Source organism: Pogona vitticeps, chromosome 5 (genome assembly GCF_051106095.1).
Source record: "Pogona vitticeps strain Pit_001003342236 chromosome 5, PviZW2.1, whole genome shotgun sequence".
In the NCBI taxonomy this organism is placed as follows: domain Eukaryota; kingdom Metazoa; phylum Chordata; class Lepidosauria; order Squamata; family Agamidae; genus Pogona; species Pogona vitticeps.
In genome coordinates, this window is record NC_135787.1 from 83,277,125 (window position 1) to 83,344,333 (window position 67,209).

Genomic DNA, 67,209 nt, shown 5'->3' on the forward strand with positions numbered 1-67,209 from the left:
CCACAATTTGCATAATAAAATAAGGCTGCCTACATTTTGAAAAGTGGACTATGGCTACCCTGTCTGATTTGGACTGAGAAAGAATTCTGCTCCTTCCCCTTCCTTCCCAAGTATGCTTGAATAATTCCTCATAGTCTTTACTTATACTTTCAAGTTTTTATAGGGAACTGCATTGTTTCCTATTTTAAAAAAGACATTGTAGGAAAGAATCAACATGTCCTCAATATCTGCCAGGCTTTTGAGTCTATAGTGAATAAACTAGGAAAATTCATATTGTTGTTCTTGAGATTTTAGGCATATTTTATTTGACAAGAAGGTTTCAATTACAGATAAAAAGCTTGTGGATTTGTGGATTTGGGCTCTAGTCCTAAACACATCTACCTTGGAGCAAGCCCAAAGGACCTTAATGGAGCTTACCTCTGAGTAAACAAGCATACTTTTGTGCTCTTCTAATAATGTGATGGGAGCAGTTGTGATTTTGCACTCATGAGCGGAAAACCTATTTTTATCTTTTAGAGATTCTCTGTAGTGAATACTTGGTACCGGAAAGAATCTTTTTGTTTTTTTTGAAAGCACTGAATATATGTTCTTTGGAGCTATGGATGTTCTCCAAGTAATTAGTTACACGTATTTTGGGTTGTGCCCCAGGCTAAGCAAGTTCTGGGATGAGGTAATAGACTGAATGTGGTTTTGGAGACCAAAAGCAGCAGCAATACCCCAAATATCTCCTCAGTAAGAACATTTGGATCTTTACGAATGTGAAATCCAAAGAGACTGCAGAGGGGAAAAGAAAATCCAGGCACCATCGTTCTTATGGAACTGTCTCAACAAAGAAGGAATGGCATAAAAAAGGGAAAGCAGAACAAAACAGTTTGCTCCTTCTCATGAAGAGCTGGGAAGAGACAAGGGGAGATTTGCTGTAGGCTTGATTTACTCCAGCACTTTTATGCAAAGCACATTGCTGTCAAAGTCGAGTGCTTTCCCAAGGCCTCATAGGGGAAGAAGACAAATGGCTATCAAGGCCAGGCTGCCCTAGTTTCTCCTGCAGCATCTGCTGCAGACTGGGGTGAGGGCAAAGTTGAAGTTGGTTCCTACTAAACAATTCTTCATTTGCACAAAAATGCAGTATCATAAGGGATGTGGGTTAGTGGCAATGTCAAAAGTACCAAGGTCCTGCTGCACCTCTGGAGATGTAACACTGTGTACCTCAGGACGGCTTCTTTGGCTGTAATCCTGCACTCACCCTTTCAGGAATAAGTTCCCACTGAATTCAGTGGGGCTTACTTATAAATCAATACATATAGAATAAAGCTGCCAGGTGTGATACTAAGCTACTGGACTTAGATTGAGTCCTGCTTTGTTCCTTCTACTCCTTGTGTCTGAGCTGTGCTGTACATTCACAAAAGGGTAACCAACGTAAGAGGAAGACTGACCTTCATAGCAGCTATCCCTTACGGGAGGCTGGTGAATGTGAGAGAGCTTTCAAGGAAAACTGATGTCTCAAATGAGACAAAGCTCAGCTGAGACCTCAAATTCCTAAGCACATCTTAATAATGGCCAAAGCCTTACATCTGAGGGAAAAATTAAATAGCTTACGATGGTACACCAGATTCTGCCCAATGCTTTGTTCAACAAGGCCACTGCAAGCAACCTGGGCTGATGAATGTGCTTGTTCAGTTTATACTTATTCAAGCTTATTCAAGGCTAGCTGTAGGCATTTTGTTGCCCAGAATAAAGATTGTCTGGGTTGGCAGGTGAAACATCGATGTTTGCAACTGTATCAGGCTAATTCTACAAGCCCAGAACAGATTTCTGCGTAACGCCTCAACCTGGAAACAGCTCTGTCCTCCGCAGGAAGGACGTGTTGGACAGTTCTGGAGGAACATATACAGGGTTACCAGCCTTCACCATTCCCAGTGTCTACTGCTTGAGGCAAGTTCCTCATTTTGTCTAATGGTAGACCCAAGCCAACTGGGATTCTTCCATTATAACTTTCATATTAGGGCCTGCTAAAATGTTCTGCTAGTATCCACTCTAAAATTCCAGGAATATATCTATATCGCACAGTGATGGCAGATTAAGACCTCTTTAATAGTTGTGGCTGCACCCTATAGAATTCTGAAGTTTGCAATTTTATAGGTACTTAGAATTATCTGGTGAAAACCTGAAATACTTCACCAAACTACAAATTCCAAGATTCTGCAGGATAAAACTATCCAGATTAAAACGAGGTCAAACTACTATAACCAAATAGTGTAGACACATTCTAACTCCAATATCTGTTGACTAAAATTGTCGCTATACTTTATACTAAAGTGTACTTGGAAATACTCAAGCAATCACTGGATCTTCTTGGAGCCAGGATTGTTAGCCATGTATTGATGTCTCTCCAAAAATGGGGATATGAGATTCCAACAGTTCTTCCAACCTCAAATTTTCAGCTGTGTTGTACCCCATCATCCCCAGCTAAGAACTGCAGTATGGGATTTATGGTCCACCTAGAGATGTATAATTTCTGAAAAATTCCATTTTTTTCTGGGAAAAATTGTTTTCTCCCGGGTTTTTTGGAAATTTTCACATAAAGTCTCAGGAATCTTTCATGGAGGTCTTCATGTCATATAGTTTGAGTACCATGTCATAAACATATTGTTTATCATTTTAAAAGAACATATTTCACACTCATTTTTTTCCATTTTTCCAGGAAAAAATGGCTCTGGGATAAAAATAGAAACAAACAGGTTTTCCCCCAATTTTTCTGGTTTTCTTCAAGGTCTTCCCATCTCTAGATCTACTTAGGAAAAAGCAGAACATAAGGGGTGGTAATTTGAAGCACCAATGAGAGCATTTTTTTTTAAAAGGCCCTAATGACATTTGTTCCATTAGAGGTCAAAACTGAAGGAACCATACAAATTCCACTGGGATTTTTCTTTTCAGATCTACTTCATTGTAGCGGAATGCCAAAAGGTGACATCATTCCTGCCTGTCCATCACAGAAGCTCAAGAGGGAGGAGCTAAGGATAGGGCAGGAGGGGCGAAGCCAGGGGAACAGTTAGAGAGTTCGACAGAAAGTTAGACAGTTAGAGAGAGACAGTTGGAGATGTGGGATGAGAGTTAGGATTTTATCAGGAAGAAGAAGAGAGTTAGGGATTTGAGCTGAGAGTGCTAGGAGCGGGAATTGAGATAAACGATATTGAACAAACAGGAATGAATTCACACGTACTATAAGAGAAATATTGATTAAAAGTGCATAGTAGTTTGAAATAAAGGTGATTGCATAAATAATCCAATACATGTTAAGACCTGATACAGTTCTTACTTGATTTACCTCTATGATTTACTTATCAATAAAAGAATCTTTGTTAATTCAGTCTCTGTCCTATGTTCAATAACCCTTAGTGTTGGCAGCACACAAGTAGAACATAATTGGTATTAGGAAAATACCTGGTGGCAGCGTAAAAGGAAAGGGTGTGATCTCTTGTGATGGCCAAAATAAACAGAGGCAACAAGGTAGATTGCCACATTCATCAACAGTAACATTAATTCAATGAATTAAACAAAGCACATTACCATAGTCTCTCGAGACTGAAGGATGCCTACAGTAAATTGTTTGTTTTTGTAGATTCTGTCATTTAATACGTATTAACAAATTAATTTTCAAATGTTCACTGCTGTCGAATCCAAAACCCAAGATCTATATATTTAAGTTCCACATACAGTACTTAAATGTGTTTTAGTAGTCTCTACCTTTTCCCAGGAAATGTTGGAAAATGGGAATGGGAAAGGCAAAAACTCAAACTAAGAATCCTTAATACCCTTAAAAACATACCATTTTCAAGGTTCTTTAGAGGAAGCCATAGTATACGCAGGAAACCGAATGATAGAAGATTTTACTATGGATATCTTTTTTTCTAATTTCTGATTGTGCAGGGTGTTGGGAGAATATTACTTTAGCATTTTAAAATCTGTGTGAAAATTTTTAACTGGATAATATTACTCTATGCAGAAGAATCACAACATATTCACATTCAACTAGGAATTGATGTCCACCCTATTTTTTCATTTTAGCAGATTTCTGAATGAAATCAACAACCTAAAATATCAAAGAAAAACCCCAGACTCACAACTGCTACAATCATATCAAATTTGAACCGCTCTTGTACCAAAATGTCCCAAAATATTATTCATGTTTAACAAACGAAGTGCAAATTGCAGAGATGGGAAGGAAAAATTTCAATATTCACATCTTCTCAAATAATTTGTATGAAGAAATATATAAATATTTTTCCCACAAGGCTTGAGAGAAAATAACCATGCACAAACTGTCATCATCACCTGTACCTATTGCCCTGTATCACTCATACATCGTTACAATTATTCCAAATAACATTGTTGTTCAACAGAGTTTTCCAGTTATGGCTTGACCTAGAAATCCTTGTTTACTGCACCTTGACCACATACATCTGCTTATTTCCAATATCTAAGGATGTGTGTGAAGCATACCTGTGACAACAATCATCCTTGCTACCATTTTTGATATTTTTATGTATTAAAGACTAATGCTATAATCAGTTTGTTAGCCTTTAAGATGCAAAGATTCTTAGAACAGAACTGAACACTTAAGCTCTGGTCCACAATAGTGTATGTCATAATGAATTTGTTAGTCTTTACGATGCCAAAGACCAAGCCAGTCCTACCATGAGACACAGTAACACAACTGCCTCAAGTAACATATTGCTAGATGTGGTGGATTTATCACTCACCTCCTCATGACTATAGTCACAGAATCATCGTAGGGTTGGAAGGAACCTTGGCGGTCCTCTAGTCCAACCCCCTGCCCAAGGCAGGAGACCTCATACCATCCCAGACCTCATACCATCCTGGATAAATGGCTGTCCAATCTTTTCTTGAAAACCTCCAGCAATGGGGCAGCCACAACATTGGGAGGCAGGCTGATCCAGTGCTTAATGATTCTCACCATCAGGAAATTCCTCCTTATTTCCAGATTGGGTCTCCCTCTAATGAGTTTCTACCCATTGGTTCTTGTCCTATCCTCAGGCACAATGGAGAATAAATTGATGCCCCCTTCCCTGTGGCAACCCTTCAGATATTGGAAGACTGCTATCATGTCTCCCCTCAGTCTTCTCTTCTCTTCACTAAGCTAAACATACCTAGTTCTTTTACTCGTTCTTCATAGGATTTAGCCTCCAGTCCCCTTATCATCTTCTCTGCATTCCTTCCAGGGCCTCAGTGTCTTTTTTTGTATTGTGGTGACCAGAACTGGACACAGCACTCCAAGTGTGGCCTGACCAGCGTGGTATAGAGTGGTACTATCACTACCCGTGATAATGATGCTATCCCTCTGTTGATGCAGCCTAGGACTGTGTTGGCTTTCCTGGCAGCTGCAGCACACTGCTGACTCATCCTTAGGTGGTTGTCCACCAGGACACCTAAAATCCCTCTCACAAGTACTACTGTGCATCTGGTTTCTCCTGCCTACAGTAAGTACAGGACCTTACTTTTCCCACCACTGAACTGCATCTTATTGGATAGAGCCCAATGTTCAAATCAGTCTAGATCCTTTTGAACGTTGAGTCTATCTTTGAAATTATTAGCAATTCCCCTCAGCTTTGTGTCATCAGCAAATTTGATGAGTACTCCTTCAATCCCCTCATCCAGGTCATTTATGAAGATGTTGAAGAGCGCTGGGCCCAAGACAGAACCTTGAGGGACCCCCTGCACACTTCCCTCCACGTAAATGTGGTTCCATTGAGAACCACACGTTGAGTGCGGTTCGTCAGCCAGCTGCAAATCCATCTGGTAGTTGCACTGTCTGTCCCACTTTGTTCTATCTTACGCAGAAGTAGGTTGTGATCTACCTTATAAAATGCCTTCCTGAAGTCTAAGTATACTATATCCACAGTGTTTCCTTTGCCCATTAATTTGGTCAGTTTATCAAAGAAGACAATAAGATTTGTTTGGCATGACCTGTTCTTAACAAACCCATGCTGGCTTCTAGTAATCACCTTGTTGTTTTCTAGGTGCTTTCAAATCTGCTGCTTGATTATTTTTTCCAGGATTTTCTTAGGTCTTGATGTCAAACTGTTTGGTCTGTAGTTTTCTGGATCCACTTTTCCCCCTTTTTGAAGATTGGGACCACATCAGCTCTTTTCCGGTCCTCTGGCAATTTGCCCGTGCTCCAAGACCTCCCAAATATTTCATTTAGTGAATGCAGCTGCCTGGAGTGAAGAAGTTCCTTAATACCAGTTTTTGAAGACATTTCAGTTCCATATAGACAGATAGTTGGCAAAGGTCCATCTCCACTTTTTCTGATGGAGTAATTGCTGTGATGGGAGGTATTGCTATGAGTGCTACCGTTTCTTTCACTGCCTGTTCTTTTGGCTGGCCTCTTTCATGCACCAGCCCCTTTTTGTAGCAACCTTCCATTCCATGTCTCTGGTGACAGGGTGTGCGTGCTGGTGATGGCTTGGGAATGCCACCATGAGGTAGCCATTTTGCCATTCTCCTTTAATATGTGACATTTAATGTACCTCCCACTAAAAATACTGAGAACTCATGATAACAATGGTGTACAGAAGTTTTACCTTTTAAAATGACTAGCTAGGACAGGCCTAGTCTTGAATTTCATGCACTCATCCTAACTATGCTTCTTTGTCAAGTCCATGAACAACCTCAGTTCTTCAGAAGAGAAGGATTTGAATTTTAGAGCAAATTTCTTATAGAAGATATGGAGCAGCAGTCTCTGTATGGACCCTGAACACCTGAAGTTGATGGCATAAAGCAGCAGGAACCGATATGAATGAAAACAAATGTGTGAGCTGATCACAAACACCATATCATAGCCTGGTGTGGAGAAGGAAGGGCTATGTTCTTACTTGCAGCAAATATTAGAAACAAATAGTCAAGCTGCCAGTTATGGTACGCTTTCAGCATTGCTATGCATAGCACAGCATTGAAACAACCATCTTAACTTTGGAGCCCCAGCAGAAGACAGGAAATCATTTGTAGATGTCCCTGGTTGTAAACACACACAATTGATGTGGTCTTCACTTCTCTTTATTTTTCTCTGTTGGTTCTGCTTTAAAGTTTCTGTATAAAGAAGGGTCTCCAGTTTGCATTACCTGCTAACATTGTATGTTTTTATTTTTCCAGTTCAAAATGTTATGACTATGCTGACATTCATTTAAAGCAAAATTATTAATATTGGAGGTGGCATAGCATTTATCAGATGGATGCATAACTGAGTCCTAGTCTAATAATCCAACTTCCTTCTTCCTCTCACTCAGTTCAAGGAACTATATTGAAAGGACAGTGCAGGCATGTGTTAAAAATTTGTCAGGATGTATATGTGTGCCCAAGAGCATTATAAGAACAAGTGTTTTCATGAAACAGTAAAACTGAAAGGTTTTGTTGTAAAGCTGGTGCCAACTGTTCTGTACAATATTTTGCAAACTGCAGTCATACCAATATAAGTCATATGGGATATATAACACAACTTTCCAGTTGAAGACTTTGTTTTTATTTATGGTAAACTCCAGAGCTCTCAGTTAATTGTTTCTGTTTTAATTTGGAAAAGGACAACGAACATTCCTGTTCAGACTTCATAGTTGCCAAAATGAAATGGTTTCCAGTGTATCCCCCAGTGTGGATACCACAGCCTCCTAACAGCAGAGGCAACAGCATTCTATTGCAGCTACTCTGTTATTATCTATTGTGTAGGAAAGTGGAAAGATAGAAAACTAAGAACCATCCTAAATTGGTCTTTGTTCAGTTTCATTAAGGACACCTAGGCTAAATGAACTAATAGCATCTGCCCCATTTTGCTTAAGTGTAAATAAGGAAACCAACACAGTACTCTTGCCATTTGGGGGCAGGGGTGGGTCTGCTTTAATTTGTGGTTTCATCCCAAGAGAATGTAGCTCTGTCATGTTAACCAAGACCAACTAAGGGACCTAGAGAATACATGGCCTGACTGTCAGTTTCTTGTTGCTCTGCAGATCTGATTTCTAGTTATAACCCCTCTTCCCACCCATCCCCCACAAGCTCAATAAGCTAACATTTCTGGCAGTTTATACTTTCAGCTGTCTCCAGCAGTCCTCTTTGGGTCTCATGGCTATTGTTTCTGTTCCCAAAGTTCACATCTTCTGAGCATGTACATAAATATTTGAAGCGAAATGCTCAGCTCATAGTGCTGGCAAATCTTGAGTTTCAGATTTCACCACCTCTGTGCTCTCTGAGTGAGAATCATACTCCCCTTAAGTGTCCAGAAAAAAACTTGTTGAAAACAAGAAGGGTCCTTTGAGAACTGCTCCCGTCAATGTTTTTCAACAAATCCATGAAAGTGTTACTTCGTTCTTCCACTTTCTTCATTCTTACCCTTGAATATATCTAAAACATAAAGGAAAATGAATATATTATAAGAAACGAAAAGATGAAGATCCAGTTTTAAAAAACCCTACTACCTACTTCTTAACTCTAGGTGTTTTAGGTGAGGTAGCATTGGCTCAATAACAAGAGAAGGTTTCTTTGATATGCCAAAGGATATGCCATATATCATTGCTTCATGTCCATCTCTCTAACTGGAAGTCATGACCCCAAATGGGAGGGACATATTGAAAGGAAGGAATACTAAATTTGATAATAGTAAAGATCTTAATTTTATGTGTACACCTGTGATTCGATGCATTTCATCTATGGAGACTGTACTGTTCCAACCTGCTCAAACAAAGAATATTACCAACAGCATTGTAAATATAATGATTATGTAGAAGTTGTTGTTGTTTAGTTGTTACGTCATGTCCAACTCTTCGTGACCCCATGAGCATGCCAGGCTCTCCTGTCTTCCACTGCCTACTGGAGCTGGGTCAAATTCAGGTTGGTAAGCTTTGATGACACTGTCCAACCATCTCATCCTCTGTTGTCCCCTTCTCTTAGCTTCACACTTTCCCAACAACAGGGTCTTTTACAGGGAGTCTTCTCTTCTCATGAGGTGAGCAAAGTATTGGAGCCTCAGCTTCAGGATCTGTCCTTCCAGTGAGCACTCAGGGTTGATTTCCTACAAAATGGATAATTTGTTCTCCTTGCAGTCCAGGGGACTCTCAAGATTATGTACAATAGATCAGCTTTAACATGTCCCTTTAATGATTAACCTGCCATTTGATGATGAATTATTAGAGTATTGACTATTTGATGCCTAATGGTTTAAACTGCTGGAATTTAGGTCACATCTCACCTGCCTGAGTATGGCTGACAGAAGTCATGTGTGCAGTGTAGACATGAGTTGAAGCAAAAAATAAGTTTGATTATATAACGGGTACTGGAAAATATTGATATTGCTAAAATATTTGTAGGGGACTTGCTCTAATATTGCCCAGGGGCTAGTATGCACAGCTACTTCCTTCTAATTTGTTCTGACTTTATATTTGTAAATGAGCAGTTAGCAACAACAACAGCAACAGCAACAACAGCATTGTTTATTTCCAGCACCCTTTCATTGCTGGATTGGCTTGCAATGTGCTACTCTTTGAGGCAGCATGAAAGCAAACATTATGATAAACCTTGGTCTTCTTCATTTGGGTCTTTTGTTAAAATATGAGAACATGTTTGAGTGCATGAGACTGCAGTGATGTTATCATGCAGCAGAGCAAACCAGCATTCTACAAGGCAATTCTAAAAATATGGGCAGCTGAAACAAACAAACAAACAAAAAAATAACATTGAAACTGGACTTCAAATCAGCATCAAATTTGGCCCAGATGTAGCAATCTGCTCTTGCTGTGTGCTGAGGTTGGAAAAGTTTGGGCAAAGGTTTTTCAAGTTCTGATTTTTAAAAACTGTTTTACCCTCCCCCATGCAGAAACAAGCAACCTTAAACATCTCTGGATTTAGAACAGATCAAATAACTGAAAAAGACTAATCTCCCTTCTCTTGAAAAAGAATAGCTGGCTCCACCTGCATTTTAAAATTATTATTATTTGAAATGAATCCAGGTGTTAGGGGCTGAAATACTGAGCTTCAGAAAAGGTTTTTCAAAAAGGAAAAACAACCACTTTGTTATAAACTCAGCATGCATAAAACCAGCAAGAGGGTTCCAAAGTAGATACATCATCATAGCTCTGTGGGCCTAGAAAGGAGATGTTTGGAGGGAAATTTAAAAAATCACAGAAACAGTCAGAAGACAGATTGTCTTTGAAGAGCTAAAAAAAAGGGTTTGCTTTAAAGAAAGTAATGGAGTGACATTCCTCCAGAAAAAGGACATTTTGCCATATATCTCCAAAGAATTCGTGTACAATTTTGTAAGGCATATTTTTGTATTTCTGCATTTAAAAAACACAGTGTAGTTGTGTTTCTCCTAGACCTGAGTGCTTTCAGTAAACATTCTCTCAGGATTTATGAGACCAATCTCCTGACACAAGTCTTCCCAGGGGAAATCACTTCCAGGTCTGGGGCAATCTGATCTGGAGGAGCCTCGTGGCATGGATTAAATTGTAGGAGTACAGCATATCCTGAGTTTGATCCTGATGCGCTCAGATAGCTGGCTTGAGGTTGACTCAGCCTTTCCTCCTTCTGAGGTTGGTAAACTATACAGCTCACTACTGGAGCAACATGGCAGCCTGCAAAGTTAAATTGTAAACCACCCAGAAAGTGTTTTAAGCACTATGGGGAGGTATATCAGCAGCACTGTGGGACACCCCTCACGTGTCCCCAGGTTGTTTCACTAGCCTGAGGCCCACGACACGTTCTCTCTTTTACGCTGCCACCAGTTGACCTCTGTCAGCACCCTTTAATTAGAAAGATTGAGGTCCCAGCTGAGTATAAAGTTGAACAACACGGGTTTATTGACTACACTTTGCTTAAACAGGTTCTTCACAGACTTTAATGTATTCATTAGATTATTAATAACTGGTTTCACTCTTAACTCTCTTAGCTCTCTATAAATTCCACAATCTTATCTATCTCCTTTAACTGCTAACTCTGCCACACTCTCTAACTACCACAGACTAACTTCTACTTCAGTCTCTCTTCTCTTTTTTTTTAAAATAAATTTTATTGAGTTTTTTAACATACAAAAAACCACAAGATACCAAAGAAAGAAAAAGAAAACCAAAACGAAGAGACGAAAAGAAAAGAGAAAAAAAAAGAAGAAGGAAATCATATAGCAAAGAGAAAAAAAGCAAATCTAAATTAACCCCTCTATCTGAAGTGCCCCCCCCTTGGAGTCAAAGATTCCAGCCTCATTAGTCCTCTATTCTCCCTACATCTGTTTACAGCATATACTAATAAGTTTCTACATGTATCCTAAATTTCACCCTAAACTTCAGTCTTCTTCTGGGCCCAGAGATATATTAGTCCCCAGTTTTGTTTTACATAGTCTCTTGGCTGTTCCCGCAATGCTTCTGATAGAGTGTCCAACTCTGCCATGTCCCATAGTTTCTTTAACAGCTCTTCCATCGTCGGAACCTCTTCTGTTTTCCATTTCTGGGCCCAGAGCAATCTAGCTGCTGTGAGTATATACATAAGACAATGCTTCAATTTATTGTCATTTACACCTGAAATGACATTCAATAATGCCATTTCAGGTTTCAGCTCTAATCTCTGCTGTATAATTTCTTTTGCTAAGTCCCATACCTGTGTCCAATAGATTTTGACCTTTTCACATGTCCACCACATATGGTAGTAAGTTCCAACCTTTTTCCTACATTTCCAACATATGTTACTGTTACCCTCTGACATTTTTACTAATCTTATGGGTGTATAGTGCCATCGGTAGAACATTTTGAGTACATTTTCTCTTAAATTTGCTGGTTTCAAAATCTTATTGCTTTCTTTCCACATCATTGTCCAGTTATCAAGATCTACATTGTACCCAAAATTTTTTGCCCATTTTATCATTGTTTCTTTCACCCTTTCATCTTCTAGTTCATATTCTAATAAATAGGTATACATTTTCTTAATTATTGCTTCATCCGTATATAACCACAGTCTGTCTACCTGAACTTTGCCCTTAAAAAAACCCACAGCCCTGTCTTTTTTATATCTTGATTCTAATTTTGCCATTGACCACCAGTCCACCGCTATACCCATTTTTTCGAGCTCTTGTTTGTCCCTTATCTCCAACTCATTTGTTAACAGATTTTCATATGTGGTTAACCTTCCTTTCTGGTTCAAGGTTTTAAATGAAAATGCTTCTATTGGTGCTACCCATATTGGGATTTTTTCATAAGTTTGTGCTTGAAATTTCTGCCATATCATCCCTAAAGCTTTCCTAATAATATGCTCTTCAAACTGAGAGAGTCTCTCTTCTCTGACTCTAACTGACTGGACTCCCTAAACTTTTCTTCTCTGACTCACTCACCCCTTCCTTCTGGTCTCTCTGGCTCTGCCTCCCAACAGCTCCCATTGGTGCATGTAAATAATCTTCTATATGAGACAAAGCAGGGTGATCACTTCAAGCACACTTTGCTTTTTTTTAAAAAAATTGACCCTGTCCATCAGGACCCAGGAGGAGAACTTTAATAAACTTCTTCCTGGCCAAACAGGAGTGTGTCATACTCTATAAAACAGCCCTAACTATTGCTTTGTGTTTGAGTAAGAAGTACTTAACCAATGAAAAAAAAAGACTCATATTCTGGGATTTTCCCTTGATTGGTGTCACTTTTTGAACGGTAATGAGCACAAGAGGGTGGCTTAGACCATCTTGACTGCAATCATTATTGTTATCAACATTCAACCATAAATGTAAAGCTTAGCATCCATTTTCCTGCTAGCAATGTGGGCATGATACTGTACATCAATACTGAACCATTTCTTTTTTATTATTATTATTAAGTGTCAACAATAAAGATAAAAGAAAGGTATGATTATAACAGTATCAAACAAAAATTCTGTATCTTGTCATACAATTATATAGCTTTAGACTTTCATCTTTCAATTTCTGATATGTAAGGCAGATGTTCAATTTAACTTATAATGTTGACTTAGGAATTTATAAAATTCTGACCATCTTTCTTCATAGTCCTCATAATGTCCATTTGCTTTCAGTAGTCTTGAGATCTTATCCATTTCTGCACAGTTCAACGCCTTCATTATTAGTTGGTTTTCATCAAGAATCTTGTTTGTCTTCCATAATTGTGCATATATCATTCTAGCCACCGTAATGATATGAATCATTACAAATTTCTTATGTTTCTCCATATTTTGTTGGATCATAGACAGTAGAAATGTTTCTGGTTTCAGCTCAAGATTAACTAATGTTGTTTATGATATAAATGCTTGTACTCTACCCCAATAACTTCTTACAGTGGACCCTCGACTTACAGACGGCTCGACTTACAGACTTTTCGAGTTACAGACTTCTCTGGCTGCAAAATTTAGATTCAACTTGCAGCCAGAGAATCGACTTACAGACCAGAAAAAAACCAAAATGGAATAAAAATAGAATAAAAACCACTGGTTATGGGATTAATCGGTTTTCAGTGCATTGTAGGTCAATGGAGATTCGACTTACAGACTTTTCGACTTGCAGCCACCATTCCAATACGGATTAATTCCTTAAGTAGAGGGTCCACTGTACTTTCTTACACGTCCACCACACATGGAAAAAAGATCCCCTTTCTTCATTACATTTCCAAGAAATATTGGTTACTTTATACATTTTAGACAATTTATCAAGAGTTAAGTACCACCTATAAAACATTTTATATAAGTTTTCTTTAAATGTTATTGACTTTGTGATCCTAACATTAATCTTCCATAATTTTCCCCATTCTACCAAACAAATTTCTGAACCAATATTCTGAGCCCATCTCACCATACAATCTTTTATTATCTAAATGTTATTGACTTTGTGATCCTAACATTAATCTTCCATAATTTTCCCCATTCTACCAAACAAATTTCTGAACCAATATTCTGAGCCCATCTCACCATACAATCTTTTATTATCTCTACTTCTGTCTGTCTAGCCAATAAGTAATTATAGATTTTTAATTAATTTTCCATTAAATGAAAAAATATTTTAATATTGAGCCATTTCCTAGTGTTTTTAATAGAAAAGTACAACATCCCACATTCATAAATCAGAGGGGTTTTTTTAAAATTGATTTTGATAAACCAAGGCATAATGTGTCAAACATATGACTTATATAAAAGCTGAAAAGGAATTCCAAGAAATATTACCATGAGATTAAGTGATTTCCAGAATGCTTCAGCTTGTTTGTACTTGCAAGGTAACAGAAATGAGAGAGGAGAACGGAGGGAATTAAGAAATGTCATGCTGCAGAGAACGAGAGTACGGAGACTTCTCTCCAAAGTTTTAATGTATGATGTCTATAAGAATCCTTTCTCCGGCTCTTAACACACATGCTCTAAAGGAAGCGGAACATATAGTACACTTGGAAAAGAAGGGCTGTTATGATTGTTAAGACATGAACCTCCTCTCCCCATCCTCAGCTGACTGGAGGGAGAAGCCTTGTGGATTTCCATGGTTTCCCCTTCTCTCTCCCACTTCTCCTGCTTTACAAGGTTGAGCTGATTAAGGTTTGGTGGAGGGCCATTTTGTGCAATAGCAGACACCAAAATGCTTTTAATGGCCATTTGCTAGGAACTTTCAATACCTCCTCTACCACTTTTTCCTAGCTCCTACTGTAGGGCTAAGAAGGGTGGGAGGGATCATTGTTTGTTGTTACATGTTTGACTGCACTTCCCCACCAGCAGCATCTGCTGAGTAGCCCTATCCATAGCGAGAGGAAGGCAACCAGGATTTTGACCCAGGACATTCCAATTTAGAAGGCATAGATATTTGACACAAATATATTTGACACAAACATTCTAAAAGATTGAGCAATTTTAACATATTATTATTTATACATTGACAGCTTATTTGCTCCTTCAGCAGCACAGAAGCAAATGAAACTTTAAAGGTAAAGGTAAAGGTTCCCCTTGACAATTTGTCCAGTCGTGTTCGACTCTAGGGGACGGTGCTCATCCCGTTTTCAAGCCGTAGAGCCAGCGCTTGTCCGAAGACAGTTTCCATTGAAAAATAGGTACCACCTCGGTGGGAAGGTAAATGAAACTTTAGCAAGACCTAAACACTGCAGCCAGGTTCTTAACTGGAGGGTTTTTTTTAATGGACTGTTGCTTTGTTGCTATTGAATGTGTTTTTAGTGTTGATATTTACCCTTTACAGTGTGGTATTCATTTGATTCTTTTAAAATATTTATATACCTGTTGGTTTTAGCTTTTAATGATGTAAGCTGCCTTGGGTCATTTTTAAGGAGAAAGGTGGGGAAACAAACAAGCAAACAACAAATAAAACGAGCATGGCGCAAAGTAAGCAAGAATAATTAGTTGAGATTGGAAACTGCTGGGTAGAAAGTTAAATGCTAAAAACAGCAAATCACAGATGAATGAACGAACTCAAAGGCTCCAGAGACAAAGAAAGTGAGGGGAGGGGTTTTTTTTAGAAACACAGAAACAAATGAATAGCCTTTTAAAGGTGCTGAATAGAAATCAAAGTAGCTTAAGAAGTTGAAAGAGCAACAGGAGATGGAACAAATAGGTATAAATGAACCAAAAGAGGTGGCCATTGGTATTTGTTGCTGGAAGAATGCGAATTCACTCACCGAAAAGCATATATCTTCAGCCACTCCTTCCCATGCAGCAAACACAAAATGGTACCGGCAGCTGAAATTATTTTGTCAGTTCTAAACAGTGTACAAGTTGAGGATGATCCATCTTATGTATTAAAATCTAATACTCTAGATCTGTAAACCCAAAGGCATAACCAATGAGGTTACTTTGATCTTTATATATTGGTTGAAATCCTGTTGAATGGTTACGCAAAAAAAAAAAATGTAACTTTTGGAGGCAAATTTCTTCAAGGTAAGAAATCTCCATAGACATAGAGTTGTGTGACTTGGCATACAACAGATAATGTCTGTGGAGATTTCTTAACTTGAGGCAATTCTCTTCCAAAAGTTGCACATTTTGCCTAACAGTGAAACAATTTCAGCCCTTATTTTCTTTCCACATGATAAAGGTTGATCTGAGGGCATATTTCATGCTGTTTTGGCTGCTTTACCTTCAAGATAAAAGTGGTAGTGTTAAGCTCATGCTTTCATTTTTTTTAAAAAATGCTTAAAGGCATGAGTAGTTTGACTCTGATATCTGCTTTATTCAGCTATTATGGACTACACATGCTCAGGACTCTTTCAGCCACAAAAGTCTGCAGAATTGTAAAATACCAGCCCCTGTCATTGGCAATCAGCTAAGTGTGAAACATCTGGATTTGCAAGCCATAGTGTAAATAACCTCTTGACCAGAGCTCGGAAAGTTGCTTTAAGAAGTATCATGTCATGCTGAAGCCATCTGGTAGCAAGATCCTGCTACTGCTCAATTATGGACAGTTCCAGCATGTCATTATATGCATTCCTCTGAAAAGTAACTTTCCAAGCTGTGCTCTTGACCTTCAGTTACAGAAAGGGAACAAAGAAACAAAATGATGGACAAAGGTTCAGTTTTCAGGCTTTTTGATGGTAGGTGTTTCTGGGGACTGAAAGAGAGAATATTCTGCTGAAGCCAGAAGTCTGAAAATTCCTTCCCCATTGGCTAAATGCCTAATATTATGGGGCGGGGGTGGGGGAAGAGTGGATATTACATGCAAGGAACCTACATTTGTCATAAGACAAATCCCCAAAGCCATGTTACAGTGATATCCTGAGTGCTGTTATGTTCTGTCAAGTCACTTCTGACTTAAGGAGATCCTAACAGAGTTTCCAAGGATAAAATGTCAAAAGAGTGGTGTAGCATTCACCCTTATTATGTTAAGTAGTCATGCATATTCATGTTGCAGGCTAATGTTGCCAAGAGGTGGAACCGAGAGATATGTAATAAAGAGGCGGAGTCAGTCAGGGAGTCAGTCAGAGAGAGAGAGAGGAGAGTGGAGAGATAGAGTGTGGTATCAGGGAGATCTGAGGTGCGATTAGAGTGAAGAGTGAATAAGAATTGTTATAACAAATAGAAGGTTGAGACTGATGATAAATAAACCTGTAGAAGTTACCTATGGTTAATAATCAAACATCTGTAATCAATAAACAAATTTTATTTAAAAGACAGTGAAGTTTGGACCTTCATCTTCATCCTTCCATAATTAAAGTTGATTTAATGATCAACTGGTGGCAGCGGGTGAAAAGGAGTATTAGTTTGCCTTCGTGTGCTCTGTGTTTGGAGAGTCAGGCAGGGGCACGAGGGGCGAATGCCACAAGTGGGTTTACCACTGCCTCTCCCCAGCAAGTTTCCATGACCAAACAGGAATTTGAACCCTGGTCTCCTACTTCTTAGAAGGGCAGCAGAAGCAAAGTTAAAAAAAAAAAAAACCTGAACTAGGACAGCACTGATGAGCTGCATCACTTATAGAATTTTTTTTAAAATGAAATTTACCTCCTGGAAGTGGGAGGAGACATTTGGATACAAGGTCTGCATACCAGACCTCTACCCAACCCCAACTGACCTTATTTAGACCATACCAGCCCACACCAAATAAGTCTGTGTAGGCGATGTGGTGTAGTACAGTGGTCCTCAACCTTGGGCCTCCAGATGTTCTTGGACTTCAACTCCCAGAAATCCTGGCCAGAAGAGGTGGTGATGTAGGCTTCTGGGAGTTGTAGTCCAAGAACATCTGGAGGCCCAAGGTTGGGGACCACTGGTGTAGTAGATACAAAGTCCAACTGAGACCAGAAAGCCATTTCTACTTCATTGTCCCTCAGCTGAATTTCCCTTGTTAGGTTGTTGCAAGGATAAAATTAGGGAAATCCCCATTGTGTGCTGCCCCAAGATGCTTGAAGGCTATAAACATAGTAAATGTCATGAGCTTTTCTTTTAAATTGCAAACAGATATCCAGGCTGCATACCTGTTTCATATGGGATCTCCCCTTCCCCCTCCCCCAGTTTTTAAAGATGGCAGCCTCCCAATTAGTCATGATAATGTGATCCAAGCTGGAAGGAAGGCAAAAAACAACTCATAAAAATAGGCAACTCCTTTCTGTTATTTATAATACTCTAAATCAGCTCAGGAAAAAATAGAAATGGAAATGATTTCCAAATTAGTGAATGTTCCTGTGAGGACTGCATAGGGTCACTCATATATTTTAGGTGGATGAAAAGTGTGTTGAACTATTAGTTACTAAGTTTAAAAACTATACAGTACTTTGAAAATATTTATTTATGCTGTTGGGGATATTTTTCAACATTCAGTCTCCAAGGTCTTTTCTCCTGAGCTTTTGGAAAGCTGGTTTGGAAAGCATCCGCATTTTAAATGGCCAAATGCTTGTTAAAATATGGACTTTTATCCATGAAACACAGTGTGGATTCAAATCAAAGCTGAACCTTCTCCAAAATATAGTTATGTGGAATTCTAGTAAAGGCAGAAAAATGTGGACTGTCATCAGATAAAAGGCCAAATCCAGATTTTCCACAGCTGGTAAAGATATTTGGACCATGAACTCTAGTTCTTATATTTCCGTTTGGAACACTATGTTGAAATGAAAAGTGCTGTTCTTTAACTGCAGGATCTACCATATTTCTTATTCTGATTATTTATGGTATCATCTAAAATATAAGACAAATAAATATCAAACTGCATACAGTGGTGCCCCGCATAACGGGCGCCCCGTTTAACGACGAATCTGCATAGCGATGGTTTTTTGCAATCATTTTTGCAATCGCATTGCGATGTTTTAAATGGTAAAACATCGCTTTGCGATGATCGGTAAGCTGTTTCGCTTACCAATTATCGCATAGCGATGTTTTTAGAACAGCTGATCAGTGGTTCCAAAATGGCTGCTGGGTAAAAAAATGGCTGCCCGCAGTATTTTCACACCCATTCCTCGCTTACCGGGCAGTGAAAATGGCGGCCGTATGGAGGATTTCCGCATAACGGTGAGTTTTTTGCCCATAGGAACACATTAAATGTGTTTTAATGCATTCCTATGGGCTTTTTTGTTCTGCATAGTAACGAATCCACATAGCGACGATTTTTCCGGAACGGATTATCGTCGCTATGCGGGGCATCACTGTATATATATAAGCTGATTACGGACAACTGCTTTGGTGAAGGAAAACTGGAAACATCACTACGACTCATAATAGCTTTCATGATTTTCATTAGCATGGTTTACTTCAAGGTGATGTGCTGTTTATGTATTTTGTATTAGTGAGGAATCTTTTGTAACATTTTAATGAATTCATTGTCAGCCACTTTAAGGGCCTTTGGGGCCAAAAATGGCCTTAAATGCTCAACATAGAAGGAAATGTTTTAGGCAATAAATAATGCATTGTGAAGTGTTTTTTGTCAACCTTAAAAGGAAAAATATTAATTATTTTTCAGTAATTTACTAAACCACCTCACAACAATAGTACAATAACTGAAACACAGTGATTGAAACATTAATCTCCATGTTGAGGGAGATATGCATTGCTTTTTCCATTGTAAGACATAAGACATGAGAAATTTATTTGTCATTGCACTCACAAGTGGGTGCAACGAAATGAGGTGCTCATTCCCAAGCAGTCCTAAGGAGTTATTGTAAAGCGTGGATTATAAATATGTAAAATTTTTTAAAATGACCAGGGCTTGAAACTTTTTAGAATGTCTCACCAGTTAGTCAAAATTTTTACCAGTCAGCATGACTGAACTATAGCCTTGCAATTTATTGGGATTGGGAATCACTGATTTATACCCTTAGACTTGGGTTGCTTTATTACCTGTGTGCCTGTGGGGTCATGAAGCTCATATTTTGAATGCCTTTCTTTTGATTTCTCCAGCAAAAATAAAACTGAAAGCAAAAGTACCCGGCCTCTTAAGGAGCCACAGTTCCCTCCCACCCCAAGATGTGTTCTCATTCGGTTGAAATTAGGAGAAGGGAATTGCCATATTCTTCAGCATGGAACTACTCTACATTCTCCTGCAGAACTATATCTCTATGTGCCGCTTAAAATCTCTTCTCATGATGGTACCTGTCTGTCATGGGTTTGGAGGGAAAGTTCCATCCTATGGGGAGTGGAAGGCGGGACATCAGGGGGGAGGAGCTGTACTGTATATATATTTGGAGCTTGTGTGGAGAGTTAGGAGTTGGAGTCTGTGTGTCAGACTGAGTACAACTGTGTGTCAGTTAGTACATACCTGATAGGTTCAGGTTTCTTTCTAGGTAGCCAGAACTGATAGGTTCAGGGTCTGTGCGTTACCTTAAAGGGTTCTGGGGGAACCAATCTGTTATATGTGTATGTTTGGGGCTATGCCACGTTACAGTTTCCAATTTACCTGATTCTGTTATTTACCCTGTTTGTTATTTCAATAAACCTTGTTCTTTTATTTATTAAAATCCATTCCTGGTCTGTGTGACTCCTTACAGGGAATGGTTGGTGGCAGCATAAGTACAGGGTGGCATACTCCAGTAGGTCTGGGGTTGTCACATTGATTGGTGTCCAGCGTGTGGGATACGACTAGTCCAGTTGTCCAGTGGTCCAGCAAAGCCTTGGCAAGTGTGCCCAGAGCAAGGGGGGTCTAGTCAGGGACAATCTGAGGGCGCGTAGGTAATCTTCTAGGCTTACCTCACGGGGAGGTAGGCTAGTAGAAGAACGTGCACACTCGGATTGGGGGGACTAGATTAGGGAGCTCTGAGGCAACCTGTTTTGGCGGGAAAGGGCTGAGGCAAAGCTGTGTGAAGTAACAGTGATCTAGCCTGTCTGCTGAGAGGCCTAGCAGAGGGGGTGGATTCTGCCTGGCAACAGTTGCAAGTTGGTGCTGAAGGAACAGCAGCAGTCTATAGAAGGCTGTTTCTGAGGCAAAAGAAAAAAAAAGTCATCTTTTTATTCTGAGGCTTGACTTTTGAAAGCAGCCTGTTCTGGGGGGATTATGCCCTTGACTCGAAGCCAGATGGCAGAAATGGGGGAAGTGAGAGAACCACAGGGAGACCAAGGTTCTGAGGAGGAATTTGGCTCAGTGCAGGATGAGAGCACAGGAGAACTGACCTCAGAACTCAGAAAAATGCTCATAGCCCAACAGCATGAACTGAGGGTGAGGGAAATGGAGGAAAGATTAGAGAGAGAAAGAATGGCGTTTGAAATGGAAAAGGAAGAGAAACAGGAAAGGGAAAGGGAGAAACAGAGACAATTTGAAATAGAGAGAGAGAGAATGGAAAGAGAAGAAAGATTGGAGAGAGAGAGAATGGCGTTTGAGTTAAGAAAATTGGAACTGATGAATCAGAACAATAATAACAATAGAGATTCTGAGGTGGGCCAATTGTCTAAAACTGACTTGAAGAAATTCCCTGTGTACCACAAGGGAGATTGCCCTGAGGTGTTCTTTTCCCTTGTGGAAAGAGCGTTTGTAGACTTCTCAGTAAGGGAAACTGAGAAGATGACCATTATGCGATCGTTGATCAGTGGCAGCCTGGCAGAAGTCTATGCAGAGATGCCAGTGGAACTGCTGAAAGACTTCGCTGAGTTTAAAAAACTGGTGTTTGCCCGACATGGGATAAATGCGGAACAGCTGAGGCAAAGATTCAGGTCACTCACAAAAAAACCAGAGCAGACTTTTACCCAAGTGGGGGCCCAACTGGTGAGGTTGCTAGAGAAATGGCTGTCTCAGGAGGGGACAGAGACCTTCCAGCAGCTCAAAGACCTGATAGCGCTGGAACAATTTTATTCAGTCCTGCATGGGGAACTAAAGTTCCATGTGAGGGAGAGGAAACCTAAATCGGTGGCAGAAGCGGCAGAGATCGCAGATTTTATTTCCCAAATAAGGAAGCCCTTGGGTGCTGAGGGGAGAACTGTGGGTAAGCCCAAAGAAACCTACAGCAGGTACTCTCAGGGACCAGGGAAAAACCAGCAAGGGGGAGGGGCCCATGTTGAAGGGAAGCCCTCAGACATGAAACCACCAAGACCTCAGATTTTGGAGGGAAAACCAAAACCAGATGAGAAAGACTCCAAGTACAGCAGAAAATGTTATTTCTGTCAAGGAAAGGGCCATCTAATCTCAGAGTGTGAGAAATTAAAGCAGCTAAAGGGAAATTTGCCTCATGATTTGAGTGGAACCAAGCCAAAAGCTGTGTTCTGTGTCCAGACATAGCAAAGCTCCTTGCCATTGAGGGAGCCTGTTGCCATGGTTACTCACTCTGGACCAGTTACATCTGCTGATCAGGCTGGGGAAAATGGTCCTCTTGTGGAGGTCAAGCGCTGCTTACTAGTGAGGACAGATTCGCAATTGTTTGAGACAGCAGGGGTGGACGTAGGAATACTTGACCATCAGTATAGGGGGCTAAGGGATACTTGTTCTCAGGTGACCCTGTGCCATCCAGACATTATTCCTAGGAAGTATATAATCCCAAATGAGAGCTTGAAGGTGGCAGGGATTGAGGGGCAGGTGATCTCACTGCCAGTAGCTGAGGTACCTGTGAGCTTTCAAGGCTGGAGGGGAGTTTGGCGGCTAGCGATTTCATCGACTCTGCCAGCAGCCGTGCTCGTGGGAAATGACCTGGCTGAACATGTGAAACGGGTGCTAGTGATTACACGCTCACAAGCTACCACGGGGACAGTTCAGGGGGGTACTGAAGAGCCCGAGGTTGAAACAGATGAGGGTAGCCCCGAAACCGTGGCAGAAACCTTAGCCACGGACAGCAAATTTGGCCAAGAGCAAAAGGCAGACGCCACTCTCCGAAAGTGTTTTGAAAAGGTGACAGACACCCAGCTAACACCTGAAACCCCAGCGAGATTTCGCGAGAAAAAGGGAATTTTATATAGAGAGACCCTGAGGAATATCTCAAAAGGGGGAGAGGGGATCAGAAGTCAGCTAGTGGTACCTGAAAAGTATCGCCCCATGATCTTACAAAGGGGGCACTCTGACATGTTTGCTGCGCACTTAGGGGTGAACAAAACACAGCAGAGAATCACACAAAATTTTTACTGGCCTGAAATAGGGAAGCAGATCAAGGAGTTCTGTAAACAATGTGATGTGTGCCAGAGGCAGGGGAATAACCGTGACAGGACCAAAGCGAAGTTGTGCCCTTTGCCTGTGATTGACACCCCGTTCAAATGTATAGGAGTGGATATTGTGGGACCTTTGCCCAAGGCCACAAAGAGGGGGAACCGGTTCATTCTCACCATTGTGGACCATGCCACGAGGTACCCCGAAGCCATACCCTTGACTAACATCGAAACTAACACAGTGGCAGATGCCTTGGTGGGGTATATGTCCAGGATGGGATTTGCCTCAGAAATAATCACAGATTTGGGCACATCGTTTACATCAAAGCTCATGAAACGGTTATGGCAAATCTGTGGAATTAAACACAAGGAAACCACTGCCTATCACCCTGAAAGTAATGGGTTAACGGAGAAGTTCAATGGGACTCTGATGCGCATGATTAGGGCTTACTTGGCAGAGAATCCAAACAATTGGGACCAGAAGCTGCAATCCCTTTTGTTTGCTTATCGATCAGTGCCCCAAGCCAGTACCGGGTTCAGTCCATTTGAACTTTTGTTTGGGAGAAAAGTAAGGGGTCCACTTGATTTAATCAAACAAAATTGGGAGCAGATCACCCAGGATGACCCACAAGATGTTGTGACGTACATAGACACTTTAATGAATGACCTGAAGAGAAACCTAGAGCTAGCAGCAGAAAACCTGCAAGCTCAGAAGGTCAGACAGAAAACCTGGTATGACCAGAAAGCCAGGGAGAGGCGCTTTAACCCAGGGGAGGAAGTGCTTTGGCTTAGGCCCTGCAAAGAGAACAAACTGCAGCTCAAATGGGCAGGACCATACAGGGTCATTTCCAAGATGTCAGATCTGAACTACCTTATAGAACAGGAGGAATACCAAACACGAAGGGTGGTACGTGTGAATGCCCTGAAACCCTACTACAGAGGGGAACAGAGGGTTTTATTTGCGATAAAAGCAGCTGAGAGTGAGGAAGCTGAATTACCTTTCTGGGAGGGTAGAGGGGAAGTGAAATACAACCCAGATGAGGTGAAGATCAGTCCTGCACTCACCCAAGACCAGCAGCAAGAACTAAAAGTGCTGCTCACGAAATATCATAAGGTTTTTTCGAATAAGCCGGGGATAGTGAAGGGAGTGATGCATCGGATCCACACAGGGGATGCAACCCCGCAAGCAGTATCCCCGTACCGAGTGACGGGACCCTATAGGGACAAGGTGCGGAAGGAGCTGGACGAGATGCTTAGGGAGAACATAATCGTCCCCTCTTCCAGTCCTTGGTCCTCTCCGATAGTCCTGGTGGACAAGCCTGATGGGAGCATTAGATTTTGTGTAGATTACCGGAAATTAAACCGCGTAACCACTCCTGATGCCTACCCAATGCCCAGGCTAGACAACCTGATTGAAACCATAGGGGGTTGTCGGTTCATTTCATCGTTGGACCTAGTAAAGGGTTACTGGCAATTAAGGATTGATCCCAGGGATCAGGAAAAGACCGCATTTTGCAGCCCTTTTGGTCTATATGAGTTTAGAGTCCTTAGTTTTGGTCTCAGAAATGCACCAGCCACATTCCAAAGGCTGATGGACCAGACCTTAGCAGGGCTCAGTGACTTTACTGTGGCCTACATCGACGATATAGGGATCTTCAGCAATACCTGGGAAGATCACCTGAAACACCTGGAGATAGTGCTGCAGAGGTTAAGTGCAGCAGGGCTAACAGTAAAGGCAAGCAAGTGTCAGCTGGGTAGCCCAGAAATAAAATACTTGGGTCACATAGTAGGGGGAGGAGTGATCAAACCCCTAGAGGCCAAGATAGAAGCTGTTCGTGATTGGCCCAGACCCAACACCAAGAAAAAAGTCAAATCATTTCTTGGGTTGGTGGGCTACTACAGAAAGTTCATCCCGAGGTTTAGCGAGATGGTGACTCCGCTGACCGATCTGACGCGGAAGAAGACTGATGACCGCATCCCGTGGACCAGCGACTGTGAGGAGGCGTTCCAGAGGTTGAAGCAGGCGCTCATCCATTATCCAGTGCTGCGTGCTCCCGACTTCGACCGGGAGTTCATCATCTACACCGATGCGTCTAACAGCGGGGTAGGAGCAGTTCTTTGCCAGGAGGATGAAAATGGTGACCAGCATCCAGTGTCCTACCTGAGTAGGAAACTCCAGAAAGGTGAGAGACATTTGGCAACCATGGAAAAGGAGTGCCTGGCCATTGTATACGCGATTCAGAAGGCCAAACCTTACATCTGGGGAAGACATTTTGTTCTGTGCACTGACCACTCACCACTGCAGTGGTTAAAGACAATGAAAACCCATAATAGTAAACTTATGAGGTGGGCTTTAAACCTGCAAGATTTTGACTTCGAAGTGAAGGTGGTCAGAGGGTCAATGAACTGTGTCGCGGATGCCTTGTCAAGAAGACCCGACGAATGAAGACGGCGAAGAAACCATGGACTATGTATATTTTGGTGACCAAAAGTTAAAATGTACCTGTTTATTGAACAGGCTTGGTTTGTATTAATAAAGGTAACTTAATGTATTGCAAATATTAACGTTTAAATGCATAATTGATATGTTTGACCTAAAGTGAGTAAGTATGGGATTGTGTTATAATGTATAACTGTGTTGTGTTTTGATCCTGGTTGTTTTTTGGAGAAAAGCACTTTAGCTTTTCCCCTGCAAAACAACTTATAAAGAGGGGAGGTGTCACATACAGCACTGATGGTACCTGTCTGTCATGGGTTTGGAGGGAAAGTTCCATCCTATGGGGAGTGGAAGGCGGGACATCAGGGGGGAGGAGCTGTACTGTATATATATTTGGAGCTTGTGTGGAGAGTTAGGAGTTGGAGTCTGTGTGTCAGACTGAGTACAACTGTGTGTCAGTTAGTACATACCTGATAGGTTCAGGTTTCTTTCTAGGTAGCCAGAACTGATAGGTTCAGGGTCTGTGCGTTACCTTAAAGGGTTCTGGGGGAACCAATCTGTTATATGTGTATGTTTGGGGCTATGCCACGTTACAGTTTCCTATTTACCTGATTCTGTTATTTACCCTGTTTGTTATTTCAATAAACCTTGTTCTTTTATTTATTAAAATCCATTCCTGGTCTGTGTGACTCCTTACAGGGAATGGTTGGTGGCAGCATAAGTACAGGGTGGCATACTCCAGTAGGTCTGGGGTTGTCACAATCTCTTCTCATGAGAAGACAGTTTTCCTTTTTGCAATGGGAGGAGGGAGTGGAGGACTGCAGGATTAGAGAGAGAGAGAGAGAGAAAGAGAGGAGAGGCGGAGGGGAAGGAGGCAGGCAGGGAGGGAGGGAGCTGTGACTCCTCGAGCAGCATTTTTCACTCATCATAGATGAGTGGATGACTGCATTTTTCAAGCCCTGAAAATGACCAATGTTTTTTGGTACATGCACAGAAGCATGTAGACATATCTCAGGCACAGGTATATGGCAGTAATCCTCACTGTAGCCATAGGACTGGGCTTGTAGCCCACAATCCTATACATTCATACATGATAGCAAGCTCAGTTGAATATAGCACCTACCTAAGAAGCTAACTAGATATTATAGGCAATCTGCCTCTAAAAGACGGAACTCCTTACGTACCATTTGTATCTAATTGTGATAGCTGGAGCTTTTCCCACCTTCCTTAATTTGCAAATTAGTCTATAGTTTGTGATTGGTCATCAGGCCATAAGTACATTCTTCATTGCAAATCTGATTTCACAGACACAAAATACTGCCTCTGCCATATCTCTTGAACAGTCATATGATTTCAGCTCTCATGAGTTATCTCTAATGTATGATTTGGCTCTTAGTCCACAAAATAACTGGATCAGTTCTACCTTTAGACTGAGAGAGGTAGGCACTTCAGAAAGTGGAGTGAGGTGGGCAGTAAGTTCACTGCTCCCCACCCCACTGAGGAAAGGTAATTACTGCTCTGGGATGGTGGCAGTATCTACTGAGCAATCCTGACCTGTCTGTGCCTGACATGCTGCAGCTGTGCCCTCCCTGAAGAAGAAGGAAGAAGAGGAGAAAGAGGTTAGCCACACTCTCAACATCATCCAGCACCAACCACTAGCTTTCTGCCTCTGATTTCAAAGAGAGCCTGGTGTCTCTGTTGAGTACTTTTTCCCTCTCTGGAGTCTGTTGGAAGCAGTCTGTTGAAGTCTGTTGCTGAAAGCAATCCTGTTTGTCAGTTTGCTGTTTGATTTGTTCAATTGTAAGTAACAAAATCTTTTATTCTTTCTCCTACAAATGTCTCAGAATGGGTTATTAAGACTATAAGAGCAAGTTAATGAGAAAAGTGGTAGACTGCTCTAGGGAACTTGAAGCTATTCTGCTCTGCGAACCCCTGCACTTCTACTGTGCAGCTAGAGGAATTTAACCAAAAATGTAAAGCTCTGTAACAATCCAAAGCCACTTCTTCCTTTTTAGAGCCAGTTTTTTCTATGTTCAGTTCAGTGGCAATCTCCAAAAGGTAATCAGAAATTCATTGTGAGAAGAATGATTAGAAAAAATATCTATACTGAGTGCAGGCAATTTTCCTTCTTCTCACATATTTATAGAATTTTGTTTACTGGACTTGCTGTTATTCGTCATATGTTTCCGAAAATCCATTTTTATATCCCTTGCGGTCTGCTTGCATTTTTTTTCTATTTGTTTATTCTTGTTCCTCTGGTTTAGACAAATTTCCATTTTCTGAAGGAAACCTCCTTTTCTCTAACAGCAACCTTGAGATTCTTTAGCAACTAAGATGGCAACGTCTTGGATTATGTAGCTAATGATGGTGTCTTCTTGGATCTTTTCTGACCAGCTTGCCCTTTGTAACTAAACTTCTAATACTATGGTTTTAATTAACTCCAAAATATTAGAGAGAGAATTGCTCCTCTTAACTCTTCCATTCACTTCTTTTCAATAATCCCCTAATTTTTGAAATGCATGCTCTTCTGAAAGGAAACATGATTTGGCAGAATTTCCTTGACAATTTTCCATTTAAATCTAAATTAAATTATACTATTATAGTCACAATTTCAATTTTGCTCACTAGAATTAAATCCTGACTTACCCATTTCTTTCAGTTCCATAGCCAACTATCCTAGAGCACAGTCATTTAGGGTGTCAAGAAATGTCACCACTTTGTCATTATAGGAACATATATCTTTGCCCTCACAAACTCAGCTGCCTCTTTAATTATCTGACCTTCTATGGCCACAGGCTCCCCAAAAACATATTCTGCTCTCCATATTCTGAGCATGAGAAATTATCTCATTATCCCTTAAGTAATAGATCCCTTCTAAGGGATAATTGAGCCAGTGTGGCAAGTGATAAGAGTGTTGGACGAAAACTCAGAAGACCTGGTTTCAAACCCCCATTCAGCCATGGAAGCTCACTGAGGGTGTGGAACTGGTAAAACAACTCCTTATATATCTCACTTAAATCGATAGGTAAGTGGCAATAAGACTGATGCAACTTGACAGCACATAACAAGGGATAATTGGCCTCTTCTTCAGAGTGATGCCTCTTTTCCCCTGGGACCCACCCATTTTCCATGATAGCAGCTGAGCTGTCACCCTGGGACTAGGATACCACTCTTGAGGTTAGTTTCATATCCACCAATCCCTCTGTCTTAGTTTTTCCAGGTTAGCTGCTGGGCCTAAAGTGAATAAATGAGTTTCCCGAGAGCCAAGAGTTCAATGCAGTCAGCGTACATCCATAACCAGGATTATCAGGCAAACTATTATTTCTGTGACACTCTCTAACTTTGGTGGGATCAATTGCCCATGTGTATAAACAGGAATTATTCAAGAACCAAAACGAGACTTTAGAATTTCCACAGCCTGTGAAGAGAATATCCTCAGTTCCTACTGCAAGAAGATCTATGGTTGCATTTTACAAAGGTCATGATGGGAAAGTTAAAGATGGTAAAGCAATTAATGAAATCAATTTTCATGATTGCACAACTGAGGCTTAAAAAAAGAGTCCTCTGCAGTTTTTCAACAATGAAGAGAAACAGAAGACAGAAACTGCTTAGAAAAATAGCCCTGCATATAAGAGACATTCCTTCAGGTCCTTCTGAAAGTTTTTTTAATGGATAGGAAAATACGATTGAGCAGCCAATTCTTTCCATATTTGACTGAGCCAGAAGCCTCAAAATACACAGAGCATGTAAGTTCACTTGGAAAGAACCACAGTACTCCTATCTGAATCATTGGAAAGCAAATAAAATCAGACTTAAGCAAATAAACCTGATTGTGCGTGGAAACAAATCCAACAATCCAAGTTTGGTGACTGTTCTCCTTTTGTTAGTTTTAGAGCATGATATAGTGAGTTTTTAAAAAGACTGAAATCTAACTGTCAAGGATAAGGGTTAACAATTTGTCCAGTCATGTCCGACTCTAGGGGGCGGGGCTCATCTCTGTTTCCGACTCTAGGGGGCGGTGCTCATCTCTGTTTCCAACACATAGAGCCAGCGTTTGTCCGAAGACAATCTTCCATGGTCACATGACCAGCATGACTAGACACGAAATGCTGTTACCGTCCCAGCGTGGTGGTACCTATTTATCTACTCGCATTTTGCATTTTGTATGCTTTCGAACTGCTAGGTTGGCGGGAAGCGATGGGGGCTCACTTCGTCGCATGGATTCAATCTTACGACTGCTGGTCTTCTGACCCTGCAGTACAGAGGCTTCTGTGGTTTAACCTGCAGCGCCACCACGTCCTTTAACTGTCAAAGATCTCAGCTATTCCATTATCAACATACAAATGTTTTTGAAGGTTTGGTCAGTTGTCCTGAACCATCTATGAAGAGAAATGGACCCACCACCTGGATGGCCCTGTCTTCATCTATCTCATGGTGTTATTCTCCCATCTACAAAGCCATTGTGCTCATCTTCAATTGTTAAAGGCCACATTTATAAATAGAACTCATAGGTATTAGCAAACTATATAAATTTACATAGTAAGCAACCTACACTCCAGGTTGCAACCTCTGTGATTAGTATCTGTGATAACTGTCAATTTAAACACTATTGATGTAATGATTCAAACATTGTCACATAAAATGTAGGTTATTTGAATGTGTATGATCATATTAAAAAATACAGCCTCTTTGAGTTCTACGGTTTTACGTATCAGGACATAATAAAAATCACCTGGTATTTAGCAGGTAAATACAAGCTCAGATGAACAACATATGACATATTACACCATGTCATGATTTATTTAACAAAAGTAAGGCCAAAATAGAGAAGCCACGTGTGAAAAACTAAGTTCATCCTTACTGCTTCTGTAGGAATTAAGAGGCCAAGTATCAGCCAGGTGCTGCTAAGTAATATCATTCCTTGATCATCAGCAAGTGTGGCCATCTTTTTGAAAGTTGAAGTTTTAGCAGTTTGCTGGTCTGGAGCATTCAGGTGTGTGTTAACACAATGCCAAGGTGGAAACACATCAGCAATTATCATAAAGAAGCAATTGTTGCAGCCCATCAATCTGGGAAAAGTTATAAGGCAATTTCCAAACAATGTAAAGTCCATCATTCTACAATGAGAAAGATTCTTCACAAGTGGAAAACATTAAAGACCAGTTGCCAGTCTTCCCAGGGGTGGACATCCAAACAAATTCACCCCAAAGTCAGACTGTACAATGCTCAGAGGAACAGCAAAAGCCCAAGAGTTACACCTCAGACTCTGCAGGCCTCAGTCAGCACATGAAATGTTAAAGTTCCTAGCAGTACAATTAGAAAAAGAGTGGAAAAGTATGGTTTGTTTGGAAGGGTTACCAAGAGAAAGTCTCTTCTCTCCAAAAAGAATGTGGCAGCACAGCTTAAGTTTGCAAAGTTGCATCTAGACGAATCACAAGACTTCTATAACATTCTCCTTTGCATAGATGAGACTGAAGTGAAGATGTTTGGCCATGATGCACAGTGTCACGTCTGGCAAAAAAACCAAACACAGGGCATCAGCACAAACACCTGATACCAACTGTCAAGCACACTGGTGGAGGGGTGAAGTATTCTAGTCAAATGTGAGGCCATCTTTCCGACAGCTAAAACTGAGTCATGCAACAGAACAATGATCCCAGCAAATCTACCACAGAATGGCTGAAAAAGAAAAGAATCAAGGTGTTACAATAGCCCAGGCAAAGTCCAGATGGAAAGTCCTAATTGAAAAGCTGTGGCAGGACCCTCAGAGAGCTGGGCATAAACAAATGCCCGCAAATCTCAACTGAAGCAATGTTGTAAAGAAGAGTGGCCCAAAATTCCTTCACAACAATGTGATAAACTGATAAAGTCATACAGAAAATGATTGCAAGTTATTGCTGCTAAAAATGGTTCTACAAGCTATTGAATCATGAGAAGTACTACGTTTGAGATGACTGTACATTCATCAGTATCTACACTGATTAGTTCCCTGGTCTTCCAGAGTTTTTGAGTAATATTACCATGATAATTTGAATTGTGGTGCTGGAGGAGAATCTTGAGAGTCCCCTGGACCGCAAAGAGAACAAACCTATCCATTCTGAAGGAAATCAACCCTGAGTGCTCACTGGAAGGACAGATCCTGAAGATGAGGCTCCAATACTTTGGCCATTTCATGAGAAGAGAAGACTCCCTGGAAAAGAACCCTGATACTGGGAAAGTGTGAAGGCAAGAGGAGAAGGAGATGACAGAGGATGAGATGGTTGGACAGTGTCATCAAAGCGACCAACATGAATTTGACCCAACTCTGGGAGGCAGTGGAAGACAGGAGGGCCTGGCGTGCTCTGGTCCATGGGGTCACGAAGAGTCGGACACAACTTAACTATTAAGCAACAACACCATGATACAAACTGTGGTTATGACCATAGCATCAATATAAATAGCAGTTTTATATTGTTGAGTGTTAGCACTGTGTTTGAAGAATTTATACCTTGTGTATAAATACATATATACTACTATTCTCTCTCTCTCTCTCTCTCTCTCTCTCTCTCTCTCTCTCATTGATTCTTTAGGTTCATGAAGTTAAAAGCTAATTCTTATCAGTTCTTTAAGTTCATGAAGTCAAAAGCTAAAGTCAAAAAATTAAAAGAAAAATTTTGAATATTGGATTTCAGGAGTTACAGAATGCAGCTAATAGGACAACCGGCTGCTTTGGATTCCTTGCTTAGATGCCCACAAAACTGTAGGGCTTTTTCTCTTGCCAGATGCAATGTCATGCCTGCAGCCTTACTGTATGGCAGGTTTAACAGAATCCCCCATCTTGAAAGATACTGTTCATGTGAGCTGGTGCATTAGAAACCCTCGATCATATCCTTTTGCATTATCCACTCCACCAGGACTACCATACAAAGTATGCTGCCTTGATTTTATTAAAACTGGAAGGGAAATCTGTTCTGGACAAATTTTTAAATGTAATAATTGGAGGTGGTTGATGTCATGGAAAGAGTTGCAGATTTTTTTGGATCAATTCTTAGGCAATGTTCTGCACATTATTGAATGCTTTCTGATTCTGTAAATACAGGTTCTTAACAAAGTAGTTTGTTTTACTGCTTTCTATGCCAATAAAAGTATTGATGATGATGATGATGATGATGATGATTATATTCGTGAAGGCTTTCATGGCCGGGATCTAATGGTTGTTGTGGGGTTTTCGGGCTCTTCAGCCGTGTTCTGAAGGTTGTTCTTCCTAACGTGCTGTCCTCTGAAGATGCCGGCCACAGAGACTGGCGAAACGTTAGGAAAAACAACCTTCAGAACACGCCCAAAGACCCCAAAAACCCTACAACAACCATTATTATGATGATGATGATGATGATGCTCCTGAGTAGTCACAACTGAATACTTGCCTGTTATTAGTAAGTGGAATATCTGTGCCAAATTAAAATTCCTGCACAATTAAATAATCCTAGTGAGGACTCTAGTGGACATAGAAAAGACACCCATTCTTTTCTATCTGTATAGATTCACTTTATACTAAAAATATAGTCATGTATTTCTTTGGATAACCACAACCCTTTCTTAGTTATGCAAAAGTACACATGGGAATCTTAGTCATCTGTAGCAACTGAAGCATGTTTTGCTACAATTTTTTCTTAGCATTTAACACCCTTTTGAACATGATGGAAGATACTAAAGATTACAAGGGAAATCTCCTTTGAGGTAAACTGGGAAGTGGCTGTTCTACTTGAATTTAATTTATGCTGAAAGGCATCTGTGCTTAGACATATTCTGCATCTTCTTCAGTCCAGATTGAACTGGTTGGCTATACTGGAACATAAAGTCTATCAACAGAAGCTAGTTGGTCAAAGTTGTAAACAATTTATAGTTAACAGTGAACATCCTTTTCTTCCTACTACCTCAGCATATTGTATGTTGTAACCCTGCTGTGTCTTTGTATTTCCTAAAAAGCTTGGAAATACTAGTATCTCCATAACCTGTGTGACCTTGCTTTTGCAAAACATGTTATTGCACTCTGACGCACCACAGAAGCCAAATAAAGCTGCTTTGGGTTTACGTCTGACTGTGTAGCGGTATAATTGATGTCAGATTGACTGTACACAGTTCTGAAAAAATGGCAGTTAATCATTGCTAGAGTGCAAGGGAAGAAAACCAGTGATGCTGTAATCTCCCCACCCCCACCCCAGAATCAAGCCATTTTGCAGCTTTCATTTGTTAAACTGAACACTTATACATGTGCTAAGCAATGATACCTACCCACCCGGATAGGTGGGACTCATTAGCCTAGGAAGGCAGCCCATCTAGAAGGAAAACTCTGATCCAAAACCCCCATGCCGTGAGGAGGAGGAGGAGGTGCCACCATCAGCCATGCAGCGAGGGAGCAGCCCGGATAGGTGGGGCTCATCTAGAAGGAAGTCAGTCCATCTAGAAGGAAAACTCTGATTCCAAATCTCCACTCCCTCGTGGCTATATCCACTGATGGAAAAGGCTTCAGGAGTTAACCTCGAGGCAAAATTCGGAGCCGGAGTCCCGGAGGCAGTTCATGTCGTTCTGGCTACTCCTGTGACATCGCTGGAACCAGTTGTATTGGCTCTTGCCTTTCCATTGGACTATTTCAGAGATATGGAGAGGGGGGATTTGCTGGTTGGGTAACAGCCTATCCTCCATATTATTTTACCCAGGCTTCGTGCTCTGGAGAGGACACTCCAGCTTCGCATACAGCATCAAAGTCCTCCATACAGAGCACGTTACCATAGTCTCTCGAGATTGAAGGATGCCTATGATGAGGCAATGATACAATATGGTTTTTTTAAACTTTCAATGCAAACAACTAGCAGTTCCCTCCCATATGTATTCTCATTGAAAGATCTGGGCTCATGCTGTCCCATCAAACCACGACTTCCAAATGTTACATTTTTCAGAGGGTTACAAAAACACATCACTATGTCATGTTTATGCAGTATTTTATTCACAGAGAGGGAAAAACTCTTTTATTTATTTATTTCACATATTTACGTAAGTCAGAATTGACTGAGATGTCCTTAAATGCTTCCTGGAAAAACACAGACTTAAATACCCCCTTGAAGGATGGGAGAGAGGACAGCTGACAAACGTCTACCAGGACACCATTCCATAAGGAGGGGGCCATGGCCAAGACAGCACAATTTTTAATCATAGTCTTCTTTGCCTTTCTTGGCAAGGCAACCTGAAGAAGCTAAGCCTGTGAAGAATGGGAGGCACAAGTTGGTGTTCTGAGGGGAAAATGCTCCAACAAATAGCAGACCGCCAAACTACATACGTACATACTTTATTGTTACGGCATTGAACCATACAAAATTGAATACAAAACTTCAAAGACTGGTATGCACTACAAAGAGCCATACCAGACATACAAAAAGTAAAATATCTAAAACAGCAAATACAGCAATGTAAGACCAAGGTCTAAGGGTTTATCTGTCTATTCTGGCTGCTATAGCATGCCGCCCAAAATTTTGCTACCACCCCAAACTGGGATAGGCTTTGTAATCTAGCACTAGATCTTGAACCTGGCCTGGATAACAACAGGAAGTCAATGTAGGCAAACCAAAACCAAAAAGATGTGATCAAAAGCACACAGCTTTCAAACCAAAGCCATTGAAAGACACTGAGAGACTCTGAAAAACTTCATTTAAGTGAATACAGACATGCAGTTGGAGAGTTGGATATTTTTCAACTCAGTCCATATAGTGGCAGGACAAACATTTGTGTTTAGAATCTCAGCCACATAATGTAAACTGGGAAGCAGTTGAAGGAAGATGCCACGGTGTGCTCTTTTGATGCTGTACCATAAACTGGTGTCAAGTGTCTCTGTGGGAAGAATCTTGGTAAGTTGTCTTTGTGATTTTATCACTCTACCTGGCATGAAAGTCACCTTGGAACAATTTATATCCTTAACAATGGGCTAATTAAACAGAGAGCTACTTGTCTACTAGATAAAGAATGTACAGCTAGATCCTAAACTCAGTCCAGCAAAGAATTTTGCCTAACTGTAGCAGTCCTACTTATATACTAAGCAACATAAATTTTGTAGTTTAATAGTGCATCTTACTTAAATTATGTATGTAATTATTTTATATATCTATATTCATGCTGTGCTTAAACATATGTGATCTATGCTGGCAAAATACCATGCTCTTACATGATGCCAGGTACCCCATTAGTTACGAATCTGAGCAGCAAAGCATACTTATGGCTGTTGGACCACTGCTTTACTGGCTATTAGGATGGCCCCGAAAATACAGAACTTGCCTACTTCTTCATCTTCAAATAGAAACCAGGAAAATAGAATCTCATTTTATTTTACTTTAAGGTCTACCAAGGTGACTATTGAAATGTATATATATGCTGATGTTCTGAGAAAGAAGAAAATATGTAGTTTGAAAACATTAATTAGTATATTAAAAATAAATAACATCCATGTATTCAAATGGCTTTTTAAAAATGTAACTATGTACATTGAATTATTACAAGTCCAATTTTTCTTGTAACAAAAAAGTGAAATAGCATACTTTTCCTCTACCATATATATTACAGATAATACACGTAATTGTATTTCCCAACCTTGAATTTATATTTCCTTATTTTTCCCCCATCTTAAACTTCTAAATTTGTTGATTAATTATGTGACTGTTTTATGATGACTATTTTTATGATGTTTTATAACTGCTTGTAAGCCGCCCCAAGTAGACTCTGTCTAGAGGGGCAGAGTAGAAATAAAATAATAAATAAATAAATAAATAAAATAAGTAATTAAAAATCAAAGGTGTACTGATGTCCGAGGACCTACTTTGTAAAAGGCATTCAGATTGGAGCCAAAATGCTTTTTATACTTTGGAGACATTCCAACCTGCTCTGTCCCTGAGTCTATGATATTGCGGTTGAAATCCTGTTGCTTAGCATAGTACATGACACAAGAGTAGGCCCACTGAATCAGCAGGAATTTGGTGAGTCAGCTCCTGCATAAGTTCCACTGCTTCAAATGCACCTATTCTATCGGACATTTCTTATTAGCATAAGAAGCTAATCTGTCTCCTCAAAGCCCATACAGTGGGGTCTTGAATTAAGAACGGCTTGACTTAAGAACATTTTGACTTAAGAACCACTCTCATAGGAAAATATTGACTTGACTTACATACTTAGATTTGAGTTAAGAACTGAAAAAAAACACGTGGGAGGCAGGGAAAGTGCAAAATTTGAACTTTCAGTTAACTGTTGGCCAGTGAAAAGGGTGCCTGTCTGCTTCCTCACTCCTCCCAGCGTTTAGAGAGTGGATTGGGAGACAGTCTTCAGACTGCCTGGTACTGTACTGCCTGGACTGTATTTTCCCTGCCTTCCCTGAACCTTTCTTGACCTAAGAAAAAAAGAAACAAAATATCCCCCTCTAGTGGTCAAAGACAGAATAGCAGCTTCCCATTAGTTTCTATGGACGGAAAAGAGCAGATACGGATCAAATGGTTTTCAATGCATTCCTATGGGAAATGCAGATTTGACCTGAGAACTTTTACTTGAGAACCGCCTTCCAATACGGATTAAGTTATCAAGTCAAGACCCCACTGTACAACAGTTTTCTGTCCATAATCTCATACTCATAATCCTCACAGTGTAATAATACTTCAGTAAAATTTAGCAAACTAAGCTGAATGAGACAACAATGAAAAAGACAAATATTCCAGAATGCAAAAAGGGTACATACACAGTGGTGGAAGTCTCTCAAAACGGCCATCAGAGTTTCTGCAAGGGGATAATACATTCCATGCAGTGACTTCGGTGAATTGATTATTGAGAACTTGGGCTTCACTGAGGGGTTCAAGTGTCATCTGCCTTCTCCTTTGGTGTCAATAGTTCAGTCTACTATATTACTTTCAGCTTCCCTTTCTTTAATTCAATTTGCTAACCAGCTTTTTAACACGATGAATGCTGAATGGGATACAAGGAAGCAAAGACTAGCTCCTTCCTCCAGAATAGAACAAGTACATCTGGTTGTTCCATATTTGAAAATCTATCTAGAGACAATGAACATCTCTATTAGAAAAACCTGCAAAGCCTGAAAAAATGAATAAAGGCTTGCTTTTTATTTAAAAGAGATAGAAAGCCATCCCTTTTAGCCTTCACCTGAAAGTAATGTTAGAAAGTAAAATACCAACCATTTTGGTAGGAATAACTTACTTGACCATTCTTTACATCATAGCCAGATACACCTTAGTACAATCTGTTCTGCTTTCATTTATAAATGGATGCACTGCAGATCAAATTCTGTTTGAATTAAGAAATTATATACACAGACATTATTTCCAGATTTTAAACTGATATTCTGTTTTGTAGATATTTTATTATCCAGTGCACTTTTATAGATACATCAGTTGGACAATCTATTATAGTCATGTCCAATCCCTATTCACCCAAGTAATTTGCTTCCATTTTTCTAATAAGAAGAAAGCAATTATTCCATTTGCTTAACAGAAATGTTGATTTCCCCCCCCCAAACTATTGGATCATAGGGACAAAGGTGTCTCTAATCTTTAATGGTCAGCAGCTGCCATTGCTTTGCAAGTAAACGATGCTATAAAACACTCCAACACAGGCAAGCTCTTTTCTGCAGCATCTTAGTTGATTAAAAGAAGTCAGAATATCCAGGATCAAACAAGGAAGAACACATTCTTTATCAAAGTCATTTGCTTCCAGATAGCTGAGACCCTGGTGTTAATCCTGTGGACAGTTAAAAACAAAACAAAAATAAGGGGGTGGAGAGGTCACTTTAGAACATTGCAGAAATATTGAAATTGTGACATAATGCTTTGCAAATATCCCCAAGCTGCAAACTGGCTTTTTTTTTTTTTTGCACCTCGGTGTCTCTTGATAAAGCTATATTTCGTACAGTAGGACTTCATATGTTCTGAGCCACTGATCAAGCCCTGTATCTGCAGGGATAGCATCTAGATTTCTCATTTAAAATCACAAAACCAAGGAAAAAACACTGACCATCCAACATGGTTACTATAACATATGGAATTCTCTTAATATGAAGCTGATCTAGCAAGTCCTCGCAGCATTCTCATATACTCTAAAAGAGGCCTTCCCTAACAGGGTGTCTTCTAAGATTTTCAACTGCTAGTCCTATAATCCTGATGAGTATCTGACTGAGGCTGATGGGATTTGCAATCCAAAACATCTGGCACACACCAGGTTGAGGAAGCCTACTTTACAGGAAAGGCTATGGATAGTACAGAATACTGCTTTTTAAATTTTAAAAAAAATTATTATTAAGGTACACAGCAATTCCATGCTTGTTCACTGAGAAGTTCCACTGAATTAGACAGGATTTATTCTCCAGCAACTATGATTGCAGCCTATCGGCCAAACTACCCAGAAGAAATAATCACAAAACTATCACCCCACTGTATAGTAGGTTTCTGAGATTTTCCCATTAAAGAATGGATTTCCTGAAAATATTTCTGATGAAAAAAAAATGCCCTAACACCAGGGGAGCTCAGCCATGAACAAACAAAAATCAGTACATTTGTATCTCATATTTAGCAAAGCTAATACATTGGCTTTGTGTACCCTCTGGGTGGGACTCTGTCTCTCTCTGGCAACTTTGCCTCTGTGTGCATGCATGACACACACACACACCGCATGCAGGGTTCTGTCACAACTGGAACCAAAGGGGTTGAAAATGACTGCTGTGTGGAGGAGGAAGAACATTCCATGGAAGGAAATGGAGTTGGGTGCCCATGCATGCAGCCTAGCGGGAACCTTGACCATGACTTTTAAAACATTGGTTTATGTGTAATCTTTTCCTTGTGGGCTACGCACAGAGACATTTGTTTCTGGATCAAATACTGGAACAAAACAGCTACTTGTTTATTTAAAACATTTATAGATCCCTTCCATCAAGCAGATTCCAGGAGAAATGCGGATTGAAGAGGGCTGCACCAGCTGAAGAAACTCTGAAGCACCGGCTGGGGAAGCTCCATCTGGCACTTTGGCTTCGGACCTGATGGCATTGTGGTGCACAGCCATGCTCCCTAACACTATTTGACCCATGAAAGGACACAGAAAGGGATTTTCTTCTCCTATCAAAATATTCTGTCCCCACCACTGGTTTAATGTGTAACACAATTTGTACAAAAACAGCACAAACAAGATCTCAGATAGATACCTGGAGGCACATTTTCTTTTGTATAATAAGTTCGATTTTTTGCTTGCAGTTTTTCTGTCAAATACAAAAAAGCTCAAGTAAGTAACAATCCTCATGCATCTGAACAGTTAAAGTCTTGTGATAACGAAGGGTGACTGTTAGCCCCACCCAGCTCAAAACACTGACACACTCCAACTGCTCACCCAAAAAGAAAATATTAATTGTATGATGCAACAAAACAAGAAATTCTGTTTGTGAGAAAAAATATAATTATCCTATTTACGAACATTCCAAGGAGTATGACTGTAAAACACATTTTACAGGTAACCACAGTTTTGAGCCAACATGTACCAAACTTCTGATAGCGGAGGCAAGCTTTTCTGAATTAAAAGTGATTCTGTGAGTCACTTTTCTGGATATGCCTCTTTGGCAGGTCAGTAGTTCTGTCCTATGTTCAGAATGACTGAATGATCCAATTGCAATAGTTTAAAAAACCACCCACTTAAAACAGTAGGAAAGACCTTTCTGTGTGCAGAGCCTGGAAAGCACGGTGGATAAAAACCATTGATTTTATAAAACCAAATTGATTTAAATCACAATTTAAATTTTAAAAAGAAACATTTTTATATAAATCATTTTAAAAACTGATTTTTAATATTCAAATTGTGATATAAATCAATTATACTTAAATCAAATCTGCACTGCTAGAAAAGTTACATTTTGGGACTACAATCCCCAGAGTCCCCAACTGGCATTTGCCATGTGATTTTGTGTCCATATTATTGTTTCAGTTTTGCTCCTATTAGCAATTATAGGATTGCTTATTTTTCCGGAAAAACAACTACGGCTTTTGTGACACCTTGAAGACTATCCAGTTTTATATGGCATAAGCTCTTGTAGACTGTGTGACGGATGCCCAAGTTGCTCCTGTCAATCACAGTGGAACCTCATGTGCATAAGCCAATGGGAGGACAGGAGAGGCAGAGCTTTGTCAGTTAGTCAGTTGGAGAGTTAGAGAGAAGAAGGAGTGAGGTTTGCAGATATAATATATATAGTCAGAGATAGAGAACTGTTACTAATAAATATAAACTGGTTAAATTGAAAAGAAGTAAACAAGGAGTGATCTAGTGTGGAACATAAAATATAATATTTCAATGATTGTGATCTAATGAAAATGAATAAAGACCATCTGTGATTCTGAGTTACTCTTTCATACCCTTTAATAAAACTAATTCTGTTGTTGGCAGCAAGTGTAAGAATAATGTTATTTACACTGTGGATAAAAGGTGTCAGCGAGAGAAAGAAGAAACATCACTAGCGTGGACCCTTGGGTTGAGAGAAACAAACAGGAGCACAGGGCGTACGTCACAGACTGTAATCTACTTCTTCAAACACACAGGCTGCAAGTCCATGAAAGTTTATGCCAAATAAAACATTTTAGTCTTTAAGGTGTCACAAACCGTTTTTAGTGCAACAGACTAACAGAGCTACCACTTTGAATATTATTTTTGTTTGCTTCACATTTTTTAGAAGTTACTACATTGCTTTTAAGTTGTAATAATTGTTAGTTTCTAATATATATTATCAATTTTAAGCACATTAAGAGGGGGGAAATACAAATATAAATTAAAACAACAACAGGTTCTTATATACCAATCCAGGTTTTTATATAGCAATCCTGTAAAGCAGAGGTTGTCAACTCCCGGTCTGCAGCCCGGTGCCAGGCCCCAGCCTGAGCCCGACCGGGCCACAAAGACAGACCTCCCGCCCCACCCCCCGCACGCACTCAGCCCTGCAAAGGCTGTTTTTGCCTGCGTGCACGCTCATGTGCATGCACGAACGCCAGCGCTGCTCTTCTGCAAGCGCGCTCTCTCTCATGCACATCTGCAAACAGTGGTGTCACCATTTGCGCATGTGTATGAGTGTGCACGCAAGCACGCTCATTCGCACATGCGCATGAGCATGAGGGTGCCCCGTCTTCCCCAGCTGGTCCGTGGACCGAAAAAGGTTGGGGACCACTGCTGTAAAGAATACAGGATTATAGTCCTACATATGTTCCTGTTTTCTATATAGGAAATAAGTCTCACTGAATCCAGTGCTGCCTCTCGCTAAGTAAACTTGTGCACAGACAATCTAGCCTGGCAACTGCTTTTCCTGGAGTAAAGTGAGCTCCCCAGAGAATGATGAGCAGAACATCAATTTACTGGGAGTGTTTATTTGAATTGTTTGTCTTTTGGGGGTGGGGAAGGTCAGGTGTTTACACTACTCTGTAAACTACCCAGTGTAGTGACTTGCCAGTAGATGGGCAATATATAAAAGCAATAACTAAATAATAAGTGATCCAGAATTGCTTTCATGCAGCCATTAATGAATGCTTTATAAAAATGGGTTGTTTGGGGCAATAACTGTTAACAAGGTAACTGTGGGCAACTGGCTAGTAATTTTCTTGGACTTATGTAGAATATTGTTTTAAAATAATGACAATACCTTCAAAGTGAACATTTTCCTATTTTCCTCTTTTCAAATAATCAGAATACATTTTCAAGTTCCAACTGGCTGTTCAAAGGATGTTCACAGCTTTGTTTTATAGTGGTGCCTCGACTTACAAACGTCCCAACTTACGACCATTTCGAGTTACGACCAGCTCCGGCCGCAAAATTTTGTTTCGACTTGTGGTCGGAGCTTCAAGTTACGATCAAAAAAGGCAAGGAAAAAAGGCAAGGAAATTCAAATTGCTAACCATTGGTAGGTGAAGAGGCTGCTTCTTTGTAGCTCTTTCACCCCAACAGTTGAGTGAGTGCAATCGGAGGAGGCTTCGGACTGCCTGGTAAGGTGCTGCTTTCTGCTTTTTAAAAACTGTTTTGGGTGGGTTTTGCAGCATGGTTTTGGGCTGGGGATGTTATGTTTCTATGCTGTGATGGGTCTTGGGGGGTTGTTTGTTTTTTGGTATTCCCCCCATTTCTGATGGGTCTTGCATGCTTCACTTGCTTTCTGCTTTGCTTTCCCCCCATTTCCGGTGGGCCTTGCATGCTTCTCTTGCTTTCTGCTTTGCTTTTCCCCCATTTCCGATGTGTTTTGCATGCTTCACTTGCTTTCTGCTTTGCTTTTCCCCCATTTCCGATGTGTTTTGCATACTTCGCTTGCTTTCTGCTTTATTCTTCCCTCATTTCTGATATGTCTTGCACACTTGGCTTGCTTTTCTCCCCCCCCCCTTTGGCCAGAATGGATTAATCACATTTCTGACCGGTCCTACAGTGTTCTTTTGTGTGTGTGTGTGTGTGTGTGTGTGTGTGTGTGTGTGTGTGTGTGTGTGTGTGTGTGTGTGTGTGTGTGTGTGTGTGTGTGTGTGTGTGTGTGTGTGTGTGTGTGTGTGTGTGTGTGTGTGATTTTTTTTCTTTAGCCGGAATGGATTAATTGCATTTCAATGGGAAATGGTGCTTCAACTTACGACCACTTCAAGTTACGACCATCTTCCAGAATGGATTAAGTTTGTAAGTCAAAGCACCACTGTATTTGCTATCTTTTCTCTCTTTCTTTGGCTGACGTGGCCGAATGATTCTGTGATGTCAAGTCAATTTTCACCTACAACATTTTAAATCAGAATCCATTTTCCCCAGGGAAAATAGTCAGAAATTGTGTGAAATGGACAGTTGTGTTTCTGAGGGAAGTAGAATAGAGTCAGTATAGCACTGTACAGCAAGTCACAATGTTACACAGCCTCTGTATAGCAAAGGTTCTGAATGTGGATTTAGGTGGCTGATGCTCCCTCTCCTGGTACTAAAAGAGAAAGTGCTGCTCATAAAACTTAAATGGATTAGTTTAAAAGGGGAGAAATGAAAATAAATACTGTGGAGTACATATACATACTCTAAAGACATGGAGAACAATTGAAAAAATTCTGATTCTTAATGATTTTCTAAGTCTCATCCAATGTTCCCTCTTAGCTGCACACACACACTCAGAGCTCCATCAGACCTGTGCACCGGCAGCCACACTTGCTGCCTTTTTAGTTTCAATTGGAACCCTGCCCCCATGTGCACACATGTGGTGAGGCTCCCACACAGCAGGATCAAAAATTAAAGGGAACATTAGCATCACATCAAGACTAATTACTGAGCCACTAGCAATATTTTCAGGGCTGTTGGTGTTGGCTGTTCTTTTGCGCAAATTACCAAAACCTGTGTAGCCAAAATCTTTCCAAGGAAAGATGCCATTTTTGTAGGGATTGTAATAATTCTGCACAGACTGGAGCTTCTTCCAGGGAAAAAAACAACCACCACCACCACCTCCCAAAAAAATCTGACAAACACTGTAGATTTTCCTATGAGACTTCCTTGGAGGAAAATGTTTGCACAAAAAAAATCTCATTTTGAGGAGAAAAGAAGAGAAAGGCTGTGAGACTCACATCCCTAGTATTCACCCCATCACACTGGAAGTGCTTCCTGACTACCCAAACAGGAGGAGACAAAGCACATGAAAGGGCAAAATACACACATGTGCATACATACACACTGTCCTACAAGAAGAATGTTAGATGTGCTATTCTGCATTTGCACATTTTGTGGATAGGAATTATCTCAAGCCAACTTTAAATAAATCCTAAAATCACTGTACAAAAACAAGGCAGACCAGCACCAATCCTTTGGATTTTTACAAAGTCTTGTCCCATAATCATACAAAAATCAAGTTCCATAATGATTTTAAAAAATCTTCTGGACTGTTCTGCACCCTTGCAAAAGCAGGAATTGAGAGAGCTGCAATTGTTACAATTGAGTCTGTGGATACTGATGCATTTATGATTATAGCACATAGATGAAAAAATTAAGATGCAACAAAAATTAACATTATCTTTAAGAATGTACATACTAAAGTGCTATGTGTTCTTAGTCCCTTTGTATGGCATGAAATGGTTGACTTTAACAACTCCAAAACTATAAAAGACTGCATTTGGACATATCACAGAGCAATGTGGGCATATCACAGGGCACTAAAAATTCCTTGGCTCAGGAGAGTAACCAATGAAGAAGTGCTAAGGCAAATAAAACATAAAACATGTAAAATATATAATGTTAGAATACTTCAGTCACCTAAGGGGTTAGGGTTACATAAGGTAAAATAAAGGAGAAAAGACATTCAGCTTCCAAGAAGCTTTGAGACTGGTTTGAGTATAATGTATCAGTTTACAGCTACTGTATCCAAAAACAGAATAGCTGTTACAATGTCTCCTTCTTAGAAGAAGGACAGGAAAAATAGGGCAATCCTGTTTTGTATTTTAAATCTAGACAAATCATGAGGATCGGCACCTTGGATCCATGTCTTTCTGCCACAGTGGTGGTGACAATTTCTATGGTTCATTCTGTGGTTACAAATATGATCTATACTTAGATGATGGCTCAAAGTGGATCTCATACAAAAATCATATGGAACCATGAGGACTCATACCTCAATTTGTTTTTATGCCAGGGTAACTGTGAAATGATGGGCCCATGTTTTCTATAGCTGAATATGTGGACATTGATGTGTTCTACGATTTGAGCATGTCTATGATGCAATTACACGTAAAATTTATGCGCATCCATGAAGATTTACAGATTACATACATAAATGTATTTGCACAGCTGCAGCAGTGTGATGTATATAGCTTGGTCTATAACCATGCATATGTTTTCTGATCTGCTTCTATTTCTGACTAAGATTCAATATAAAATTATATAGATTCATGAGGATCTGCACCTTTGAGACCTTTTCCATCACCACTATGAAGCAAGAGATAAGTGGCTCCAAAATGCAGCAGCCAGATTGCTGACTGGGGTTGGTTACAGAGATCACATAACTCCACTGTTACAGTAGCTCCACTGACTGCCAATCAGTTTTTACGCACAACTCAAATTGCTCGTTTTAACCTATAAAGCCCTAAATCAGTGGTTCTTAACCTTTTTGAAAGAAACGCCCCCTTGAGGCATTGAGGAAGTTATCATCGCCCCCCTCTTATTTCTTATTATATCTTATTTATTTATTTATTTGTTTGTTTGTTTATTTATTTATTTAAGACACTTAAATCCAATGACCCCTGAAAACAAAATTCAATTCCAAGAAAATGAAATGCCCCCCAAAAGTAACATTTAATGATTTAGTTGCAAGCGAATTTTAAGACGCAAAAAGAAATATAAAAAGGGCATAAAATGCAGGAACTAAAAATTTCAAGACGAAAACTCTGAAACTAAATTAAGATAGGAGGAAAATATATATTCATGCACACTGTAAAAAGGCTGCAGCCATCTTCACAGGTTTGGCTTGCTCCAGCGCCCCCTACCGCCCCCCTTCTGCTCCAGCGCTCCCACGCTGCCCCTTTTCGTTCTACCGCCCCCCTGAAAAATGAAATCGCCCCCTGGGGGGCATTATCGCCCAGGTTAAGAACCACTGCCCTAAATGACTGGTTCCAAGCTATTTGATAGACTATGTCTCCCATTTTGAGCCAGCTCAGTTGTTAAGATCATAAGGAGAGGCCTTTCTCTTGGCCCCACCACCTTCACAGGTATGTCTGATGGGGATACAGGAGAGGGCCTTCTCTGTCACTCCTCCCAGACTTTGGACCTACCTTCCACTGGTGCCATCTTTGCTGTCCTTCTGCAAGTAGGCAAAGACCTTTTTCTACAGACAAGCTTTCCCTCAGTGACTGACTACTTTTAAATGGATTGGTATGCATTATTGTTCTGACTGGGTCTTTAGTACTGTGTTTACCATATCTTAGAGTGGTATTTGTTTGTTCCTTTTGAATATTTGTATACTTGTTTTAGCTTTAATATTGTCTTTTAATGATGCAAGCTGCCTCTTTATTCTCATTGTTCTTAGCTTTAAATAATATCTTTCAGCGATGTAAGTTGCCTTAGGTGCTTTTTAAGGAGAAAGGTGGGGTGAAAATATTTTAAATTTTAAAAACATATTTTTATGGTTTTGCCAGTAGACAAGAATGTGCTATGGGATCTCTGTGAGGATAAGGGGAGATTCTTCTAAAACCCCAGAGGCACTCATGTTTTTGCACCATGAATCAACACATGATTTTGAAACAAAAAGCCCAGTCGCAACTTATGACGATGGAAATGTGGGTGGGTCTCATGTAAAAAGCATAGGGATTCATAAGGATCCGTGTCTCAGAGATATGCTTTTGTGCTATGACTACATGATGCAGTGAAGGCACCATGGTTATTATGGCTGAGTTCACAAGAAAAAGATGTGCCCCATCATTTCACGGTGGTTTAGGGTGGATCCGACATAAACACCCTACCGATCCATTAGGCGCCATGCCTCAGACGCATCAGTTACCCCCCCCCCCCGAAGTGCCCACTACGTGACAACCTGTCCAGGCAGGTGAGAGGTTTGAGGCCAGTCCCTTTTGAATGGCATGCTTTGGAAAAAGCGGGGCGGCCCCGAGGGGCGCCCTCCTGACGGGACGCCCTCTTCTGAGGGCAACATGTCGCTTCCCCCAAAACCACGCCGGCTCGTTCGGGCTACGCCGGCCGGGGAACCTGCCCGCTCCAACGGCAGGAGCACCACCACCATCCACGGGCGGCTCTGACTTCCAGGCCATTGCGGACGCTGCGCGGTTCCCAGCACAGGTCGCTATCCGGCAGGTCGTGCTCCTTCTTTCTTGGGGAGGGGGGGTGAGAGGGGGCGAGCCTTTGAAGAGCAGCGCCCGCCTGCACCCGGAGGCCGGGCGGACCCTCTACTCACTGTAGTCGTCGGCGTTCATCAAGGGACGGATGCAGATAGGGTACAACACCACCGTCATCACGGCCGCGAACCCGGCGACGCCCAGGATGCGGCGGTACCGACTCCACACGGAGGGATTCCGATATAAAGTCATGCCCTACCCTGCCCCCCACCCCGCCTCGACCTTGCCCTTCCCCTTCCGCCGCTCTAGCCGCGAGCCACCCGCGGCGCCTCCTTCCGCTTCCGGAGCACGGGCTAAGCCCCGAGCCCCATCTCACTGGACAGCCCGACGACGAGCTCCCGGATCTTCCCCCGAGAGCGCTCTCTTCGCCTGCCCCCTCGTGGCTACGGCGGGGAACTGCTCAAGCAATCTGTTCCCGCCCAGGAGGACTGAGAGGAAACCGGTTCCCCGGACGGGAAGCACACGCCGGTTAGGATGCAATCCTTCTCGAACGCGGCTCCTGGCGTGGAATAGCCTCGCCACGCCTTTAAAGTGTCGTTTTGAACAGGCTGATCACAGGGTTTCCTATTCTCAGTGTTAAAAGGCATGGAAAAAAAAGTTATGTGCTGCCACGCGAACTGAAGTGATATGAAAAAAAGATGAGCAAAATTATAGAGTTCCAGTGGGTTTTGTAACCTTCAAGATTTCAGTGGTTTTAATGGCTCTCACGGTACTAGAATAAAAGGAGCGTTAACCGTTTGTTCCTAAGAAACCAAATCGATCGTAGATTAGATTAATAAACAAATCTAAATGCTCACATTAAAAAAATAATCGTCTTTAAAGTGCCACCGTGTTTTTGTCTTTTCTGTTTGTTCTATTAATTTTTAAAATTATTTTGTTTGTACCTATCGTGCTTGCACAGACTGACACGACTACCTCTCCTTCAGTTACAACTATGCTTTCACTGTCACACAGAGTTCAGTGTGTCTGAAGATTCTGGACTTTACATAGAGGTAAATTCCACTCAATTAAAGTAGGATGTGGGATGTAACTATGAAATTCTTCCTACTTTTTGCTGCTTGGAGATTACCATTCCCTTCTTCTAGAACTGTGCAACCTGCCCAAGACTGCACAGGCTGGCTCTTCTCCCAGGAGGAACAGGGTGGGGAATCACATTGGTTCTTCATGCAGATGCTTAACTCACTAAGCTATCCAGACAGTCCAAATAAAACTCAGTTCTGTATTTTTATATATATAAAACGAATGGAAAGGCCACAAGGAAGTTGCAAATAGCCTGGGGTGGATGTTTAGCTACACTAGCACTGTTACTCTTCAAAATATACTTAGTTGCTACTTTGGACTAGACCTGACCTATTAAAAAACATGGTTTAAACATCAAGGATAAAGTAGCTCCCGAGAGCAGACTATTAAGAAATCTTTCTGGAACTGACTGGGGGAATTGCCTCCGAATTCTGTGAACATCAGCCGCATTCCTGTGTTTTCCTGCTGCTGAACATGCTTTCCTGTGTGGTATAAATCCTTGCATCCTAAACATGCAAATCCAGCACTGAAAGAGGCATGTAGACTTGGTATTGAGTGTATGAAACCATCCAGCATAGATAGGGTTTACTATCTAGCAGATGTTGCTCCTCCTGATGTAAGAGCATTTAGGTGACTGTAGGGATGGGTTGTCAGTTGAAACTCCCAGTATGGAGATATGGGATTTGTAGTCCAAACAATCAAAAAATCCCATGCCTAACATTTATATCACTCCTCCTCATGAGCTACAATGTGCATTGAAGAAGACTTTGTCAAGGGGAGAAATAATGTGATTGTAACATGATTTCCTTGGAAATTATTTAATACTTTTTCTTTTAAAAATAATCTTATAGTGGCTGAAATCCAATAATAAGATACAACTGGAATAGGCCCATTGAATCAGTAGTTCTACTGAATCAAGGGGTTTGCTCCATTTGCAACATTCTACTCAAATTCACTGTTGTATTTTTATGTTCCAATCCCCAAGAAAGGCAGTGCCAAAGAATGCTCCAACTACCGTACAATTGCACTCATTTCACACGCTAGCAAGGTTATGCTCAAAATCCTCCAATGTAGGCTTCAGCAGTATGTGGACCAAGAATTCCCAGAAGTACAAGCTGGATTCTGAAGGGGCAGAGGAAGTAGAGACCAAATTGCTAACATGCGCTGGATCATGGAGAAAGCCAGAGAGTTCCAGAAAAACATCTACTTCTGCTTCATTGACTATGCAAAAGCCTTTGACTATGTGGACCACAGCAAACTATGGCAAGTCCTTAAAGAAATGGGAGTGCCTGACCACCTTGTCTATCTCCTGAGAAACCTATATGTAGGACAGGAAGCAACAGTTAGAACTGGATATGGAACAACTGACTGGTTCAAAATTGGGAAAGGAGTACGACAAGGCTGTATATTGTCCTCCGGCTTATTTAACTTATATGCAGAATACATCATGCGGAAGGCTGAACTGGAGGAATCCCAAGCCGGAATTAAGATTGCCGGAAGAAATATCAACAACCTCAGATATGCAGATGATACCACTCTGCTGGCAGAAGGTGAGGAGGAATTAAAGAACCTTGTAATGAGGGTGAAAGAGGAGAGTGCAAAAAACGGCCTGAAACTCAACATCAAAAAAACTAAGATCATGGCCACTGGTCCCATCACCTCCTGGCAAATAGAAGGGGAAGATATGGAGGCAGTGACAGATTTTACTTTCTTGGGCTCCATGATCACTGCAGATGGAGACAGCAGCCCCGAAATTAAAAGACGCCTACTTCTGGGGAGGAAAGCGATGACAAACCTTGACAGCATCTTAAAAAGCAAAAGTCAGAATAGTCAAAAGCTATGGTTTTTCCTGTTGTGATGTATGGATGTGAGAGCTGGACCATAAAGAAAGCAGACCGCCGAAGAATTGATGCCTTTGAATTGTGGTGCTGGAGGAGGCTCTTGAGAGTCCCCTGGACTGCAAGGAGAACAAACCTATCAATTCTAAAGGAAATCAACCCTGAGTGTTCACTGGAAGGACAGATCCTGAAGCTGAGGCTCCAGTACTTCGGCCATCTGATGAGAAGAGAAGACTCCTTGGAAAAGACCTTGATGTTAGGAAAGTGTGATGGCAAGAGGAGAAGGGGACGACCGAGGATGAGATGGCTGGACAGTGTCTGCGAAGCAACCAACATGAAACTGACAGACCTCCGGGAGGCAGTGGAAGATAGGAGGGCCTGGCGTGCTCTGGTCCATGGGGTCACGAAGAGTTGGACACGACTAAACGTCTAAACAACAACAACAATTTTTATGTATCCTTTTAAAATGTTTTAAAGGTTTTTAATGTCTTATAACTGAATTTTAATACAAACCTCCTGCATACTGCAACATTCTTGAATGAATGAATGACTGAACGAATGAACGAATGAATGGGTTCCAGTGAGGAGCACCAAAAATGAAAATACATGGTATCTTTACAAAGGTTGTTGTTTTGTTAAACTATACTATTTGCTATTGTTAAATTAAAAAGTGATTTCCCAGCCTACTAAAATATACCACTATATCTCAGATAAATGTCTCAGTGTTTCCTGTTCATCTCAGCCATAGAATGTGCTCCGTGCATTGCACCCTACCCTGTTGGAGTCATGAAATGAGAAGGCTGATGGGCTTTGTGATAATCACCAGATAATTAGGATAGCAAATAGTCTCTTAGAGATAGAAGTTAAAGAAGTAAGCCACACACAGAGGGGTGTCTGCCAGCAGTGCTCCTGGTGGGCGACTAGTAGAAGAGGCAGAATAACACCGAATGGGTTCCTAATGAATTCTGCCCTGCCCCCAGGAGGACTGTGCTTTTATTAACCTTACAGGCTCACAGATAGTGGACAGTATACGGATAGTTGACAGAGTTCAGATAGGACAATGGTTACATCATGCCATTATAATTGGCCTAAGGAAATGCAATTAAGCAAGCTCTCCAGCACCTATGAGAAAGAAGAAGAACAGTGGGCAGTCATGCCCCTCAGAAGCAGCTGTGACGTCATCCAGGAGGGTTTGACCTCTACTGTAGATTAAGCCAACAGTTTAGCAACCTTGGGAATGGCACCCCCACATTACCCCGCCCATCATACTGTAGGGGAAGTAGTGGCTTACCCGTTCTCCAGACAAGCTTGTCTGCCATTACTGCCCTCCTCACTGAGGAACCACTTATAAGTTTCAATGGCAGAACCACAGAATAAAGCTTAGGAAATGTTGCCATGTTGTGCTAACTGTGATGCTATCAGTGAAAGTTGCAATATGTTCTTGAGCAATAGCAGCGGTGGCAGTTGGCTTTTAGAAAACCATGAGGCCAAAAGTATGAGAGGATTTTAGTTGCTGCACAGCACGTTTGACTGGTCCGTCCTACTCAGCTAGAGCAGGTCTTTAATTTATGGCTTTCTTTCAATTTGACAGCAAGTCTCAACAAAGAAAAGCTAACAAGTGCTAGTCAGCCTGTGTGTTTCTGCTGTAACAGCTTGAGGCACCAGAGGGTGGGGTGGGGGTAGGATATCATTTAAACTGGAAAATTTTTCCCATCAGTTAGTTCAGAACATCTTTCCCAGCCCCAGCACAAATTCCCTCTTCACGCTGTAGCAAGGATAATAAAGGATGCAGTCAGCCCAGCATGTTGAGCCAAAGTCCTCCTCTGGTCCTCTGGGAATAGCTGACTAGGTGCTGTGGCTGGAGAGAGGTTAAATCCTGAGGTAATAAGATGGAGAAGTCTTGAGAGGGTGGAGCAGTGTGTCCAGTTGAGGTTGGAGAAAAGAGTAGAGCTGCCATCCAGGAAAGCATGATTACCCATAACTACTTTTTATAGATTTCTTCTGTGAGTTCCAAGCTATCAGTGTGTGTTATTTGAAAAACTGTTGATATAATATTTATAACATGTCCTTCAGCATAAACTCTCTACCCCAGAAGTGTACAAAGAGTCAAAGAGTGTTAAAAACAAATCCATAACAGACCAAATTAACAGTCATACTGTTATTTAAATTTCAGCAAGTGGAGTTTGCCCCATTTAAAAAAACCTAAAACCCTTATAAATTAAAAAGAATATAATGACAGCAAGTCTCAACAAAGAAAAGCTAACAAGTGCTAGTGTGTTTCTGCTGTAACAGCTTGAGGCGGGGGGCATGTCCCCAGAGAGTGCAGATTGGAGAGAGTTTCTCAGCCCCGTGGAGCCTCAATTGTGGGGTTCTGCAGTGCTCAGTTATCTCTCCAATGCTATTTAACATCTATATGAGGCCACTGGGAGGGGTCATCAGGGGATGTGGGGCTTCGTGTCATCAGTACACTGATGATACTCAGCTCTACATCTCCTTTTTTCCAACAACAGTGGATGCTGTTACATCCCTCAAGCGCTGCCTGGGGGCTGTTCAGCAATGGATGCAGGTGAATGGACTGAGGCTGAATCGGGGCAAGACGGAGGTCCTTCGGGTGGATGTCCCAGAAATCAGTGGTCTGGGAAACTCCCTCTCCTTTGGGGTGTGTGTGTGTGACTCTTATTACTAAGAGTGAGGTTCACAGTTTGGGTGTACATCTGGACCCGGCGCTCACCATGGAGACCCAGGTGTCGTCAGTGGTCCATTCTGCACATTTCCACCTTCGGCAGATTGCCCAGCTGCGTCCCTATCCATTTGGTCCATGTGCTCGTAGTCTCAAGATTAGACTACTGTAATGTGCTCTATGTGGGGCTGCCTTTGAGACTGACACGGAAAATTCAGATAATACAGAATGCGGCAGCCAGACTTCTTACTGGGGTGAAAAACTGCCATCATATTTCCCCCACTCTGTCCACCTTGCATTGCCTGCCCATTCGTTCCGCATTGATTTCAAAGTTCTTACGATTACATATAAAGCCCTAAATGGTTTAGGACCTCAATATCTGGCAGAGCACCTTCTCCCACCTTTCAGATATCCTGGCTGGATAGAGCTGTACAGGGTTTTAAAGGTAAGAACCAGCACACTGAAATGGGCCTGGAAACAAACTGGATCTTATGGAATTTATAGAAGACTGAGGTAATAGAATGCTTAAAGAGCACATCAAAAAGATGTCTGGCTGCAGCATCTTGCATTAATGGAAGTTCTAAACACTTTTCAAAGACTATATCTGTAAAGATTCTCAGTCATCCAGGTGAGATTATCTGGAAGTTGAGTCATGGCAACTGGACTTCTTTCTTATTAGCTTGAAACATTTTGCTACTCATCCAAGTAGCTTCTTCAGTCCAAATAGTCTTTTCAAGGAGAGCAGACCAATGCAATCTGGGCCTTGATGAGTCAGAGCCATGCAAGTGTCCCATTACCTCTGGCAAAGCCCACTGGAAAGGAGCAAGACAGACATTTCTCTTTCCTTGCAAAGATAAAAATAGCTACATGCCTCTGGATCTAGTTATGGACACACTCAGGAAGATGCTTATCTCCTCACTAGACTGTCCTTTATCTGCCTGACCTGCACTGACCTCTCTTCTATTGCTATTCTTAGGTTTGCTAAATAATTTAGTACCTTGTCACACCTTTCTGTTGTCCCTCCATGAAAAAGACATCTTGATGAAAGGGGCAGACATGGCTTATCATATCTCAGACTAGAACTAAGGCTTCTATCATCTTTCCTAACCAATGTATTTCTCAGTTAAATACAAGCTTTCTTATTTTCTTCGAAAGAAATGCAAACATGATTCTGTTACAAAGGGAAAGTGTGCTCAGGTAATTATTCTGAGTCCCAAACAGCTGAATTCACAAGTTGGCATTGTTCCTATACTGCTACACGCTTACCTTCCAACAAAGCATGCAGGTTCCTTGGGAGACTTTATCGGAAGAGCAAAGAAACCACAGCCCTTGTATAATAAAGCTACACGTAACCTCTTTGTTTCTGTGGAATTTCTCCACTTGATATACCAGTTGAAGTAGGGCAAAGGAACTCCTGGCCATTGCAGACAACTGGGAATCCAGGAGCAGTACTGAATCAGGGGTGTGGAATAGATCCTGCAAAGGGAGGCAATCTCCACCCAAAACAGTCTGTTTTCTCAAACTGGGATTATCTAGTGATTACAACAATCTCTGGATGTGACTAAAAGCGTTTCTACACTAGAAAGCTTTGTTGCAGTTTGATTCACAGCCTATATGATGCTTGAAGTTGCAATCAGTGCTCACACTGGAGCTCTGGATTTATTTAGAAGTTCATCACTGATACTTGAAAAGATGTAAGTAGCATTCCAGGCCACAGCACCCCTGCTTTCTTTCCTTCCACTGGTGTCCCACCTCTACCAATTCCTTTATTGGACATAAATGTGGGAAATACACACTTATGTTCTTCATTGCTTTGTAGCTAATCAGGCTGTACACAAAAAGATAGATTAGACCTGTCTTAAAAATAGTAATTCAAATCTAATGTAAATACTTATAAACAAGCATAAAAATATAAAATAATACAATAATAGTATTGTACACCCAGGTATCCAAAAAAGGGAAAGTGTGTAATACCAGGTGGGGATGTGAAGACTATGAAGGGCCTTAGGTGCATATTGTGCCAAAGAACATCTCCAGGTAAATGAAACCAAAACCGAAATTTTAGTTTTTGGGAAAAGGAGAAAGAAATACAGACGTGGGAAATAATAATAATGACGATGCAGTCTTAAGGAATAAGGGAACTGCTCCTTTGAACCCTTTGTCCAGGGACCCTTCAATCCTCTGTACTTTCCCTCCAGCTGGGAAAACACTCAGGAAGTGACCAGAGGCAAGGATTTAATCCACTAGGCTCCAGTGTTGTTTTAAAATACCTTTCGTGACTGCCACCATTCACCTTCTGGCTTTCTATGTGTAGAGAAATTGCTCTGAATGGGATACTCAGAGCTCTCAGTAGTCCACTCTGAGTGACCAGTACAGTATACAGAATCTGGGTTCCTCTATAATAACCTTCAGATCAAAAGTCTTTTAAATGTTTATTGAAAAATAAATAAAAAAAGAAATAAAAACAGATTGAAGAATAAAACTGGGCTAAATGCTAGTAATGAAAATGAATAGTAAAATGGAGAAACAGGTCTTTGGATATTAGCAAGAAAATGCACACATATAGAACAATAAAGTCTAATCTTCCCTGGCTACATACTTAACTAATACTCTGTCCTTTGTGTGTATGCCTGCATGAGGGTGAAGCTTCTGCCTTCTGTTCCTCCTGCACTAACTTAATTTCCAGCCCCTTGGCTGCTATTTTTGTAATCAACATCTTGCTCCTCATTCTTCCATTTTCTTCCATTTTCTTCCATTTCCTTCCATTTCCTTCCATTTCCTTCCTTCCTTCCTTCCTTCCTTCCTTCCTTCCTTCCTTCCTTCCTTCCTTCCTTCCTTCCTTCCTTCCTTCCTTCCTTCCTTCCTTCCTTCCTTCCTTCCTTCTTTGGGCTTGGTTCTGCTGATAATAAGAACTACTGTTGTATCACATTCTGCTTTTCTTTTCTTTTTTAAGGTTTAAAATAAGATGTCTCTGTAACAACCTCCTTCTACCTCACAAAGGGGCCGTTACGTCACACTCAGTCACTCTTCGTTTCCACTGCCACCAACCATTCCCTCAAATGAAGCTTCAGGCCAAAGTATGATTTCAAAATAAAAACCTAGGTTTATTGTGTACAAACAAAAGGAATGGTAAATCACTTGAATATAAATAATAAAGCAATCACTATAATAATATAACAATCACACACACACACTCACTGACCCTCACTATATAGCACAGTTCTTATCTCACAGTATCTCCAAGCCCTATCTCCCTATCTCAACCCTATCTCGAAGCCCTATCTGGCCCTATCTGAAACCCTCACACCATTCACTCCCCTTATATACAACAGCTCCACCCCTTATGTCCCACCCTCCGTCACGCCATTGGTAGATGACACACAGCTTCAGCAGTGACGGGCAGGTGATGTCATAGCTGTATGTAACAATACCTCCCCCCTTTAAAAGTTGTTTTGTGGGGGAAAGCTAAGGTGCTTTTCACCCAAAACAACTGGAAACAAAATCAAACATTACATTTTCCCCACATTTTAACACTTACCATTAACATATTAGGCACACTCTTACATAACTATATTGTTCAAAATATACTTACACTTAAATAATCAATTGCATATGTATATACAGAATATTCCAATAACCACATATTTTCATAACTTATTAAACACAGTTATTAATTTCAAGAGTCAATTTTTTCATCTGTCGTCGTCTGGTCTTCGGGATAAGGCATCAGCAACACAGTTCATAGTCCCTTTGACCACCTTAACCTCGAAGTCATAGTCCTGTAAAATTAAAGCCCACCTCATTAGCTTGATGTTTTGGGCCTTCATAGTCTTTAACCACATCAGAGGTGAGTGGTCTGTACACAGAATGAAGTGTTTCCCCCAGATGTAAGGTTTTAATTTCTGGACTGCGTACACGATGGCCCAACATTCTTTCTCAATGGTGGACAGGTGTTTCTCGCCTTTCTGAAGTTTCTTGCTCAGGTAGGAAACAGGATGCTGGTCTCCGTTGTCATCACACTGGCACAGCATGGCTCCTACCCCGGCGTTGGATGCATCGGTGTATATGATGAACTCTCTATCAAAGTTTGGAGCACGCAACACAGGGTGGTTGGTTAACGCCTCCTTCAGCTTCCCGAATGCCTCCTCGCAGTCACTGGACCATGGGATGCAGTCATCACTCCTTTTCCTCATCAGCTCGGTCAACGGTGCTGCAATTTCGCTGAACCTGGGGATAAATTTTCTATAGTATCCCACTAAACCAAGAAAGGATCTAATTTTTTTCTTGGTATTGTGTCTAGGCCAATTACGTATTGCCTCTACCTTTGCTTCTAGGGGTTTGATTACACCTCCCCCTACCATATGACCCAAATATTTCATCTTGGGGCTACCCAGCTGACATTTACTTGCTTTTACGGTTAACCCCACTGCTTTCAACTGCTGCAGTACTAACTCTAGGTGATACAGGTGATCCTGCCAGGTGTTGCTAAAGATCCCTATATCGTCAATGTAGGCAACTGTAAATGCACTGAGCCCTTGCAGAGTTTTGTCCATCAGCCTTTGGAATGTAGCTGGGGAATTCCTAAGGCCAAAACTGAGGACACGAAACTCGAATAAGCTGAAAGGGCTACAAAAAGCAGTTTTTTCTTGATCTCTAGGGTCTATCCGCACTTGCCAGAACCCTTTAGTCAGGTCTAAATGGGAAATGTAGCAACAACACCCAATGGTTTCAATCAGGTTGTCAAGTCTGGGCATGGGGTAAGCATCTGGTTTGGTTACTAGATTTAATTTTCTGTAATCCACACAGAACCTAATGCTTCCATCCGGTTTGTCCACGAAAACTATTGGAGCTGACCAAGGGCTAGACGATGGCACAATAATATTTTCTTTTAGCATCTCATCTAGCTCCTTGCGCACCTTGTTCACATAAAGTCCGATTACTCTGTATGGGGTTACTGCCTGCGGGGGTGCATTTCCAGTATCTATTCTATGCATCACTCCCTTGGCTAAACCAGGCTTGCTTGAGAAGACCTGTTGATACTTAGAAACCAACATATTTAATTCCCTCTGCTGTTCTAGGGTGAGTGCAGGGCTGATCTTCACCTCTGGGTTGAACTTTATTTCACCCCTTCTTTCCCAGTATGGCAAATCATGTTCTTCTTTATCAGCTGCTTTCATTGCAAAAAGCACTCTCTTTTCCTCTCTATAATATGGCTTGATGGCATTTACATGAACTACCCTCCTGCCTAGGTGTTCATCTCCTTCAATAATGTAATTAAGATCACTCATTTTGGAAATGATCCTATAAGGTCCTGCCCAGTTCAATTGTAGTTTGTTCCCCTTGATGGGCCTCAACATCAGCACCTCATCTCCAGGGTTAAACTATCGTTCCCTAGCCTTTTTATCATACCAAACTTTTTGTTTAATTTTCTGGGCTTGCAGGTTTTCAGCAGTCAACTCTAAATTTCTTTTGAGGTTGTTCATTAATGTGTCTATGTATGAGACTAAATTTTGAGGATCTTCTTCTACAATCTGTTCCCAATTTTGCTTAATCAAATCAAGTGGTCCTTTCACTTTTCTCCCGAATAGCAGTTCAAAAGGACTGAACCCGGTACTTTCTTGTGGGACTGATCTGTAGGCATATAACAATAATTGCAATTTCTGGTCCCAGTTATTTGGGTTTTCTGCTAAATAGGCTTTAATCATTCTCATAAGGGTTCCATTAAATTTCTCTGTTAACCCATTACTCTGCGGATGATATGGGGAAGTTTCTAAGTGTTTAATACCACAAATCTGCCATAGTCTCTTCATAAGTTTGGTAGTAAACGATGTTCCTAAGTCAGTTACAATCTCTGAAGCAAAACCCATTCTACTCATATAGCTTAAACGTGCATCAGCCACTGTATGGGTCTCAGTGTTATTCAAAGGAATCGCCTCAGGGTATCTTGTGGCATAGTCAACAATGGTGAGAATAAATCTGTTTCCCCTTTTTGTGACCTTAGGCAACGGTCCTATAATGTCCACACCAATGCATTTGAAAGGTGTAGAGATTACGGGTAATGGACACAGCTTAGCCTTAGTCCTGTCACGGTTATTACCCTGTCTCTGGCACACATCACATCTCTGACAGAAATTTTTAATTTGTTTTCCTATTTCTGGCCAATAGAAGTTTTGAGTTATTCTCTGCTTGGTCTTATTTATCCCTAAATGTGCAGCAAATATATCAGAATGTCCCCTTTCTAAAATCATTGGGCGATATTTATCAGGCACTACCAACTGGCTTCGAATCTCTTGTCCCCCTTTTGAAATGTTCATCAGTGTTTCTCTATACAGTAAACCCTGCTTAATAAGGAAACTTTCAGGGGATTCAGGGGATAATTCCAGGCTTGACACTTTCTCAAAACAACATTTTAAAGTGGGATCTATTTGCTGCTCCTGGGAAAATATACTGCTTTGGGTTGTTTCAAGTGAAAATGCCTCAACTTGTATATTTTCATTCTCTCCCTCCTGAACGTCAGTAACTTTTTCAGCTGCCTCTGTTTGGTCTTGTTGTGAACGTGTAAGAACTAACACTCTCTTAACATGCTCAGAGGTCTGTCCCAATAAGTACAGCTGAAGGCAGTTGCAAGGAAATTCCTACTCGCCAATTTCCTTGCCAGCCCTTATAACGAACTAACACTTCTGCTACAGGCAAAACAACTATTTCTTCCCCTATTCCTTTAATTGTCATACTTTCATTTGGTATAATGTAATTTTGTGGTATGATATCAGGGTGACACAGTGTAACCTGAGAGCACGTGTCTCTTAATGCTAAATAGTTGTGGTCTAAAATTCCTATATTATCACCAGCTGCTTCAAATAATTGGGGATCAGTTCTTATAAGTAGACAATGTCTTATTTCAGCCACAGGAATATTATCTTCATTAAACTCATCTGTTGTAGAGACTTCTGTTGGCGTTGCTATGTCAACAGGCTCCTCTCTTGGGGGAGTTATCTGTCCCTTCTGAATACAGTAAACAGATTTAGTCTTGTTTAAATTCATTTTCTGAGGTAAAATTTCTTTATTTTCTTTTGCTTTATAACATTGGGACGCAATATGGCCTTTTTCAGGGCAGATGAAGCAAATTCTATCACTCCATGGACCCGTTCCAGCCCCTTTTTCTTTTCCCTCCAAAATCTGGCTTCTGGCTTGGCTCTGTTCTGAAGGCTTTCCCACAAAATGGCCGCCCACTTTCTGCTGGTTTTTAACTTGTCCCTTGGGATATCTATTGTAGTCCTCCCATGTTTTTCTCATACTCTTTCCCTCAGAATACATAGGTTTTCTGATTTGTGAGATGAAATCTGTGATTTCCCCTGCCTGTTTCAAATCTAGAGGTTTCTTGTCTTTGACCAAATATTTAATTTCACCATGTAGAAGGGAATAAAACTGTTCCAATCCTATAATATTTTTAAATTGCTGAATTGTCTCCACTTTCTCCTGCGCCAACCATTTATCCAAATATCTAGTCAAATTGGCCCCTAACTGTGAGTAAGACTCATCAGGTTTCTTGGTTAGTGTTCTGAACTTTTCCCTCAGATGTTCTGCATTGATGCCATACCTGGCAAACACCAACTTTTTAAATTCAGAATAATCTTTAATCATTTCAATAGGCATCTCGGCATAAACCTCAGCGAGGCTTCCACTAATTAGAGATCTCAGAATAATCATTTTGTCTGACTCTCTGACTGAAAAATCAGCACACGCTCTTTCAAAAAGAGTTAAAAATGCTTCTGGACAGTCTCCCTGTTTGAAAGTAGGGAATTTCTTTAGATCTGCTTTTGACAACTGCCCTTCTTCAGAGTTGGAATTTCTATTATTGTTATTGTTCTGGTTCATTAATTCCATTCTCCTGATTTCAAAAGCCATCCTCTCTTTCTCTACCTCAAGTTCTCTCTGTCTCATTCTTTCCTCCTGTTCTAATTCTAGCCATTTCCTTTTTTCCTCCATCTCTATCTGTTTCATTCTGTATTCATGTGCTTGCGCTAACTCAAATTTTCTGAGGTCTGTTAAATCTTCTCTAGAGGACCTTTCCTCTTGAGCTGAGGAAAATCTTTCCTCTCCCCCACTATTCAGCTGAACTAGCTGCCATTTCAGATGGTCTTAGTTCATTTTTTCTACTTCGGGTTAAGGGCATTTTATTTCACCAAAAGCTCTTATATCAACTTTCAAGCCTTGGTTTAAAGTCACCTTTTTTCCTGTGCTATTGGTCTGTGTTATAAAGTTGCAGCCTTCTCCAGCACTGTCAGCTAGCAACTGTAACTATGCTTCTGCCCCTTAAGCTGGGCCTCTTGCCAAACAGAGTTTATTTTATTATTCTGCCTCTGGCACCAATCTTGAATTCACACAGCTACCTTGACCTAGGTTTAGCTGTACAAATGGAGATCTCTCAGCTTTGCTGCCCTTGGCCTTCGCTATGTCCCCTCAGAGTTTCCCTAAACTCAGGACATGCTGGCCAAAACACCAAAGCCTTTGCTTTGGGCCACTCTCCACACACAAAATGGACTCCACAGAGCTCCCCTGTCTCAGTTTTTCACTCTGAACCTTCAGCACCCCTCTACTAGGCTTTGCTCCCCTTGAGCCAAGCCCTAGAAGGTGACCCACGCTCTCCACTTCAGATGACCCTAACTGAAGACCCTTGCTCTGGGCACGATTTTGCCAAGGCTTTACTGGAATACTCGTATCCTGCTGCTGGACACCAATTTTATTGTAACAACCTCCTACCTCACAAAAGGGCCATTACGTCACACTCAATCACTCTTTGTTTCCACTGCCACCAACCATTCCCTCAAATGAAACTTCAGGCCAAAGTATGATTTCAAAATAAAAACTTAGGTTTATTGTGTACAAACAAAAGGAATGGTAAATCACTTGAATATTAATAATAAAGTAATCACTATAATAATATAACAATCACACACACGCTCTCACAGACCCTCACTATATAGCACAGTTCTTATCTCACAGTATCTCCAAGCCCTATCTCCCTATCTCAACCCTATCTCGAAGCCCTATCTGGCCCTATCTGAAACCCTCACACCATTCACTCCCCTTATATACAACAGCTCCACCCCTTATGTCCCACCCTCCGTCACGCCATTGGTAGATGACACACAGCTTCAGCAGTGATGGTCAGGTGATGTCATAGCTGTATGTAACAGTCTCCATGTCATAAACAGAATAATGGATTTTTTGTGAAGGAAGTGTGTTTTCTGATTGGACAATCATGTAACATACTCTTCTGTCACAGTGTTGTTTATTTTAGCACATATGTAAAACCTGATTTGATAGGGATGTGGTGGCGCTGCAGGTTGTGCTGCAGGGTCGGAAGATCAAATCCATGCAACAGAGTGAGCTCCCGTCACTTGTCCCAGCTCCTGCCAACCTAGCAGTTCGAAAGCATGTAAAAATGCGAGTACATGAATAGGTGCCACCACAGTGGGAAGGTAATGGCATTCCGTGTCTAGTCACACTGGCCACATGACCATGGAAACTGTCTATGGACAAATGCTGGCTCTATGGCTTGAAGACAGGGATGAGCACTGCACCCTAGAGTCAGACACGACTGGACTAAATGTCAAGGGGAACCTTTACCTTTATCTAAAACCTGATTTGTTTCAATCATTTCCACACATGTAAACCCGTCTGTCACTGTGCACCTTGGGGAAACAGCAGAGGGAGTGGGAGAGGCGGTAACAGCAAGAGGAGCCTGTAGCTGGGGGCGGGGGGAAGGAAAAAGAGACAGTCTGGCACAGGGAGGGTGCAGCTAGTCCTTCTCTCATAGCCACTCCCCACTCCTGCTGTAGGCTCTCCTTTAAGAATGCCCCTGCTGTTCCCTGGGAGGCAGAGAAAAACAGCATTTAAGAAGAGAGGCATAAAGAGATACAGCTGCTAGCTCTTTGCTCCTCAAAGCCTGCCACTCAGGCTTTCCCATTTACCTCCCTCCTGACTGGTCAGGCTGCTTTTCTCTGCCTCCCAGGAAACAGCAGGAGCATGCTTAAAAGGACAGGAACAGCCAAGCTTTCTAAATGGACAAGCAGCTTTGCCAGCAGACCCTTCCTCTCCCTCTCTCTCACCACAGCAGCAGGGGCTAGTGGACAGCATGAGGGCAAGGCAGGTGGGCACAAATATTTGAAATGATGTCATGTTGAAGAGGGGACAGGTTTGTTTTCCAGGACTCCAGATACTAGGACACGGAGCAATGGTTTCATTCTACAGGAAAAGAGATTCCATCTGAACATTAGGAGGAACCTCCTGATGGTCAGAGCTGTCCGGCAGTGGAACAGGCTGCCTCAAAGGGTGGTGGAGTCTCCTTCTTTGGAGGTTTTTAAGCAGAGGCTAGAAGTCCAGAGTTTGGTCTACCAGCTGGACCATAAAGAAAGCTGACCACCGAAGAATTGATGCCTTTGAATTGTGGTGCTGGAGGAGGCTCTTGAGGGTCCCCTGGACTGCAAGGAGAACAAACCTATCAATTCTAAAGGAAATCAACCACGAGTGTTCACTGGAAGGACAGATCCTGAAGCTGAGGCTCCAGTACTCTGGCCATCTCATGAGAAGAGAAGACTCCTTGGAAAAGACCTTGATGTTGGGAAAGTGTGAAGGCAAGAGGAGAAGGGGACGGCAGAGGATGAGATGGTTGGACAGTGTCATCGAAGCAACCAACATGAATTTGACACAACTCCGGGAGGCAGTGGAAGATAGGAGGGCCTGCCGTGCTCTAGTCCATGGGGTCACCAAGAGTCGGACACGACTAAATGACTAAACGACGACGAGATGTCCATCTGTTGGGAGTACTTTGAGTGTGTTGGACTGGATGGCCTTGGTTGTCTTTTCCAACTCTATGACACTATGACTCTATGACTCGAAAGCAAAGCTCCAAATGCATCGATTCTAAAAGCCAGTATACAACCCAGATCCAACCCAGTTTAAAAATGGATTAAAAGTTTTTCCCAAGACTCCAGATGCCAAGAAACGTGCAAGGTTAAGTACTTAGGAATTAATAAGACAACAAAAACCAAGTACATTAATGAAGGACAATTATATGGAAGTAATGAAAGAAATCAAATTAGATTTGCAAAACTGGACTAAACTCCAATTATCCCTAATGGGTAGAATAGCCGCCAAAAAAAAAAAAAAAAAAAAAAAGGAAAAAAAAAGAATATATTACCAAAACTAGTTTTCCTCTTTCAGACAATTTCAATATTATTAAAACAAGACTTTTTAAAAGAACTGAATAAGATAATGACCAAGTTTGTGTGGGATGGGAAAAAACCAAGAATAAAACTTAAGGCTCTTCAGGACAATAAACAAAGAGAAGAGTTTGGTCTACCAGACTGGATGAATTATTACAGAGCAGCAGCTCTGTCCTGGGTGCGAAAATGAGTTACTCTACAAAATCAGAGACTTTTAAAAATTGAGGGGCATGATTTAAGACTGGGCTGGCATGCCTACCTATGTTACCAAGATGACAAGCAATGCAAAATATTTAATCTACATCTGATCAGGAGAGCTTTATTATGGGTCTGGAAGACAGTTAAGGTACAACATTACAAAAAGATACCATTATGGATAGCTCCATTAGAAGCATTCTCTGATCTGGCAAGAACACCTCAAGGGACAAACAGGAGATATGCCGAGATATTAGATAGTGATCTTAATCTAAAGAACAAAGATGAACTGGCAGAACAAGGTATTATCTTAGACTGGTGGTCGATAAACTTGTTGAAATCAACATATGTAAAAGATAAAGCTATAGGGTTTCAGAAAGACAAAATACCTTTGGATAAGGGGTTGCTGGATTCAAAGGAAAAATTGATTAAAGGTTTATATAATACTTTAAAGGAGCAAAATATGGTAGATGAAATTGTGAAGGATTGCATGGTAAAGGGGGCTCAAAATATAGGACATTATATAGAATTAAGTGCCTGGTCACAAATTTGGGAACAAAATATTAAAATTACTAAATCTATAAACCTAAAAGAAAATATACACAAAATGTCTTATAGACGGTATGCAACACCAGAGAAATTAACAAAAATGCATAAAAATGTTTCTAATAAGTGCTGGAAATGTGAAAAGAATGCAGAGAGCTTCTATCATATGTGGTGGACATGCAATAGGGCCAAGGACTTTTGGAAAATGATTCATGAAATGATAGAGAAAATTTTAGGGGTTAAAATTGCTTTGACACCAGAAAGCTTCTTATTAAATATATTACCAGATACACTCAAAAAAAACCAAGACCCACTTGACTTTACACCTGATAATGGCAGCTAGAATTGTATATGCCAGTAAGTGGAAGATGACAAAGGTGCCAGCAAAGAAGGAATTTATTGAGAAGATTTTGGAATTAGCAGAAATGGATATTTTGACAAATACACTAAATGACAGATTGGATAATAATAAATGGGAGCCTCTTTATACCTAGATGAAATCTACATCAATTTAAGTAGAATAGATTAATACTATGTTAGAGAGTATAAGATCAGATTAAATAAATGGAACATATTGTAATAAATCATTCTGGCTGCAACAGATAGAAAAATAGAAAAAATACAATAAAAATATTTTTTAAAAAATAAAAGTTTTTCCCAAGAGGGACCGACCACATGGTTTCTAAATCTATTCCATTTAAAATGCAGCTTATTGTGAGGCAAATGTAAATGTAAACAAGCCCAAACAAGTCCGCCCTCTTAACTATTCTCGGTTTCAAATTTAACTTTTTTGCTTTATTTTTTAATTTCTCCCAACCTGAGGCCTGTGGCATGGCTCTGCTTTGGTGTAACATCTAATCCCTTGATGTCCAGCATTTAGTTCTAAATAGCTTCCAGCCACCAGGTGTGAGAATTATCTCCCAGATGGGTATATACCACAGTTTCCTGTATTATTTCATTCTGTGCTATTTGCATATCAAAATATGCCAGACTGTAATGTTTGTTCTTTGAAATACTCATTTTGTGGACCAAAGGCAAATCTTCAATTCAGACATTCAGAAATCAAATAATTAAATCTATGCACATCACTCAGTTTCTCCACATAAGGCAACAGAGTGATCTAGCCTAATCTCATATATGAAATATTTTTTTATTTTAAATCTGGAGGATAATCAGGGGAGAGAAAATATTGTGAGGGTGTCTCTCCTAGGGTGTGAAAAAAATGTCCCAGCTGCTTACATTACTGAAACACCACCTGCACACAAACACACATTTCCCCCTGATTTTGTCATGCATGGAAAAACAGCCCATTCGAATTGTCCTGGCTTGGAAAAGTAGAAGGCCTCCAACAGCAGAGGAAAAATGACCCTTTGGGAACAAATGGGGCTAGACCAAGTTGAATCAGCCTTTGTATCATGCAGTCAGTAACACAAAAACAAACAAACAAACAAAAATACTTTGAATTTTTCTGTTTTAGAAATCAACAAAGTCCTGAATTATTTGCCAGCCCTCAATCAAGCCATTATTGCACGCAATAAATGGTTTAGTACCTCTGCAGCCTACGCTGACATCAGAGATGTTACATCACTGGATACACTCATTTTACTAATAGTTAGCTGTCCAACTAGAAATAATCTAAAATGGGTGGATCCAGTGATGATGTCTTCCACTTCTTTCAGAGTCGAGGACATGCCTCGCCTTTGAAGAAACACTTAGAACAACCATCCTCTACTGGCTGGTCCTCCAAAGGCACTTTTAATGAACTAGGATAGATGTAGTAGGTACTACACTCCAATCCATAGTGAAATCAAAATTACAATTCTCTTCCTTCTGACATCTAGTGATTTCTTCTTCTTTTCCTCTCATGCATACTTGCTTGTGAGTAGGTCACCCATCAGTAGGTCTTCCTTCTGTATAAACATGCCAATTATTGTATTGCAACTATTTTGTTAAATCACAGCTGGGCAGCAAATCGTCCTCCAGATGTTGTTGGGCTCCAACTGCCACCAATCCTAATCAGCACAGCCAGGGGCAGGGAATGATTGCGGATGGAATTCAACAACATCTAGAGAGCTAGACCTTCTGCACCCCTGTATTAAATGTGCTGTGTGTCACTGGAGGAACAAGCCATTGGCCCTCATCCTATTGGCTTTGCACAAGGTTTGTATTACTTACCATGGCTAACTGACGATGTACCTGATGTGGATAAGCTTTAAAAGAAATATTCAAAAGGTACAAACAGTCAGTATACAAATATTTAAAAAGAACCAAACAAATATCACACTAAAATGGCAAACAAACTCACCACCAAAAACACAATTCCAAGTAACAAGGTACTTCATTTAAAAAAAAACCCTCAGGTAGCCAATCACTAAGGGAAAACCTGCCGGAAGAGACTAGTCTT

At 40.9% G+C, this 67,209-nt stretch overlaps 1 protein-coding gene and 1 long non-coding RNA gene across 3 annotated transcripts; both read right to left on the reverse strand.

Annotated features, from left to right (window-relative positions):
- Window positions 1-7,514: 7,514 nt before the first annotated feature.
- On the reverse strand, window positions 7,515-47,568 carry SMIM20 (small integral membrane protein 20). Of its 2 annotated transcripts, none has more exons than XM_073001112.2 (3): window positions 47,358-47,568; window positions 39,648-39,701; window positions 7,515-8,406 (listed from the first exon to the last, which is right to left on the reverse strand). In XM_073001112.2, exons 1-3 carry the CDS (start codon window positions 47,488-47,490, stop codon window positions 8,363-8,365), a joined length of 231 nt encoding a protein of 76 aa, XP_072857213.2. In that variant the 5' UTR covers window positions 47,491-47,568; the 3' UTR covers window positions 7,515-8,362. The 2 variants fall into 2 exon arrangements, with proteins under 2 accessions (XP_072857213.2, XP_078250169.1); XM_078394043.1 differs by lacking the exon at window positions 7,515-8,406 and adding an exon at window positions 34,397-38,194 and having other exon boundaries at window positions 47,358-47,564.
- On the reverse strand, window positions 34,397-37,316 carry LOC144589440 (uncharacterized). The gene is made up of 2 exons (XR_013545535.1): window positions 37,182-37,316; window positions 34,397-34,670 (listed from the first exon to the last, which is right to left on the reverse strand). It is a non-coding gene; the product is annotated as an uncharacterized LOC144589440 (long non-coding RNA).
- Window positions 47,569-67,209: the final 19,641 nt, after the last annotated feature.

Coding starts and splice junctions, on each gene's coding strand:
- SMIM20 (XM_073001112.2), bottom strand. CDS start 47,490: ATGACTTTATATCGGAATCCCTCCGTGTGGAGTCGGTACCGCCGCATC. Junction 39,702..47,357: donor GATGAACGCCGACGACTACA/GTGAGTAGAGGG, acceptor TGTATTTGACAG/AAAAACTGCAAGCAAAAAAT. Junction 8,407..39,647: donor AAAAGAAAATGTGCCTCCAG/GTATCTATCTGA, acceptor TTTATGTTTTAG/ATATATTCAAGGGTAAGAAT.